General features: G+C 43.1%; 3 protein-coding genes and 1 pseudogene across 7 annotated transcripts in view; 2 read left to right on the top strand and 2 right to left on the bottom strand.

The window, feature by feature from the left end:
- The first annotated feature begins 28403 nt into the window (after positions 1 to 28403).
- On the top strand, positions 28404 to 29360 carry LOC130111441 (trace amine-associated receptor 3-like; annotated as a pseudogene).
- On the bottom strand, positions 28617 to 57385 carry nsmce1 (NSE1 homolog, SMC5-SMC6 complex component). 4 transcript variants are annotated; one of them, XM_056278633.1, is made up of 9 exons: positions 57171 to 57385; positions 49748 to 49877; positions 49426 to 49547; positions 48361 to 48438; positions 33322 to 33468; positions 32770 to 32886; positions 32158 to 32284; positions 29859 to 29915; positions 28617 to 28800 (listed from the first exon to the last, which is right to left on the bottom strand). In XM_056278633.1, exons 2-8 carry the CDS (start codon positions 49863 to 49865, stop codon positions 29884 to 29886), a joined length of 741 nt encoding a protein of 246 aa, XP_056134608.1. In that variant the 5' UTR covers positions 49866 to 49877; positions 57171 to 57385; the 3' UTR covers positions 28617 to 28800; positions 29859 to 29883. The 4 variants fall into 4 exon arrangements, with proteins under 4 accessions (XP_056134608.1, XP_056134609.1, XP_056134607.1 ...); XM_056278632.1 differs by lacking the exon at positions 28617 to 28800 and having other exon boundaries at positions 29491 to 29915; XM_056278634.1 differs by lacking the exons at positions 28617 to 28800; positions 32158 to 32284 and having other exon boundaries at positions 29488 to 29915.
- Positions 57386 to 60119: 2734 nt separating this feature from the next.
- LOC130111889 (uncharacterized) lies at positions 60120 to 65995 on the bottom strand. 2 transcript variants are annotated; one of them, XM_056279185.1, is made up of 3 exons: positions 65910 to 65995; positions 61520 to 61694; positions 60120 to 61204 (listed from the first exon to the last, which is right to left on the bottom strand). In XM_056279185.1, the coding sequence occupies exons 2-3, from the start codon at positions 61635 to 61637 to the stop codon at positions 60594 to 60596; spliced, it is 729 nt and encodes a 242-aa protein (XP_056135160.1). In that variant the 5' UTR covers positions 61638 to 61694; positions 65910 to 65995; the 3' UTR covers positions 60120 to 60593. The 2 variants fall into 2 exon arrangements, with proteins under 2 accessions (XP_056135160.1, XP_056135159.1); XM_056279184.1 differs by having other exon boundaries at positions 65673 to 65963.
- A 1479-nt stretch (positions 65996 to 67474) lies between these two features.
- LOC130111355 (uncharacterized) overlaps positions 67475 to 72089 on the top strand; it is a 16202-nt gene continuing 11587 nt past the window's right edge. Inside the window, exons 1-4 of the mRNA XM_056278519.1 lie at positions 67475 to 67627; positions 68715 to 68785; positions 68890 to 69013; positions 70318 to 70472. Of these exons, the coding sequence (XP_056134494.1) occupies positions 67602 to 67627; positions 68715 to 68785; positions 68890 to 69013; positions 70318 to 70472 (376 nt within the window). The 5' untranslated portion in view covers positions 67475 to 67601. The remainder of the gene's footprint in view (positions 67628 to 68714; positions 68786 to 68889; positions 69014 to 70317; positions 70473 to 72089) is intronic.

Raw genomic sequence — 72089 nt, 5'->3', positions numbered from 1 at the left:
AAACGAGTCAATGAGGAAACAAATAGAAGTGCTCCAGAAACAACTAGAGACCGCCCAGCTATAGTCCAAATTCAGCCTGAGGCGATTTGCAGGTTCCGATGAGGACATTCGGTTTTACACCAGGTCTGATTTTGAATGTAGATGTAATTTAGCAACATTAGCTGACTAATAAAAACAAAGTAGCAAGGTAACGTTAGTTGCAAAGCAGCCAGCTAACATTAGCAAGCTAGCTAACTAGCGCTAGCATAGTTCTAATGATGCCGTTACTCACCCTCGTAGTTGTCGATGTAGCTCGAAATATACATCTTAAACCCTTTTTCTTTTTTGCTTGTCTGAGCTCCCGAGGAAGCGCTCACGATGCGACATACATCGCTGACTGTGATTTTAGGGAGGTCCTGCAAACAGCGAATGTAAAGCAAAGCCATCTCTTCTCTCAACAAACCAGGCCGGAAGTTCTTGTGCAAGTACTCGTACATCAGAAGTTAAAACGACGCCATTTTACACACCCAGGTGTAACAGAGTTGAAAATGACCTCACTCAGATAAAGTGAATTCTCCCAAAATTTGTATTTTAACATGTTATTGTAATCCAATGCTTTTTGATGGTTTGTGTAAACCCCAGATGTTGTACCGCATTCACTAAGGTTAAATATGAGGCTGCGCGACTGTTTGTCTATTTACTTTCGCTTTGACACATTTTGGGCATTTGCGCTACCCGTACCTTAGAGCTAGACCATCTCCGCTGGAGGTAAGCAGGCTTTGGGAGCGCTCCGTGAATAATTTGATATTTTAATAAATGAACATGTTTTCTTTGCAAACTATGGGTTGGATATAAATGTATATAAGTTGCACTAACTAATGCTCTCGAAAAGTAACGATAGAAAGTGATTTGTAAGTGTTTTAACCGAGTTAAAGTATAATTTTGGCGGCAACCACGCTGCGCTGTGCGTTATGGAGAGCATTGTTCTTATTTTGGTTTTTTTGCTATTTTAGACTTGTATGCAGTCGCGTTGCAGCAGAAACCTCATGGATTGTTGTTTTATTTGTGAATTCAGGTACGTGGTTTATGTATAATGTAAATGTGTAAGAACTTGGTTATGAATATTGCAAGAGTCAAGAATTTCTATGTTAAAACTATACGATCACTCAGTGCGCTATGCCAGTGCTGTCTGTCCTTTTGTTTGGTTTGTTTTGTACTTTTGTTTACACGAAGATTAAAGAGTTGTGCATTTTGATTTCCATGTAAGTTTAGTATGCTATGCAACGCATGAGGTTAGCCAGGAGAAACATTGTTTGCTAGCTCATGCACGAGAGAGCTAGACCATCTCCGCTGGAGACTTGTATGCAGTCGCGTTGCAGCAGAAACCTCATGGATTGTTGTTTTGTTTGTGAATGCAGGCAATAAAAGCCACTGTTAGGAACCCCTGGTCTGAATCTCTATCACGAACACCTGCACAAGTGAGAGTCGTTACACTGGTGCCGTGACTTCTTCTGGATCAATTGAATCAGCTCCGCAAGCAGATCGCCGAGGGGGCTGCGCTGCGCTGTCTTCCTGGAATGTGCAACGTGATTTTTCTGGTGATTCCGTATATGACCGCTAGGGGACACTCTAACACTGCATTTAAGATATATCCATGGTAGTTTTGATACGAGGAAGTGTAACTACACTGTACATTGTCTAGCCATTTCTCTTTAATTTCAGTGTACTATATTGCTATATTTAGAAATATTTTTCTCAAATCACACTACAGTTTAGCGTTCAGTATTTTTCAGGTGGTGTGACAGCAATTTTCTGCATTTGTCATTTCTAGTTTTATTATTATTTCTTTTTCTAATTTTATGTTTCTAAAGGTATCATGGCTGAGGGAAATAACAGTCAGGTCAATGGGTTTAAAGGCTTCTCCGTGAATAGGGGCAGGGGTGCTCATTTTAATGGTCTGAATGCTAACACATTGTCTAGTGGGTATGGAAGTGAGAGTGCAGGTGGTCTTCAAGAACATGTTAGTGTTGTTTGGGACAGGGGGCATAGTGTGAGCCTGGGCTGGTCTCCTAGTGAACAGTTTTTGAGGGTGGATGCACAGACTTCTACTCCGGTGAATGATAGCATTGCCATGCAACGCCTGACTGATATGGTAGGCCAACTGGGAGAGCAAATAGGTAACTCCATTGCAGCTAGACTTTTCTCTTCTGGATTTACTGATCGTACTAATACACATGATACACCTTTGACTGACAAACCAGCGACTGTTCTGACTTCAGGCCCTACACAACATAACACAACGCCAGTAGTAGTTCATGTCAAGACTGAACGTGAACCTGTGACTTTTAGGGGAAATAGTTCTGACAAGTACTCTGTTCAGGAATGGATAGCCATGACGAAAGCTCACCTTAGGAAACAGTCTTACACAACAGCTGAACAGGCGGATGAGATACAAGGAAGGCTTTTAGGAAAGGCAAGAGACGTGGTCAAAGTAGCTCTGAGGAGTGATGACACACTTGATGTGAAGCAGAACCCAGATCTCATGTATGACATTCTAAAGCGATATTTCAGTCAGTCTTCATCATCACTTCCGTTGCAAGATTTTTACACCGCACTGCCCAATCCAAAAGAAAATCCAGTCGACTACTGGATCAGACTAAACAAAGCAGCAGACACAGCTGATGAGGGACTGCACCGTCAGGGTAGGAGAATGGAGAACAAAGTGGAGAGGTGGCACAAATGTTCGCGAAGCACTGCCCTGATCCGCAGCTTTCCTCAATTTTGAAATGCAAGCCTGTCAGTGAGTGGACCTCTAAAGACATCCAGCTCAGGATAGATGAATATCAAAGGGAATGGGGTGCGTCTGCAACATCTTACAGTGTCCCACAGCTGAAAAGTCACCCTGAAGCTGTGTTCGACAATGATTCAAACACCTGCGCTCACTCTGATTCTCATCGGATGGACTCCCAGTCAACTTGTCCAACATGTTCTCATGCCACGTCTTTGTTTCAGACTCCCAGCTCATGCTCAGACTCTGCATGTGTCCAGCAGAACGTCCAGCGACCACAGCACGTGCCGCCGCCACAGAATGCTCAGCAGCCTGATGATGGAGTCCTCGGCCGCATGATGAGCATGCTTGAGAGAGTCTTGGCCAGGGTGGAGCCGCGCAATCCTGAGCGTAGCCAGAAACGCCCCAGCCCTTTCAGCGCACCACCATGTAGAGTTTGTGGAGATGTTAATCACTCCACCTTGTTTCACTGCAAATCTGACCATCTCTGTTTCAAGTGTCTGGCCCCTGGTCACTCAAGGCAGCACTGTCCAACCCCAACTCTGCCCGGCTTCGGGAAACTAGCTGACCTGTATTCAGAGGGAGGCAATACAGGTCATAAAGAATCCTCCCACTCGCTAGATACCGATATTTTTGATTCAACTTTTAATTTTGTCAATTTTTCTCAATTTCAGTCAACAAACATTGTGTATCAAAACACTCAGACTGTGGGTGGCAGTGACAGCTTATTTTACGTACCAGTGAAGGTGGGCGGCAAAGTGACTCTTGGGGGTATGCTAGATAGTGGCTCAATGGCATGTACAGTCAGTGATACTGCTATGCGTAACCTGCTCTCTGTTGGGGCAGTGTGTGAAGCAGAGAGATTCTCCACCAATGTGACTCTCATTGGTGTCGGTGGTCGACGAGTGCACCCGAAGTCAGCCTTTTACATTAACATGGAAGTTAATGACTGCAAAATGATTGTGCCGACGATTGTAGTTGAAGGACAACATGATGACCTAATTATCGGAACCAATGTGATAAAACACATACTGTGTGAGTCAAAGAAGTGTAGTACGTACTGGACAGCAGTTTCTGCACCGTCCTCTACCGACACTGAAACCGAACATTTTCTCTCCATGCTAGCTGGCTTGCATAGATGGGGCGCTGGTGAAATGCCTGACAAGATAGGCACAGTACGTTGCAACTCGGCCACTTGCCTTCAACCTGGCTGTGAATACCTTCTGTAGGGAAAGCTGCCAAAACTCACACGTGTCACCTGGTAGTGCGGTGATGACAGAGCCTACGTCAGCACGGTCTGCACCCAAAGGACTGATGGTCGCCAGAGTTGTCACACCCCTGTGGGCAGATGGATGGGTTCCCTTGAAAGTGATGAATGTCTCTGAAAAGCCTTTGTTTTTGAGACGTAACGCTAAGCTTGCTGACCTGGTACCCTGTGTCGCTTTGGAAGATTTAGACCTAGTCAGTGGTCATCAGAGCGCTTCCACCGTGCCTGCTACTCCTGTCTGTCCTGATGCAAGATGTGCTGGGGAGAATCTAGAGTCCATTGGCCTGAATGAGCTGGACATCAGCCTGTGTGATGCGTCATCGGACTGTAAAGACAAGTTGTCCAAACTTATTGTTCACTACCAGGATGTCTTCTCACGCAACCACCTTGACTGCGGCAAAGCAGAAGAGTTTGTCCACAGAATCCACTTGATTGACCAAAAGCCATTCAGACTTCCTTTCAGACGTGTGCCACCGAGCCAGTATCAAAAGCTACGTCAGGTCTTAAGTGAAATGGAAGAAAAAGAGATCATTCGAAAGTCAACAAGCGAGTATGCCTCACCATTAGTCCTTATCTGGAAGAAGAATGGTGATTTGCGTGTGTGTACTGACTTCAGGTGGCTGAACAAGAGGACTTTGAAGGACGCTCACCCTCTGCCACATCAGGCTGATTGCTTGGCAGCGCTTGGTGGCAATTCACTGTTCAGCACAATGGACTTGACTTCAGGATTTTATAACATGCCCTTACATGAGGATGGCAGGAAGTATTCAGCGTTCACTACACCTATGGGGCTTTACGAATACAACAGGCTGCCACAGGGGCTCTGTAACAGTCCAGGGAGTTTCATGAGAATGATGACTTCCATTTTTGGTGATCAAAATTATCTAAGTCTGTTATGCTATTTAGATGATATTTAGATTTTTTCTCCTGATGAAAGTTCTGCCCTTGCACGTCTTGAAATGGTGTTCACAAGACTCCGTGCCCACAACTTGAAATTGGCACCTAAGAAATGCTACTTTTTGAGGAAGTCTGTCAAATTCCTTGGCCATATTGTTGACGAGCATGGAGTTTCGATTGACCCAGGCAAAGTTGAGAGCATAAGCAGTATGACTGTGACTGACTTGATGGACGCGGATGGAGTGACACCATCTGAGAAACGTGTGCGATCTTTTCTTGGCATGCTAAATTTTTATCAGCACTTCATCCCAGGATACTCAGCCCTTGCGAAGCCCCTGTTCTCACTGCTGGCTGGTCAGAAACAGAAAAAAGGCCGAAAACCTAGGTGTGCTGTAGTGAGCTGCAAACTAAAATCAACCGACTGGACTACTGACCATGATAGGGCATTTGCTGAACTCAAACAGGCCCTCATAGATTCCGTTGTTTTGGCCCACCCAGACTTTAGTCAACCGTTTTTGCTGTCTACGGACGCCTCGTTGGATGGCCTTGGGGCCGTTTTATCTCAAGTGCGTGAAGGTGACTCAGTGGCTAGACCAATTGCATTTGCTAACAAGTCCTTAACTCGGTCACAGAAGAACTATTCAGCCCATCGATTAGAGTTTCTTGCACTGAAGTGGTCAGTTTGTGACAAGTTTAGCCACTGGTTGAAAGGCCACGACTTTACTGTGTGGACTGACAATAATCCATTGACTCATATTATGACTAAACCTAAACTTGACTGTTGTGAGCAGCGATGGGTGTCAAAATTAGCCAGTTACAATTTTGACATCAAATATGTGCCAGGCCCAAGAAATATTGTTGCTGACGCTCTCAGCCGTGTCCCTTTTTGCAAAAGTGTCGGTCGCAGACTGGTCAGTGAACCACTTCATGACCTCACCAGAGAAGCTGCTGTTTTGTCTGACACAGCTATTCAACAGACCTTCAGAGAGTCAACCAACCAGTCTGTAATGACAGAGAAGCAAACACGTCTTGTAGCCACAAATACCCAGTCCCTTCCTATGTCAGCTCAGTCTTTATCCACACAGGAAGTCTCCGCTGTTATCCAGTCACACACTGAATGGGCCTCTGGAGCAAAGACGCGTGCGACAGCCCTTGTGTGTCACCTACCCCAGCTCATTCCTGACGGTTTGCCCAGCCTGCCTGCCTTTACTGCTGGAGATCTCCGTGATGCACAATCTAGAGATGGTACGTTGTCTCGCATTCGTTTTTTTGTTGAGAGGTCTCAGAGACCATCCAGACGGGAAAGAGCACAGGAGTCGAGTCAAGTCCTGAGGCTGCTGAAACACTGGGAAAAGTTTGTTCTGAGTGATGACGTCTTGTACAGAGTGTCACGTGATCAAATTTCGAAGACAAGACGCCATCAGTTTGTTTTCCTGATTGTGAAGACTAAAGTCTTGAAAGGAGTGCATGACAGTGCAGGTCATCAAGGTCAGTCAAGAACCCTGAGCATTGCCAGACAGAGATTTTTTTGGCTGCACATGGACAGAGATGTGAGAGAATACGTTCGTCATTGTCAGCGTTGTATAGTGAGCAAAATGGCCGAGCCTGTAGGAAGAGCTCCTCTTGAAAGTATTGTCACTTCCAGACCACTGCAACTTGTATGCATTGATTTCTGGTCAGCTGAAAATTCGCACAACAAATCTGTGGATGTTTTAGTAATGACCAACCATTTTACCAGACTGGCTCAGGCCTTTGCCTGCAGGGATCAATCAGCCAAACAAGTAGCGAAAGTCCTCTGGGAGAAGTATTTCTGCGTCTATGGATTCCCTGAGAGGATCCACAGTGACCAGGGTCCAAGCTTTGAAAGCGAGTTGATCGCTGAACTTCTACAGTTATCTGGTGTGCGAAAGTCCCATACTACTCCATACCACCCGATGGGAAATGGCAGCGTCGAACGCTGGGCAATATGATCAGAGCTCTTCCCTCAGAATCAAAGCAAGACTGGCCCAGATGTTTACAAACTCTCACATTCATGTACAATTGCACTGCCCATGAGACAACAGGATATGCACCATTTTACCTGATGTTTGGAAGGGTGCCCCGTCTTCCAGTAGATATCCTGTTTGGAAACATCTTGACTGACCCTGATGTGACCGACTTTGGCAGGTATGTCACGAAGCTGTCTGAGGACCTTAAGGAAGCCATGCTAATTGCTCAAGAGCATGTGACAAAGGAACAGAACAGACAGGCAAGACTGTATAACAGGAAAGCGAAAGGACCGACAATTGAAATTGGAGACCGAGTGCTTGTGGCTAATAAGAAAGAGAGAGGAAAGAGAAAAGTTGCTGACCGATGGGAGTCTATTGTTTACACTGTGACTGAGCTGAATCCCCAAATGCACACATATAAGATACAGGACACTGTCACAGGGCGTGAGCGGACTGTCCATTGTAATCTACTTATGCTGGTGAATTTTCTTCCTATTCAAGATGTGCCACAGTCTTCTCAGTCTGGTCTCTCAATGTCCTCCGTCCAGTCCTCTGTCTCTGTCCATTCCGTGGCCTCAGGTCAAGCTACGTCAGAGCACACTCAGACTCAAGTGTCCGTTCAGCAGGATGAGACTCAATGTGGAGTTGATGATGTGCACAGTCTTGTGAGCGTCCCTGAACCTGAAAATTACTCAGATATCCTGCCTGCGTCTGAGGAGAGAACCAGAGAATGGGTCAGTCACCTGAACAACACCCCAAGTCAACAGTCTCCTGAAGGAGGTGCTAGGGAGCCTTCTACTGACTTTACTAACGACGTGTTGACTGACAAGGCCCCAGACTCACACTCTGAACTCTCTCACGCCTCACTCACTAATGACACTGTTGATAGGGATGACACCTCGACTGTTAGTGGCCATCACACAGTTTTGTCTACAGTTACTTCTGACTCTGTAAGTGACGCTGCACATACTGTTGCACCCACTGAACTGCCTGAGTCTGCAACACACCGCACTACACGTCTGGGTCGTGTCGTTCGACCAGTTAACAGGCTCCTTTACACGATAGCTGGACGAGATGTCACTAGACGACTGCGGCAGAATGTTCAGACTGTATGCAGCGCTGTAGTTCAAGCTCTTAGGGCATAAGTCTCTTTGTTTTTTTCTTTTTTTGCAGATCTTTCTAATGTCCTTAGAAGTGCGGTACTAGGTGAACACTTATACCTACTTCTATGTGTATTGACAGTTTTAGGCAAGTGTAGAATGTGTAAGGCATTCTATAACCGGTGGTTGGTTGGAGAGTTTTTGACGTCGCTCTCTGTCCACCACATCCTTAAAGGATACTTCTAGAGTCGGTCTTCTTGTGTGTAGTCCCTTGACACCAGATGAATCATAGCTATAGTTTGCGAACATGTGTATAATTTTGTCCAGAATTCAGTGGGGGTGGGTGTAACAGAGTTGAAAATGACCTCACTCAGATAAAGTGAATTCTCCCAAAATTTGTATTTTAACATGTTATTGTAATCCAATGCTTTTTGATGGTTTGTGTAAACCCCAGATGTTGTACCGCATTCACTAAGGTTAAATATGAGGCTGCGCGACTGTTTGTCTATTTACTTTCGCTTTGACACATTTTGGGCATTTGCGCTACCCGTACCTTAGAGCTAGACCATCTCCGCTGGAGGTAAGCAGGCTTTGGGAGCGCTCCGTGAATAATTTGATATTTTAATAAATGAACATGTTTTCTTTGCAAACTATGGGTTGGATATAAATGTATATAAGTTGTACTAACTAATGCTCTCGAAAAGTAACGATAGAAAGTGATTTGTAAGTGTTTTAACCGAGTTAAAGTATAATTTTGGCGGCAACCACGCTGCGCTGTGCGTCATGGAGAGCATTGTTCTTATTTTGTTTTTTTTGCTATTTTAGACTTGTATGCAGTCGCGTTGCAGCAGAAACCTCATGGATTGTTGTTTTATTTGTGAATGCAGGTACGTGGTTTATGTATAATGTAAATGTGTAAGAACTTGGTTATGAATATTGCAAGAGTCAAGAATTTCTATGTTAAAACTATACGATCACTCAGTGCGCTATGCCAGTGCTGTCTGTCCTTTTGTTTGGTTTGTTTTGTACTTTTGTTTACACGAAGATTAATGAGTTGTGCATTTTGATTTCCATGTAAGTTTAGTATGCTATGCAACACATGAGGTTAGCCAGGAGAAACATTGTTTGCTAGCTCATGCACGAGAGAGCTAGACCATCTCCGCTGGAGACTTGTATGCAGTCGCGTTGCAGCAGAAACCTCATGGATTGTTGTTTTATTTGTGAATGCAGGCAATAAAAGCCACTGTTAGGAACCCCTGGTCTGAATCTCTATCACGAACACCTGCACAAGTGAGGGTCGTTACACAGGCTATTGTGTCTGCAGGGACGCCCGACCAAGCCAGAGGTAACACGGGGATTCAAACCGGCGATCCCCGTGTTGGTAGGCAACAGAATAGACCGCCACGCCACCCAGACACCCCAAATATCCTCTTTTTGACTACTAACCTCGTCATCAACAGTATATCTAGAGGCTTTTTTCATTGTATTTCGGCCACCTTGTTGTATTCTGTTTATATTGATATTCATGTTACCCTCTTGCACCACTAGGTAGTGCTATGTTAATATGCTGTTTTCCTGTTTCGACGTGAAAAAGAGAATGTAATGATGGCTGCCTACATGATCCTTGAGTTAAGTAAATGGCGTTCTAATCCGAACTGCCTCCTCGTGATTGTGCACCATCCAACACTACAAACTGGCGACGAGTGAACCCAAAGATTGTTTTTATGTTTTTGGCTGATATTTTCTGAAAATTTTTCTGAATATTTTCCTTCTCCCGCAATGTTCCTGCCTTGCCCGAGCAAAACTGCAATGCCATTCAATACATGGCTACGGATGTTCAACAATTACTTACTGGTGATCAATGCAACTGGAAATGCTTGGCCTGAGGCTCGCAAGAGAGCTGTTCTGCTACATTGTCTGGGCACTGAAGGACAACAGATTTTTTACACAATACGTGTGAGACATTTTCTTTTGCTGTTACTGCCTTACTTTACACCTAAGACCAAGGTCGTTGTTGAATGGCATATTTTCAGGAAGCGGACACAGGCACCGCATGGGACTATTCTGCAATATGTTGCTGCTTTGCGTAAACTGGCTACTAAATGTGACTTTGCTGATAAAATGGATGAGATGGTCCGCGACCAGTTAATTGAGCATGTAGTTAGCCAGCATATAAGAGAGAGACTGCTACTTGAACCTGATCTAATGCTAGATAAGGCTATCACTATGGCAACACAGATTGAATCTGTCTGTGAATGTTCTCATTCATCCAGGTCATGGTTATCTAAAGGAATTGAATCAAGTGCAACTGGACTTGGTATATATCCGTGAAGACATTTCGCCTCTCATCCAAGAGGCTTCATCAGTTCGTGCCTTTCTGACTAGACCAAGCTAGTCTGACTGGTTGATGATGAAACTCAGATATTTATCCTCTTTGGAGTCGTTATCAGAGCTATTGATGTCCATGGCTCTTTGTGTTCCGATGTTTAGCAACGCCCGTCGTTATCAGAGGTGTTGATATGTGTGGCTCTTTTGTGTTCCGACGTTTAGCCACGTCGGTCGTTATGTGATGGCTCTTTGTAATCCGATGTTTAGCAGCGACGGTCGTTGGGGGTGTTAGTTTCGACTTCGTTAGTGCCCCATTCAGTGGTCATGAGTCGTTGGAGCCGTTAGTGACCGACTGTTGTTCTTGGAGGCTCAGCTTCTTGAGGCTCCTGGGTAGAGATGAAAGGACGGCATTGTAAGAGGGAGATAGGTGTTGTCGCAGACCTCCTCCTCTGTTGAGGGATGGTTTTTCCAGTTTTGCATAGATGGCTTCCTTCACCCCTCTTTCAAACCATCTATCCTCCCTGTCCAAAATGTGTACGTTGCTGTCCTCGAAGGAGTGTGTCTTCTCCTTTAGGTGTAGATAGACTGTTGAGTCTTGTCCTGAGGAGTTTGGCCTTCTGTGTTGGGCCATCCGTTTGTGTAGTGGTTGTTTGGTTTCTCCTATGTATAGGTCAGTGCAATCCTCATTGCATTGTACAGCATACACCAGATTGCTTTTTTTGGGTGCGTGGTACACAGTCTTTGGGATGAATCAGTCTTTGTCGGAGTGTGTTACTGGGTTTGAAGTATACCGGGATGTGGTGTTTGTTAAAAATTCTCCTGAGTTTCTCGGAGACCCCAGAAACATACGGGATGACTATGTTATTCCTTCTGTTCCTTTTCTCCTCATCGCTCACCCGGTTGGTCTTTTTGGAACGTGTTGCAGTTTTCACAAAGGTCCAACTGGGGTAGCCGCAGGTTTTTAAAGCTACCCTCGCGTGTTTGTGTCAGCAAACAGCAGATTAAATCTGCTGCTGAACAAGCTAAAGCAACAGCACCAGACCACAGTGTCCCAGTACAGGCTGTACAGTCGAGGTCACGTGCCTTTAGGAAGCGGGACAGACAGCCCTTCCACTCAGCTGAGCCACCTGCTACTTCACAGCCTGCATCACCCCGCTCCTGCTTCAGATGTGGCTCTGACAGTCACTTGGCTACTTCTCCACAATCCTCAGCTGCAAATGCCACTTGCAATGCATGCCACAACATAGGACCCTTTGCTCCTGTCTGCAGATCTGCTCAAACCCAGCCTGTGCATGAGGTTGAACTCCCTGAACTGACAGTGCTCTACTTAGATGATGCTGACTATGCTCCAAAGAACATTCTGTGAATGTACAAGTCCACACACCAACTACTCTTGCCCAGGAAATTGAACTAGTTGTGGATACAGGTTCAGCAGTATCCATAATGTTACACTCTACCAACAACAAGTACTTCAGTACCACACCGGTCTTGCATACCCATTCTGGGGTGCCTACAGGCTCAAGTGAGTAGAGATGACATCACTGCCCCTGCCACGTTCTTTGTAGTGGATAAAGGAACCCTACTGCTCGGGGTGGACCTGATGACTGCTCTACACCTCTGTATTAATGGAAATACTGTCCTTCCCTCTTCTGCTCCAGCTGCATCTGCTCCTGTGATGACCACTGCTCTCACCGCTCCTACTGCCCCTGCCATCCGTTGTGCAAAGGACTTTGTGCATCGAGTTAAGATCGACCCTACTGTTAAACCAGTACCTTTGCCAGATGGCCCATGGAAAAAGCTAGATCTTGACATAGTAGGGCCTTTTGAGAAAGCTGTGCCCACCTGCCGTTATGCTATTACGCTGATGGACTACTCCAAGTGGCCTGAGTTGGCCTTATCCCACACTGCAACAACTGCTGACATAATACAGTTTCTTACCTCTGTTTTTAGCAGACACGGTAACCCAGAAAGCATCGTTACAGACAATGGAGCTCAATTGACGTCAGCAGCCTTTGCTGAGTTTCTTGATGAAAGGGGCATCCTCCACAATCGGTTATCAGTCTACTATCCGGCGGCCAACGGGGCCATTGAACGTTTCCACCGTGTTCTGAAGAGCTGCATCCAGACTGCAATCAGGCAGTCTCGGCCATGGAAAGAGGCTGTGTTGGATTGGCTGCAAGTATATAGGGCCGCTCCACACACCACCACTGCCGTCTCACCACATGAACTGCTTTATGGCAGAAGAATGCGCACAGCACAGGGTGATTCTGTGCACAGAATGGTCCAAGAAAAACAGGCCAAGATGACGTGCTACACTGACTCCAAACATGGCACCCGCGTGCCTCTCTTTCAGAAGGGAGAGAGGGTTAGGATAAGAATACCTCGTCACGTCCCCAACGCACACCTGAGATTCAGTGGAACAGTGACTGTGGATAAGAAGGTAGGCACAAGCACCTTCTTGCTTAGTGATGGAAAAAAATGGAATGCATCCCACTTGGCTCCCTTCCCTGCTGCAGCTGAGTATGAACCTGTCAACAATCCTGCTCCAAAATCACATCACGCACACACTCCTCACATCCAGCCACATGCAAGAAACAAGCCTAGTTGGCACAAGGACTATGTCCCGTACTGAAAGTTTGACTGTCTAAGTTTAAGCAATTGGATGGCTAGAAAAAGGCATGGGAAAGAAAAAAATAATATTACAAGCAAGCCTGTTATAAGGGAAACATACTGTTGACAAATCTTTATTTGATGTATACTCTGGTTTTGAAGAATTGACAATGGCCTAGAGAGAACGATAGTATCAGGAAAAAATGGTAAATGAAACGTAATGTTATTGTAGGATTAGAGACGTTACGGTATATTGGTTACATACCATTAAGTGTTTTGTTACTGTTACCTAATGTTAGTCATCTTTGGAAAATAATAAGCAGTGATTACAGAAACTTACTGATGCTGGTTTGGAAGTAACATTCTTTCACAGAGAGAGGAGATGTGTTCTGTTTATATTGATATTCATGTTACCCTCTTGCACCACTAGGTGGTGCTATGTTAATATGCTGTTTTCCTGTTTTGACGTGAAACAGAATGTAATGATGGCTGCCTACATGCTCTTTGAGTTCAGTAAATGGCGTTCTAATCCGACCTGCCTTCTCGTCGTGCGCGGAGTTTGCGGGGGGGGGGGGGGGGGGAGCACTGCCCCCCTGGTGGCTGAACCGGGTAATTGCATTGTTTCAAAAAATAGTGGAATAATTACGTTTGGCATGACCACATATTTTATCAATATTTTAAATAACACGAAACAACTAAATGGTACTAGGTAATACATCTGAGTTCATATACTGCTTTTGTAAAAAAAATGTTCAGGGCTCTGGGTCATGTGACGAGTGACACGTACGCTAATTTAAATCGAACCAGCGATTCATAGGTAGCATACATGGGTAATAACGTTGTAGTTATCTAGTCGGCACGAAAATATGGACATAAGGAGATTTTTAAAACGTCGAGCTCCAGACGACACAAATGGTCAGCCATGGGGATCTAACAAGGATACAACACAAACATCAATAACCGATGATGACGATAAGCAAAACGATACTGTTGTGAACTTGGAGGAAACTTGGAGCAGCTCTGGATTAGCAGCAACTGCTGGCAGTCCTGACGGTCACCCCGCAGATGCACGAGCCGAACTAGGTAACGCAGATGATCTTGGAGAAAAACACGGCTGTCCTAAGCAACCTACTCTGCCCCAATTCCCCTCAACATGTTTTGGAAGTACAAAACGATCGTTTTCCACTTGAATTGAACACTTCCTTATTTCCTGGAGATGCCCCTTTGATTTAGGACTTTATTTACGTTGGGGCTGTTGCATTTAGTTTAATTTTCAAGTGTCGGGGCATTCCGCCACCTTGTGTCTATTGCGTTCCCAGACAGCCGTGCCGTGATTGGATTTCATAAAGGCGAATTATTAAATTGTTACGATGTAATTTCAAATCTGCTTTAAAAATAAACATATATGTTTATTTAACATGTTTGTTTTGTCCATATCTGCTCGTGCTGTGTTCCCAGGGTGGTAGGCCAGGTCTCAGCTGTTACAATGAGTTTTTGTTTTTTTTGCCCCCCCTGGCTCGAATGTCAAACTCCGCCTGTGCTTCTCGTGATTGTGCATCATCCAACACTACACACCTCATATTTCATTAATGTGTCACAGATTTTGTATCATGACAATGAAAACACTGAAAAACTCAGAGGTCCCATTTAGAGGGAAGAGAGAGCCATTGTAACCATTACTTTTTTATTTCAAACCCCTTTGAACATACAGTGTTGCGTTCATCATAAAGCCAGCTAACCACTGACTCTGGATCATTCCATAATTCTAGTCTATAACAATGGCTTCATCATCAAACTTTCTTAGTGTCTATGAAACGTATTGCAAGGCAATCAATGTAAGAGTAAAAGCTGTGTAAACTATGAACTTCTGATGTTGGTGTTTAAAAACCGGTAATGTAATTTTTTTCAGTGTACTATCATGTACTATTATTTTCTTGAAAAGGTAAGTAAATTAGGAAATAAAATGCTGGCTTAATTAAATGTGCCCTACCTGGCATCTTTATTTCTCTTGGGATTAGCTAGTGTACAGCAAGAAAGACAGGAAGGACATTACTGAGAGACTGCTTATTGTAGATTGACACTGCAGGGGAAAAATTCATAAATCAGATGTCAGTGCACAAAAATGGAAATACATGATAAGCAAATTAACACTGTTATTTTAAGAAAATGCTTCTAATGTACCTATACACATGTACCTGTACACTATGGAATTGTATTATCTGTGTGTGTTACGCATGTTTGTCTGTCCATCTCTGTCTGTCTGTTTGTGTTTCTGTCTGTCTGTCTGTCTCTCTGTCTGTCTGTGTTTGTCTGTCTGTCTGTCTGTCTGTCTGTCTGTCTGTCTGTCTGTCTGTGTTTTTGTGTTTCTGTCTCTGTCTGTCTGTCTGTCTGTCTGTCTGTCTGTCTATAAACCAAATGATCAAATCTACTGTAATATTCAAGCTGCTGCAATCTTCCAACTAACTTCATTTGTTGACAAGACTCATCTCAAGTCAAAAAGTTATCTCATTCATCTGGCATTGTATGACAGTGACAGTAAAGCTAGCTGCTGGAATAATTAGGTAATAGTGAAGTTGATGGTCTGATACTGTGTGTATTCAAACCCTGCCCTCTCTGAACCGACAGGCTGGCTATTGTTGCAGGTTTCTCCAGTCAGGACACTTAAGTTAAGATGATCCCAATCTTCTGTTTTTCACAAGGCTTGTTTTTGGCTGTCTACCTTTTTTCCTGTAATTTATTTCTTTGTACTTCTCTATCCATACACAGTCATTTCATTGTCACAGAAACATGTTACATCTAATATCTGATTGCTCTAGCTCTGCAATCGTGGGGCCAATGCTGTTGACCTGGATATCTGGGCCTATTCTGCTTTTGCATTCGTCATAAATTGTACTGGGTTGCAGCGTCAGCTAAATGACTTTAATATAGGCTTGTGTGTAATAACCACATGTCAGAAACTCAGATTTTTTTTTTACTCTGCTGTACAGGACCCAAAGATCGGCCATTGGATAAGACTACCTTTGCTGAGTCATGATGACAAAGGTGGTAAAAGACTTAAGTAGAAACTGCTTGTGGGGAAATGTTACACTTCACTGAACCAACAGAGGTCTGAGGTCATGCGGGAGCAGAGCCAGTGCAAACTGATGAAAAATAAGTCTACTGGTAGAGTGGCCCAGAATCCAGCCCAGGTCAAATTAGATCAGAATTGCTAACAGAATTAATTTGCTCACCAAGCATGAAAAAAAAGAATTATTTGTTTTGAAACATATCTTTTTACCATTAGGCTCAACTTGCTGTTCCAAGAAACAAAAATGGAAACCAAAAGACAAATTGTGTAAATTTCAACCTATATGACCACTAATATTTACACCATGTGTTGACCCCCCCGTAAAAAAGTGTCACTATTGGTAATCTCCTGTTGCACACTTACACTTATTGCACTTAATATAACATGCAATCTTGGCTATGATATGACTACTCTTCAGTGCTCTACGATGCACAGATATATATCTGCTACTTACTGACTCTCTTGTCAGTCACTTTGTATAAAAGCATCTGCTAAATGACAAAATGTAAATGCTGATCTATACGAGTTCTTACCTTTAATGTGACATTGGCAGAATTAAGGCCAAAAGCACTGGTAATGATCTGAAAGGGCAGAGAACAGTGATTTTACCGATATTTCACAATTGTGCAAGTAATATATATAGTCCTACATGAGCCCATCTTTAACATGTGTTACTAAGGGTGGAAGCTATAATAATAGTCGTGAATAAAAAAAATCTCCGATAATTTTACCTAATCACCTTGAAATATAAATTCATTTGCATTTATATCTACATATTTTATACATTGCAACCTCATTTGCTGCCACTTTTATGAAATGAAGGTCATATAAATTTTATGAAGCTGTTGTGCCAAATGTGTTGGTTAAGATACCGCAACCACTTGTTTACATCCAAGCCATCTTTGATTGACTGCATGCTGCAGACTGGAGCTAGTAGTGAAATCATTTTACCGCTTTGGACATTTGGTGAATTTTAAACTTTTTTTTTCTTATCTAAAAGGATGGAAAAATTGCAAAATTGGCTGGTGGACAAACGATAAACACACAAACCTGCTTGATCACCATTACATCTCCTCCTTGAGGAATGGACACTTCACGTAAGGCCACCACTCTGTCATCTGCAGTAGATGAGTAGCAACCAAGAGATAATACTCCTACTACCACTACAACTACTTATAATAATAATAACAATAATAATATTTTCAATTTTAGTTATAAAACTTACAAAAACAGGAATTACAAAGCGCTTTAACAATCCTTGCGTATATGTCTAAAGACTGTTTTGTTGTAGTGTTGTTATTCTGTTAAGTAAACAGAGAACCACGAAATGGGAGTAAAAGTCCATGTATGTGCAAACTTAAAAAAACATGATTCTGATTTTACACAAAAGTAAAAGAGTAAAATAAAATAGATAAAAATGTTAATCAAATAAAAAATGGTAACAATTCAAATACAAATAAAAAGACAAGAAAAAGGAATAAAAAAATGAAATGTTTTCAACGTTACAACTCCCCCCCCCGCGCCTCTTCAAAAAAAACAAAATTAACTACCAACACTTTTTTATTATTCACTAAGCATGTAGTTAATTGAGATGCTGGTTGCTATGGGAACACAAGCGCGCGAGCGCACGACATACACACGCACAGTGTGTCTGAAAAGGATTTTTCAGCCCCCCTATAGTTTAGGAATAAAAAACGCAAATGTGCCAGTACCAACCGTTTTTGTCAAGCCTCTGCAGAGCAATCCAACTTTTGGACAGACGTTGGGATTTCTCAAAATGAATATTAGACATGTTGCTGGCCGCGAGACTCCGTGAGGAGCAACAAGGAGCACCAACGAAGCCCACTTCCGGTTTTTTACTTTCAGAATAAGTGAAGCAACACACATGTGCGTCTCAGGTGTATTTTTGCGCCCTGCCCGGTGCGAAAGCGTCGAAACAATTGACTGCCACGTACAAAAATAATGTGACGAAAAACAGCTGATAACCTTGTCAAGGCTGTGGAGGCTGTCTGCTGTGGATAGTTTTAATTGCAGTGTTACTTCACTGAAACCAGCCGGAATTAGGGGCTAACATCAGTCTAGGGCACAATTTCAACTTTGTGTGTGTCTTTGGGCTGAGCTCTATAAGGAAAACTATAACGGAAGGAGTAGGTCCCTAGAAAATGTTAGATTTTTCTTTAAAAAAAAAACCCAAAAAAACAATCCATAATACAATTTTATTTTATTTGGACAGTACAGGCAAGTACCTATCAAAATAGATTGAAAAATGGAAAATACAGTAATATTGTTACATCTTTCAACACCCACCAAAGAGTGCTATATTTCCTTAAATACCTGTCACCAATACAACTTTGAAATCCATGTGAAACCCAAATTTAGCAATCAAGGTGAGTTAACTTAAACTTGACTGTAAATGTGAAAGCCATGAAAAAATGAAAGGCACTTTATTTGACATTGTATTCTTACAATGAAATTTGTTCTCTGCATTTAACCCATCCCATTGTATAGGAGCAATGGGCAGCTGCAGCGCCCGGGGACCAACTCGAGTTATTTCTTTCCATTGCCTTGGTCAGGGGCAAAGACAGGAGTATTAACCCTAACAAGCATGTCTTTTTGATGATGGGCGGAAACTGGAGCATCCGGAGGAAACCCACGTAGACATGGGGAGAACATGCAAACTCCACACAAAGAGGGAACTGATGACCTGGGGTTCGAACCCAGAACCTTCTTGTTGAGAGGCAACAGCACTAACTACTGGGCCACCGATATATCGTATTTTAGTTCTGATAACACGCTAAGGCTACACACCATAAGTGTGGTGGCATGAAACATATTTCAGTTAATATGAGTCTGAGGTAGCAGTTGCAAAGCAATATGTCAGAAGTGTTTCACAAGTTTTAACTAGTCAAACACGTCATTTTTGTATTATACAGAAATAGCGGAAGCTGAGAGACTGATGCAAGAAATAACGAACAAAAACAAGAACATTTTCTCTTTCACACACCCACGAAAGCACGCATGCACACACGCACACAAACTCATCAATGCATAAGAGACCATCAGCTACAACTTGATAAACAAATAAACCACCAAATCAGATTATTCCACGTTATGGATATGCTATGGATGTGGCCACCGGAGTTGTTTACTCACACTTCTTCATAAAAAAAATGTCCAATGCTTAAAAACCACAGGTATCACTCTAATGAGGTGTTAAGGTGTTAAAAAACAAACAAACATATGTTTCTGATCAGAAACACACAATATAGTTTACACAACAAAATTGTGAAACAACAGGCTACAGATGTGCATTTCACATGTGTGTCTTCACTGGAACAGGGGCAGATTAGTGTTTACTGACATGATTATGTAAATGGCCCACAATTGCAACAAGTGTTTATAACAGTCTACAGATAACCGAGAAGTTGATTTGTCAGTTAATTTTACTGACACCGATCCAAATGCTTTGAAATGGCTCTGAAAAACTTTTGAGGAATGTTGGGAGGTCATCCCCAATAGTAGCAATGGCAGTTTTGCAAAGGACAGAGTGGTTGATTTGCACAGGACAACAACCAATGGCTTTGTCAAAAGTGGAATATATACAGACAATACGCACACAAACCAGGCTTGAACACAAGTGAGACAATTTAATGTTGGGTTGGAAGTTATTTCTTAATGCTACGTTTACTAAACTGCAGGGCCGTGCAGAGACCTTTGGAGGGGTGTGTGCTCAAAGTATAAAAGGGGCACATAGAACAAGGCTTTAAATAGGGCTGTGCTCAAAATATTGATACGGCAATATATCTTGATGTATTCTGTATCGTTATGGCAGCAAATGCTGTGACACAGTTTTGAAAAAGAAACACAGAACCGAAAAGACCATTTTATGTTTAAAAGTTAAAGAATATTTTATTTGCACCTATGTGGGCCAACATAAGTTACAGGGAACAGTTACTGTTGAGGGGGTTGCTGGGGATGTTGCTGCTGCGGTGGCTGCTGATACTGCCGGAGGGCTTATTGATCCGAGACTATAGACATTAAAACAAACATAGGAGATATATTAGCTGATTAAACAATTGTTATGTGACCATGAAAAGATGTAAAGATTGCTGACAATGTTTGGAACTGGCTCACTGTGATTGACCTGCCGCAGTGCTGCAGCTGCTTCCAAAGCTGACTGCTTGGAGAGGGAGATGCTCACACGAGGTGGCTGCTGCACACCAAGAGCTGCAGGTAGAGAAGATAAGATATTAGATTCAAAAAAGTGTGGGAAATAATCTGAGAAGGAAACATTAATGGGGGAAAAGGATGAGGGTGGCCATGGCAGGGGTAAGAGTGAGACAAAAAATCTATATAGACAGAGGTGTATGTGTGTGTGTGTCCTGCTTGCTTTTGTGTCTACAGTATGCAATATTGTGATCATGATTTCATATATTGCATTGTGACCGAGATATATTTGGATTTTGATTGATTACATGTCTAATCAAAAATCTAAATAAAGAAACTAAAATGTGTGTGTGTTCATTCTGTTGGCACCTACTAAACATCACAAAGTAGCATTAATCTTACCAATAAGTGAAGGAAGAGTTGTAGGCACTCATAACAGCAATTTCCAGTTGGCCATGTCCCTAAAGATGTCTATGACATCATTGTGGTTTATTGGAATATACACTCGCTGGCCACTTTATTAGGTACACCTTGCTAGTACCGGGTTGGACCCCCTTTTGCCTTCAGAACTGCCTTAATCCTTCGTGGCATAGATTCAACAAGGTACTGGAAACATTCCTCAGAGAATTTGGTCCATATTGACATAATAGCATCACGCAGTTGCTGCAGATTTGTCGGCTGCACATCCATGATGCGAATCTCCCGGTCCACCACATCCCAAAGGTGCTCTATTGGATTGAGATCTGGTGACTGTGGAGGCCATTTGAGTACAGTGAACTCATTGTCATGTTCAAGAAACCAGTCTGAGATGATTCGAGCTTTATGACATGGCGCGTTATCCTGCTGGAAGTAGCCATCAGAAGATGGAAACACTGTGGTCATAAAGGGATGGACATGGTCAGCAACAATACTCAGGTAGGCTGTGGCGTTGACACGATGCTCAATTGGTACTAAGGGGCCCAAAGTGTGCCAAGAAAATATCCCCCACACCATTACACCACCACCACCAGCCTGAACCGTTGATACAAGGCAGGATGGATCCATGCTGTCATGTTGTTGACGCCAAATTCTGACCCTACCATCCGAATGTCGCAGCAGAAATCGAGACTCATCAGACCAGGCAACGTTTTTCCAATCTTCTATTGTCCAATTTTGGTGAGCCTGTGCGAATTGTAGCCTCAGTTTCCTGTTCTTAGCTGACAGAAGTGGCACCCGGTGTGGTCTTCTGCTGCTGTAGCCCATCTGCCTCAAGGTTCGACGTGTTGTGCGTTCAGAGATGCTCTTCTGCATACCTCAGTTGTAATGAGTGGTTATTTGAGTTACTGCTGCCTTTCTATCAGCTCGAACCAGTCTGGCCATTCTCCTCTGACCTCTGGCATCAACAAGGCATTTTCGCCCACAGAACTGCCGCTCACTGGATATTTTCTCTTTTTCGGACCATTCTCTGTAAACCCTAGAGATGGTTGTGCGTGAAAATCCCAGTAGATCAGCAGTTTCTGAAATACTCAGACCAGCCCGTCTGGCACCAACAACCATGCCACTTTCAAAGTCACTTAAATCACCTTTCTTCCCCATTCTGATGCTCGGTTTGAACTGCAGCAGATCGTCTTGACCATGTCTACATGCCTAAATGCATTGAGTTGCTGCCATGTGATTGGCTGATTAGAAATTTGCATTAACGAGCAGTTGGACAGGTGTGCCTAATAAAGTGGCCGGTGAGTGTACATCTCAATGGCCAACAGAAGCAGCTCAGACAATCTCTCCTCTTTGCAAAGGCTGCGAAGTTTGGTTTTCACCTGCTTCAATTTTGAGAAGGAACGTTCCACAGTTGCTGTTGACACCGGAAGTGTGCCATATATGTCTTCAGCAGCTCAGTCATGTTGGGGAAAACTAGATGTGCATTGTTTTCCTTGACCACTGAAAGAATAGATGACACATTGACTGTTGGTGGGTACGATATGAAGCATGGAAGACCTTCAGTTCTGTCTGCAATTTCTCTTCCTCTTCAATGTTATAGAACTGGCACAATTTCTTCACAGCTTGGAGTGCTGCTGTTGGGATGGTTGCTGTTTTCAAATTCTCTGGGACTGTCAGGCAATAGAAGGCATTCAAGATTTCCCATTTGGAATTATCTCCTCCTTTAAAGCGTCTTTAAAGCTCTTGTGTCATTGTGTCCACAAAAACATAATACACTTCAGGGTCTGCGGTGGTGTAGCGGTCTAAGCGTCGGCTTTGTGTCGATGCAGTTGCCCACTGGGGACCAGGGGCTTGCGCCCCGGTCTCGTCAGATCCGACTATAATACCCGATGAAGCAGCAATAATTGGTACCGCTGTCTTCAGGAGGGGGGCAGAGTAGGCTTGTGTTCGTCACATGAATGCATCTCTGTGTGTGTTGGAAAAAAGCAGTGGTTCGAAAAGTGACAAGGCGAGACTGCCGGCCGGAGAGATGCAGTTGGTGAACACATGCAGTACGAGGGTGGGTGTTTGAACTAAAATAGGGGATCGATTGGCCACTAAATTGGGAGAAAAAGGGAAAAATCAGAAATAAATTTAGAGAAAAAAAAACATAATACACTTCACCACGGTAGTATTCCTGCAAAGTTGGGAAAGCATGGTCAGTTGTAGCTGATGTGGCAGCAAACTTGAACTTCTCTGGCACTTTCCTCCTCCTAGCTTGTCCAGGGACCTCAGATGGAGGGTCCAGGCCCACTGATGCAGCCTTCTCTATAGCCTGTTTGTAAATGTTCTCAAGTTCTTCTTCTGTTCTGCTTTGGGCCAGCCTCTGTAAAACTCCATCAACAATGTTGTATGCTGCAGCCAGGTCCATGTCTTTCAGCAATGCATCAGAAGCAACTGCAGTCCCCTGGAAGATTGGACAGGTGATCTCCAGACACAAGAAGAACTTAAAAGTGACGCTTTTTAGAAGGATAATTGCGTCACCAGCTGAGGAGTCTGGGGGATCTTGCTGTGCCATTTTTTCAAGGAACTGCATGACAGCTGGGAGGACATTCACCAGAGTTTTAAGTGCACCTTCTCTGCAGGCCCAGCTTCTGCAACTCCAGTGGACGCTGATCGAGGTGCTTCCTCTTCTGCATTTCAATAAATGCAGAGTGTCGTTTTGATTAGTTGACCATAAAAGTTTTTCAACTAGACTGAAAAAGTTGACAAAATAGATGTTTGACTTTGCACTTTCTATCAACACCAGATTAAGGCAGTGTGCCTGACAGTACCCATACAAGGCCTTAGGATTCTGGACTGCAGTCCCTTACAGTGCCCACTCATGTTTGCAGCCCCATCATAACCTTGACCCCAGATGTTTTCTATTTTCAGGTCATTTTCTTCCAGTAGAGCCACAAGATTTTCAAGAGCATCTCCACTTGTTGAATGCACATTGCACACCTGAATGAATCGCTCTTTTATTTTCATGTTGTGTACATATCTCACAACAAAGGAAACCTGTTCAGTGTAGGACACATCTGTCATTTCATCTATAAGTATTGAAAATAATTTGTTCTCTTGAATTTCTTCTTTGATGACACGTTTTACTGATATGGCCAAAGCTTTGATTAAGTCATTCTGGGATCTGTTCGAGATGACTGAGACAAGAGGTCTTCTTTGGGTTCCCTGCTTCTCTTTTATGGCATCAAGGTGTAATTTAATTACACTGTCATACTTGCTGAGCAACTCCACTAACTCTAAGAAATTCCCTCGATTTTGGCTTGATGAGGTCTCATCTTCTCCCCTGAAAGACATGCCCTGTCTTGTCAGGAAAAGAGTAACGTCAATCAAACAAGACAACATTTCTCTGTTCCTCTCCCTCTCTTTTTCTTTTGCAGCTTGCGACTCACAGTCACTCACTTCAAAAGCTGCCTCCAGTGGTTTTTTTCTTGAATGAGTTCCATCTCACCATATCACACATGAGTCTCCGAGGCACTGTGCACCTTGATTCTTTCAAAAGCCTTTCTCCAGTGATTTAACCCTTCGGTTTTCCAGTGTTTGTGACTCTTGTATTTTTCATCACTTAAAAAAAGATGGCAGCTGAAACTAAACATGGCGTCAGTGCTAGGAGAATACTCTAGCCATGGGTTATTCTCATACCACTTCATCTGAAATGACCGTCCCTCTACATTCTTTGGAAATGACAGTACTGGTTGGCAGGGTCCAATATTATCACACATTTGGATAAAGGCCTCATCGTACTTTATGTCAAATTGTAGGATGAGGGCAGGGTCAGTTGCGTGATGTAGTCCAAGTAGGTTTGAGAATGGCCCCTCTCTGGCTTCTGTCTCCTTCTCCTGATTTGCTTCTCCCTGCACTCTTTCTGTTGCTTGGGCCTCAATGTCCCTCTCTTTCTCTCCAGCCTCTGTCTCCTAGCTTGCTTCTTCCTGCAGTCTTTCTGTTGCTTGGGCCTCAATGTCCCTTTCTTTCTCTCCAGCCTGTCTCCTGGCTTGCTTCTTCCTGCACTCTTTCTGTTGCTTGGGCCTCAATGTCCCTCTCTTTCTCTCCAGCCTCTGTCTACTGGCTTGCTGTTCCCTGCACTCTTTCTGTCACTTGAGCCTCAATGTCTCCCTTTCTCTCCACCCTCTGTCTCCTGGCTTGCTTCTTCCTGCAGTCTTTCTGTTGCTTGGGCCTCAATGTCCCTCTCTTTCTCTCCAGCCTCTGTCTCCTGGCTTGCTGTTCCCCGCAACTCTTTCTGTCGCTTGGGCCTCAATGTCTTCCTCTTTCTCTCCACCCTTTGTCTCCATCTCATCTGACCTATCACTTTCCACTCGCTGTCCATCTTGGAACAAAGCTCAATTTACCAGTTCAGTACTACTCTTGCACCAAATCAATAATAAATCCACCTTAAGGAATTATACAAAACAATAAAAAACTGGTACATTGCAACATAGTAATTATTATTGTTGTTGTTGTCTAAAATTGAATACCTTTGCACTGTAAACAAATGGTACATGTGTTGTTCTTACCTGTTGTGCTCTTTTTAACCCAGCTGGATAGGGATACACTGCCTTTTGCTGCCTCAAGCAGCTCCTTTTTTTGTTTTAACCTCCCCTCCTTGCGAGACATCAGAACACACACACACACACACACACACACACACACACACACACACACACACACACACACACACACACACACACACACACACACAGTGACATTTCATACCTTTTCCTGAAATCTATTCTGTTCTATTTTGCTGCTATCATCGGTGTGTGGACCTTCTCCCTTTTACTCAACTGCTTTATTGCCAAACGCGGCGTTTGTTAATTTTATTTAGACATGGAGCCATAGCTAAACATTAGTTAACTTTAGCTAGCAAACAGACTTGGTTTGACAGCTGGCGTAGGCAATCGGCTAAACTTCTTGATAGTTTTGTGACGACGTCCCATTCACATCTAAATAAGAACATAATAGCTTCTTAAAATGTAATCACCTAGCTAGCTAGACACATTAGCTAGTCATCTAATGCGCAGGTGACCTCTCGACTGCTGCCAGCTTAGCTAGATTTCTGCCGTGGAGTCATAACTAACGTTACTTCTACAGGCTAACTTACACTGTTAACCAATGTTAGCCGGCAGCTAACGTTACTTCTACAGGCTACACACAGCAATATAAACAACTTTGCATGCCCTCTTCACTTTGTTCTTGTAAAATACATCCAACAACAAGCACACTGATGCAAACCCCACTTACTGGCGGTACTGAAGGTATCCTGCTGAATCAAATATGCTGTCTGTCCATTGTTTGCCTCGTGCCTCTGGCGTGAGGGCACATCGGATGAGGTAAGGTCGACAGGTGAAAGGTCATCATGTGGATCATTTTATTTACGGCTAAATAATTATTCATTCATTTTATTAATAGTTAGATTGGCAGGGCTTCACAAAAGGGCATTTACAAAAAAATAAATAAAACAATTTAAAAAAAAGTTGCCTTAACAAAAGGGCACTTTGGGCATCAGGGGGCAAAGGGGCTGGTGCTTGAGTACCCGCAGCACCCCCACGTCTGCATGTGCGTGCTAAACTGAGACGGATGATGGTTACTAAAATGTATCTTGTTTGAAAAGCAGCTGCCTCTCATTATTTTCTGCCATTGTGTGTTGTTGAGGTCAAAAAGGTCAACAGTAAAATTGTTGTATTCAAGCCATAGCAACTCTTGGTGTATTTTTCTGTCTATTTGGATTGCTTGTATAGCAGGGATAGGAATATGGGGGGGCAGTACGGTGGCCCAGTGGTTAGCGCTGTTACCTCACAGCAAGAAGGTCCTTGGTTCGAACCCCACAGGGTTGTCCAACCTTGGGGGATCATCCCAGGTCATCCTCTGTGTGGAGATTGCATGTTCTCCTCATGTCTGCGGTGGGTTTTCTCTGGGTGCTCTGGTTTCCCCCACCATCAAAAAGACATGCATGTTAGGATTAATACTCCTGTCTGTGCCATGGTATGCCCGATGCATGGAAAGAACTACAGTTGGTCGGCGGGTGCTGCACTGTGGCTGCCCACTGCTCCTAGCTACACAGCTAGGATTGGTTAAATACAATGGCAGAATTTCCCCAAGGGGATTAATTAAGTAGTTAAAAAAAATAGAGAGAGAGAGAGAGAGAGAGAGAGAGAGAGAGAGAGAGAGAGAGAGAGAGAGAGAGAGAGAGAGAGAGAGAGAGCATATAACATATAGGGTGCAATCACAAAGTTCAATGAATGATGTCTTCTCCTTTCTCTTTTTCTGTGTGAATGGTGTCATGTGAGTCTCCCTTGCACGCACATGCAGTTGGTTCTCTTCTCAGGTATCTGTGGTTGATGGTGGTCACCACTTGGATGCTGCCTGCCATTCCCCTCATCACATTTTCTTTTGATAAATCCAAATAAAAAATTTTTTTTACATGATGCTGGTCGCGTGGCTTGGGTCCTGGACTGTTCCGATGGCGTCTAGACACTGCTTGGCATCCTGCGCATCATATTCTTCATACATTTTATAAGTCCATTATAATTGTGTTATCCTCTTTCAATGTTGTATTGTGTAAATTGCATAAACACAACATACATTGCACGTTGTCCGTCTTGGGAGAGAGATCCCTCCTCTGCTGCTCTCGCTGAGGTTTCTTCCTATTTTTTCTCCCTGTTAAAGGTTTTTTTTTTTAGGGAGTTGTTCCTTATCCAATGAGAGGGTCTAAAGACAGGATGTTGTGTTGCTGTTAAGCCCACTGAGGCAAATTTGTGATATTGGGCTAAGCAAATAAAATTGATTTGATTTGATAGTGTTTCTCCTTTAAAAGTGGAACAACCTTCATCTGTTTTCCATCTATCCATCCATTATTCAAAGCGCTTATCCCGAGACCCTTCATCTGTTTTGATTTTCACAAATGCTCATTGATGTTTGCTATGCAATAATCATAAGAGTGTTATTGCTTGAAACTTGGTAACACATCCTAGTTAAAACATGATGAAAAATATCCAGGAAATATGCAATTTTTGCAGCTTTGGTTTTGCTATTACCTAATTCAAGTAGGCCCTATTACCATTTTAGCTAACACACAATATTGGTCACTACCCAAGGCGATGCAGAGAAATTGGTGGCAAAAGTTACTGTCTCTGTCGAAGTGTAACCCACCAAGTATTTAAGTAGTCAGATCACTGAAATACCAATCAGTACTATTGTATTCATGTAAGTCACTTTTCATGGGCTGTGCAGTATAATTTGATCACCTGTTGTGTCTACCACAGCAAATGGGGCCTGAATTAATCTCTCTCAAGGCCACAACAGAAATGCATTGCAGAGGTTGAAGGTGGCCTCTTGCATCATTACAAGCGGAGGTGGACAAGGAGGAGGAGGGGGGGGGGGGAGAGATAGAGAGAGAGAAAGAGAGAGAGAGAGAGAGAGAGAGAGAGAGAGAGAGAGAGAGAGAGAGAGAGAGAGAGAGAGAGAGAGGCATGGAAGAGGTGGAGAAAAATAAACTAATGAAATGCAAGAAAGGGGAGGGGGACAGGAAAAGAAACTTGCAAGCAAGATGAAAATTAGAGAGGAAAAGGAGAGAACATGATGAAAACACTAATCTTCTCCTCTCCATCTGGTCATGGAGAGCTCAGAGGATGCAGAGCTCTGCTTCCCGTAGCTACTAAACTCCTCCTGCAGGGGGCTCATGCGTCCACGCTCGGAGGCCATGCTACTCTACATTCTGTTCCATCCTCCATTGCTCTGCTCACGGTGGCTCTCAACCTGCATGGTCATCATCTCCATGTTCCACTTTAGGCAACTTCACATGCTGACCAACCTGCTCCTCCTCTCCCTATCCATCTCAGACCTCCTCGTCGCACTTCTGGTGATGCCAGTTTTTAATATTGCATTTAAACTTGACACAGTAAGGGATCTTGTCTGTATTATTACATTTTAATGATAGATATTAGAATCCCCAATTCTAACTTGCACTACAGGTTATGGGTCAATGTTTTTGTAAAATGCTTTGAGTGGCTGTTGCAGCTAGAAAAGCGCTATATAAAATGTAACTTGATTGATTGATTGATGCCATTTGAAATGTTGCATCTCATCAAGGCTTGCTGGTTGCGGGGTCACATTACCTGTGCCGTCTTACATCTTTGGCTTCATTCTCACCTCAGTCTCTGTGGGAAACATTGTGCTCATATCGATTAACTGCTACATGGCTATTTGTGACCCCTTGCAATACCCCACCAGAATCACTCAGAGCAGAATAAAAGTGTCTGTCTGTGTCGGGCCTGTTGTTTTCTACAATGGGCTTATTTCAAAAGGGGATCTTCAGCAGCCAAACAAGCTCAACACATGCTATGGAGTGTGGTGGTCATTGACTATTTCTCTGGAGCTGTTGTCCTCGTGGTCACCTTTGTAGGCCCCTGCACGGACATTATTGTTCTGCACTTGAGTGTTTGTGGTGGCTGTTACATTCATGTCATTCATTCTCAAGTTACAGCTGTCACACCTGGGCGGGTGAATGTAAACGCTGAGAAATCGGCGAGAAAAGAAGCCAAAACTCTTGGTATTGTCATACTGGTATTTTTTTTACTGCATCTGTATTACCATCCCTCTCTTGCAGGGCAGGACACATCAAACAGCACCTCATCTTGGCTATCTTGTCCTGGCTAGTGTATTTCAGTTCCTGTGTGAATTCACTAATACATGCTTTTTTTCTAACTCTGATTTAGAAGAGCCATTGGGCTCAGTATCACCGTACAGATACTGGATAATAATTCTTGTGAAACTAGGGTACTTTAATGCCAACTATCCACAAAATATGTTTGATGGGAATATTTTGAAACAAACAATTAAGGTAGTAAATTTCACTTTCAGCAAGTTTTTTTCCTAAGAAATTGGTACCAACTCCATATTGGTGATATAGATTGAAAGAAATTAACATCATATTTTGCTTGATGCTGGAGTAAGTAAAATTTTATGTATATAGCACTTTTAAAAACACAGTTACAAAGTGCTTGACACTCAGTACAGAAAATACGAATACATACATAAAATAAATTGAATGAATATAAAACATCTAGGTTCAAGTTTATTTGTCATATAACTGCAAGAACAGGATATGTACAAAAACCAAAAATACAAAAAAATTAAGAATAAAACCGTCAGTGCAGTTATTACTCTAACAATTTCAAAAATTTAAGCAACTTAATAAACACTAACAGAAATTTACCGCCATCAAAAGAGGGCTGCAGGCTTCATCTGGGCTGTGACTGGGACTGTCCGACTTCTGAAAGGGACAGGAAGACAATGAATGGATAAATGTTCACGCTTTGGGTTAGCGTGTCATTTTACCATAGTTATCATTTTGATTTGACTTTCATCTACAAAAACATGTTAATCAAAAGTAAAATATATGACTCTAGATGCAGTCCTGAAAGCAGACAGCAAATGGGGAAAAAATTGTAGCAATAGCTTGAAGTCAATTTTTATTCATTTACACAGGCTCATATAGAAGAAAACCACCTTTGGATAACCTATATGAACCATTTCAATCAGCTTTCAGGGTCTGTCACTCTACTGAAACTGCTCTGACCAGAGTGGTGAATGATCTTACTAGCTATGGACTCTGATTCCACTTCTGTGCTTATACTACTGGACCTCAGTGTAGCTTTTGACACCACTGATCACTGTATACTATTAGACAGATTAAATTGCAATTTTTTAATCTCTGGCTTAGACCTCTTGGCTTAAGTCCCATTTATCTGGAAGAACACATTGTGTCTGCTATAGTAGTATTACATCAAAATTCTCTGACGTTAAATATGGTGTACCACAGGGTTCAGTTCTTGGCCCTCTACTTTTCTGTCTTTATACTTTACCTCTTGACCAAATTATACACAGTTATGGAATAAATTTCCATTGCTATGCTGATGATACTCAGCTGCATGTGCCTATAAGGGCTGATGATCATACTCAAACAACTAATGTAGAGGCCTGCTTGGCTGCTGTGAAAAATTGGATGTCACTAAACGTTCTGCTTTTAAATTGGGATAAAACCAAGATGCTGGTCATCGGCCTTGCTAGACACCAATTTGATCAGGTAACGATAACAATCGACAACTCTGTAATTTCACTAATTGTGGCAGCCAAACATCTTGGTGTTACGTTTGATCCCAGTCTTTCCTTTGACACGCACATTAAATAAATCACCAAGAGTGCCTTTTTTCCCCTTACATAACATAGGTAAAATTCAGTCTTTTCCGACCATAGCTGACGCAGAGACTCTAATATATGCATTTGTTTCATCCAGACTTGATTACTGTAATGTTCTGTTCATGCTAGGACTAAAAGTCTTCAGATGGCTCAGAATGCTGCAGCTAGAATCCTAACTCAAATGAGAAAATTTGACCATATTACACCAATTCTTGCCTCCTTTCATTGGCTTCCTATCCATGTTTAGATCAGACTTCAAAGTGCTTCTGTTGACTTATAAAATCCTAAATGGGCTTGCCCCATCTTATCTGTCTGATCTCCTTAAACCATAAATTCCATCTTGAGCTCATCACTGTCAAAATACAGGGCTCCTGTTTGTACCCAAGGTTTAAAAGAAGTTAGCTGGTGGCAGAGCCTTTTCCTATTGGGCCCTGTTCTTGTGAAATAACCTGCCCGCTCCCATCGGACAAACAGTCTGTTGAGTCCTTTAAATCCGAATTTAAAATTCATTTTTTTGCATTAGCCTACAATTAGTTGCCTTTAAGTTGAGTGCTTCACAACCTGTACAGCATGGCAGGTCAGTTTCTGTCTCATTGAATTTACCAAGCACTTTTCTGCTGACGAGATTATACAGTATAGATTATTGACTGTTGCAAACTGTTCTCTTCTCTCACGTCTTTTCTCTCTCTGAATGATGTCTTCTCCTTTCTATTTTTCTGTATGTGAATAGTGTGATACGAGTCTCCCTTGCGCGCACTTGTAGTCTGTCCTCCACCCAGGTCTCCATGGTGATGGTGGTCAAGTCAAGTCAATTTTATTTGTATAGCCCAATATCACAAATGACAAATTTGCCTCAAGGGGCTTGACAGCAACACAACAACCTGTCCTTAGACCCTTACATTGGATGAGGAACAACTCCCTAAAAAAAAAAAAAAAAAAAAAAAAACCTTTTAACAGTTGCTCTCCCTGAGGGTTCTTCCTAATTTTTTTTTCCCAGTTAAAGGTTTTTTTTTAGGGAGTTGCTCCTTATCCAATGTGAGGGTCTAAGGGCAGGATGTTGTGTTGCTGTAAAGCCCCTTTAGGCGAATTTGTAATTTGTGATGTTTGGCTATACAAATAAAATTGACTACACTGCATGGGTACTGCATGCAGTTTTATGTTCAGTAAATTCAAATTTACACATAATTCTAGTGTTTCAATTAAACTGTTAGCAGAACATGCCTTCTACACTCCAATACCAACAAAAGGGCACAATTAGTTTTCTATTTTTTTTCTAAAATAGTAGTAGTAGTAGTAACAACAAAAACAACAACTACCAGGGATTTCATGTGGCCAGAACTCATCACAGGCTGGGCATCTTGGATCTTCTTTATCTTTGAAGTATCTGGCCACGCATGGTTTGTGTATCTTTATGTCACATGTAGGATTTTCACACAGTTGGCCCTAAAATAATCATATTATTCCAATAATGCGATATGGCAAGCAAGTTACAAAAAGGACAGGATTAACACAACATCAACATCTCTTGACATAAGCAGGACAAATGCAGAAGTTACGTTAGTGGGAAAGCAAACACTGTATGTGTGGTAACTGTGGCAACTGCCTCAAAATCTTAACAATGACTAAAGAAAAGAAGGAAAGTTCTAGTGTCTCCTGGTGCCTGGACAACCACACCAACAAAACAGCAGAAAGCCAGAAACTAACAAAGATTACTAACTGACATCAAACACTGAAAGCTATTGAAAGTTGAATTTGGGCCATTTTTGGAAACGTTAAAATTTACCAACGCTTGTGTTATTTTTAACCTCAATTTTCTGTTATCCAAGTGTTCAATTTGAGAGGCACCAAGAATTCTATATTTCAAATGGCTATAGAATGGAATATTCTAATTTAAGAATACCAAAACAGAACCAGGAGAATATATTTACCTGCAGAGCAATACTGCGGCAGATGCTGCACATTTTGACCCGGTCTGCATACACTGTGCGGATAAAATGATCCATATCTATGATGCATCTGGTGGTCAATGTGTAGTTGCCCTGTTTCTAAATAATTTAATGGCAAACAAATATCAAATGGCATATCAGAGGGGAAATAAGATGGAGGAATGAAATTGGAGAGTTGCAGCAAGGACATTGGGCAATTTTCCAACTTGTAAAAAAGGATTTGTAAAATTATGTAAGGACAATAAACGATTTTTGTGGCATGCATGAAAATATATGGTATTAAACTATTAACAGCATAAAAACTTTATTTAGAATGTTTTGCCTAGGATCTTGGAGTGTTTGCCTGACTTTGTGAACATGTTCAAACTGCCACAACTAGAAACAAGTGAGACAATTCTTTTTGAAAATACAGTATCAATGCTCAAGAGAGTTTCACACTTTGGATGACGCCGAGTATGCAATGTAATATAAGCTGTCTAAATTCATAGGAAATGCTAATTATGGTTGAGAGTGACTATAACCAAAATAATATACCTCATTGAGCCAATTGTCAAGTACAAGGCGGCGCAGGAGGTGTTCTGCATCGCTCTTTTTCAGCTTTTTAGATTGCAAACTGTCGGCATGGTTCAGGATTTCAGTAGAGCAGGCGATCCCTTCATCAGAGTCCACAATTAGATCAATCTGCACAAAAATAAAGTTTGTCTTGAGATGCGTCCTGGCAAGGGTGAAAAATTGGGTTATCAATTCAGCAATAAGTTGGCTGTTATTGAAAGTTGTCCCACAGTTGCCATAGTAGTTCTGACTGTTTGGCTGCAAAATACACTCTAAATCAGGGGTGGGCAATCTCATCCAGAAAGGGCAGTGTGTAACCAAGCAGTTACACAAGTGATCCCACTAATCAACCAGTAGTCTTGGCTGAGGAACGTGATTAGGAGACACAGGTGTGTAATTGCTTGGTTGGAACAAAAACTTTCACTCACACTGGCCCTTTCTGGATAAGATTGCCCACCCCTGCTCCAAATGAACTGCTAAACATAATTGTCTTTATGCATGCTGAATAATCCATCCATTATCCAATTCGCTTATCCCAACCGGGGTCACGGGATACAAGCCCAGCAGTCATTGGGCGGCAGGCAGGGCGACGTGGACAGGCCGCCAGTCCATCACGGGGCAGGGCAGGGCAGGGCAGGGCAGCCCCCCCCCACCACACACACACAGACCTAGGGACAATTTAGTGTGGCCGATTCACCTGACCGACATGTCTTTGGACTGTGGGAGGAAACTGGTGCACCCGGAGAATACCCACACAGACATGGGGAGAACATGCAAACTCCACACAGAGGACGACCCGGGACGACCCCCAAGGTTGGACTACCCCGGGGCTTGAACCCAGGACCTTCTTTCTTGCTGTGAGGCGTCTGCACTAACCACTGCGCCGCCATGCTCAATAATCCAGGTAAGAAAATCACAGAAGTTGAATCAGTTCATCTGGACAAAACATTGAACTGATGAACTGATTCAATTTTTTGTGCTAAACATACTACACATGCTCTAAGACAAAATATTACTCAAATCCTTTTGATTTATGTTAATGGTGCATATGGGCATGGTCCATCACTTTATAGCTTTTAACTCCAAAATGGCTTACAAGACATTTTAAAATACAATTTACAAATTTCATACATAGCTTAAAAAGGGACTGGCATCAGGGGTGTATGCCCTTGCATTTCTGGACTTTGCCTGAATCTCAGTTTTGCAGTGTCACACTGCTGTATAACTGACAGCTGGCAAACTACTCCACTCTGTACACTGCCTTTGAGATAAACATGCAGTTACACCCAGTTTTTGAATTGTTCATTAAATTTAACAACTTTAATTGAACATTTTAACATTTTAACGAAAGTCTTGATCAGTACAGTCCTGTGCGGACTACGATGAAGACGCCAAAGGGGTAAGCGAGCTGGATTGCTCATTAAACTGCAATAGCAGGGATTTAGGACCACGCTCCTGTTAATCCACCTGGCAAATATCCGCTCTCTGGCCAACAAGATGGACGAACTGCTACTCCTAAAAGGAATAAACTCGGACTTTTCCAGATCTGCCACCCTGTGTCTCACTGAAACCTGGCTTAGTGAGCATATCACAGACAGCGCACTTCATCTGCTGCAGGTTCAACTCCTCCGGGCGGACCGCAAAATGGCGCTATATGGAAAAGAAAAACGGGGTGGTGGCATATGCTTCTACATAAACGAAAGTTGGTGTACAGATGTCACAGTGTTGAAGGAATCATGCAGCCCCCACTTGAGAGACCCTTTTCATTGACTGTAAAGCAGTTGATTCACTGTGGGAATTTTCATCATATATTCTGGTCAGTGTCTATATCCCACCCCATGCCTGTGTTAAAGAGGTGTTAAAGCACCTGGCTGATCAAATTACAAACATGGAGCGTAACTGTCCAGACTCCCTAGTCATTATCCTTGGGGGTTTTAACACTGCAAACCTCAGCCACGAACTGCCAAAATACAGACAGCATGTTAAATGTCCCACCAGAGACAAAAACACTCTGGCAGAAACTAAAATCTGCAAAGCCTGTGGTTAAATATGTGAGGAAATGGACCAATGAGTCAAAACTGGAGCTCCAGGCCTGCCTTGACTGCATTGACTTGAGTGTTTTTGAGACTGCATCTACAGACCTGAACGAACTTACTGGCACTGTGACCTCTTACATTTGCTTTTGTGAGGACATGTGTGTGCCCACCAAAACCTTTTGTACCTTTAAATACAATAAGCCCTGGTTCACAGCAAAACTCAGGCGGCTTTGTCAGGCCAAAGAGGAAGCCTACAGGGGTGGCAATAGGATCTAGTATAACAAAGCTAAAAATACCCTCACAAAAGAGATCAGCGTGGCAAAAAGGTGCTACTCTGAAATGTTGAAAAACAGGTTTTCTGCCAATGACCCATCATCAGTCTGGAGTGGTTTGAAAGACATTACTAACTACAGGAGACCATCCCCCCACACTACAGGGAACCACCAACTGGCTGACGACCTAAATGGGTTTTTCTGCAGGTTTGAAAAGCAAACTGTCATACCCCTCACCCTCTCCAGCCACAAAACACAACCAACTGCACGCCCTGCCAGCCACTCCCCCCTCCCCACCAAACTCAGGATCTGTGAGGACGTGTGCCAGCTCTTCCAGAGATAGAAGACCAGGAAAGCACCGGGCCCAGATGACATGTTACCCTCCTGTCTTAATGTCTGTGCTGAGCAGCTGGCCCCATCTTCACACTGATCTTCACCAGCTCATGGGAGCTGTGTGAAGTCCCCTCCTGCTTCAAGAGCTCCACTATCATCCCGGTCCCCAAGAAACCCCGTATCACAGGATTAATGACTACAGGACCATTGCCCTAACGTCAGTGGTCATGAAATCCTTTGAGAGATTGGTGCTGGCCCGCTCGACCCCCTGCAGTTTGCCTACCGAGCAAACAGATCAGTGGAGGATGCAGTCACATGAGATTGCACTACATCTTCCAAAACCTCAACTCCCCAAGGACATATGCAAGGGTCCTGTTTGTGGACTTCAACTCAGCGTTCAACACCATCGTCCCAGATATCCTCCACTCCAAACTCACCCGACTCACTATACCAGCCCCCATCTGCCAGTGGATTAAAAACTTCCTGACACACAGAGGGCAGCTGGTGAGGCTGGGGAAAAATCACGTCCAGCACCCGGACAATCAGCACTGGCAACCCCAGGGATATGTAGTCTCCCCTCTACTCTTCTTCCTCTACACAAACTGCACTGCACTGACTGCACCTCAGGTGACCCGCCTGTTAAACTGAAGTTTGCGGTCAACACAATCATCATTGGCCTTATCTGGGATGGTGACTAGTCTGCATATAGATGAGAGGTTGATCAGCTGGCCCTCTGGTGCGGCCATAACAACCTGGAGCCGAACACGCTCAAAACATTGGAGATGACAGTGGACTTCAGGAGGAGTCCTCCAACCATACTCAAGAGCACGGTGTCTACGGTGAAAACCTACAGATTTCTGGGTTCCACAATCTCCCAAGACCTAAAGTGAGTATCCAACATAGACACAATCATCAAAAAGGCCCAGCAGAGGATGTACTTTCTCCGCCAGCTCAAGAAGTTCAACGTGCCTCAGGAACAGCTGATTCAGTTCTACACTGCAATAATCCAGTCTGTCCTCTGCACATCAATCACTGTCTTGTTTGGATCAGCCACCAAACAGGACAGGGATAGACTACAACGGACAGTTAAGTGTGCTGAGAAAATCACTGTTGTCAACCTGCCCTCCATTCAGGACTTATACACCTCCAGACTCAGGAAACGGACAGGCAACACCACTGCTGACTCATCACACCCTGGTCACAACCTGTCCAATTCCTCCCCTCTGGTAGGCGCTACAGAGCACTGTACCCCAAAACAACCAGATATAAAAACAGTCTCTTTCTACAGGTTGTCATTCAAATGAGTGCTTAACACTGTCTAATAAATCCAACCATTTTGTATATAGTGTACTGTACATTGTACATATACTGGTACACTCTATCATGTCCATCTACCTCAGGCACGTATGTAAGTAACCTGCTAACATTTATTTCAGCATGATGTATTCTCTGCACTTTATCACCGCTTATTTCGCCTGTATAAATCAATCCTTGTGTATATATCTGAAGATTTTTGTGTTGTAGTGTTGTTATTCTATGTTAAGTACACTGACAGAACCACGAAACTGGAGTCAAATTCGATGTATGTGCAAATCTACATGGCCAATAAACATGATTCTGATTACATATTGAGAGCTCCTCTGTGACTCATGAACTGTGTGACCACCAGCAATTTGACATGCGAAATTCAACAATGTAGGAAAAAAAATTTACCCATCACAGAAACATCTAATTTCAAAAAGTCCAGTGAATCAAGTTGTGAAAAAACTCACATTGCGATATTGTTTTATGTGATATAAATTGCGATATGAAAAAAACTTCAACTTTCACCAGATGACTTGAATAGGTCTATTTGGAAAGAACTACTCATTCTAGAATGATTGGGGTGATTTTATAGGGGAGTTGTTGAGAAATTGTGAAAAGTAAGCAGTGTGTTTTTTCGCAATGGGAAGAGCAGGAGATGGAGCCAGACAGATGACACAGCATGACGTCCGAGAATAGTCATGGGTGGCTCGGCTCTGACATCGTCCGAATCCACATGTACATATAAATCATCCACCTGCCACCCACCCGAACGAATTATTTTCTCCAATTTAGAGACCTGCAGCCGATCACATATTACCATTATTTCTCAGTGGGATGTATGTAAGCGTGAGGCTATGGTAACATATTACACCATGTTTGAGGTATCAGTTTTGTGGCTATCATATACATACAGTGCTTCACACCTGTTGCATGACATACCCAGCACTTGACTCATCATAGATAAGTATTTCACTAAATTGCTCCCACATGGAACTTTTCTGCCCTTCCATTTTTTTTTAAATTCTTTTTTAACTTTCTCTCGGATCTTATTTGCCTCCATTGCTGCTTAAAACAAATGGATGTTGCAATTGGCACAATGAAAGTTTAGTCTGCTACTTTGTGCCGGATGAAAATTAAACCTTAAAATACTGTAGTGGCTGGAGAGGGCAGTTGCTCTGACTGTCAGCAGTTCTGTGCTGGGGGATTGCAAGGGAACGTTCAGGTTCAAATTACTGTTTTAGTGATGATGTGTTCAGTTTTTGGTTATTGTGGTTGTGTTGTTTGTTTGGGGGTTTGACTCGGACTAAGTAGACGACCGTTTTACTGACTGACTGTAGGACCATGACTGAGACTAATGTTTCAAGTAATGACCTCGGGGGGGGGGGGGGGATCGTTGTTCAGTAGTCTTTCTGATGTGCAAATAAAAGAGCACTCCCGGGGTCATGCCATGTATGGGACACGGGAGTTGCCACTGAAAAGAGATCTCTCGTTGACACCACATTGGTGACAGAAGTAAGATTTTGCTGAAGAATGGAGAGGGAGATCCAGAGACTTGAGTAAACCCGTTGGCACTTGGAAAACCTTGCATGGCAAAAGACGGAGCCTGCCAGATATGGTTTTCCAGCCCACCCTGATAGCCCTAGTGCACCGTGACCCCACCACCCCCTAGAGGCCAGGAGGGCCAATACAGGGGAACGCCTGTTGACCGCCGCCACCAATCACCCCCTAGTAACCGTGAGGAATGTTACGCATAGAACACCAGCCAAGCTGCCCAAGTATAACAGGATGACACAGCTAGAGCCGTACCTCTCACAAGTCCAATTAGTGGCATGGCACAGCCGATGGAGCAACACAGAAGCTGCCATCCACCTGGCTCTGGTGTTAGAGGGAAAGGCTTTGCAGGTGCTCCTCAACCTAGCCCAGTGGAGCAGCTGGACCTCCGGGGCCTGACCATGGGGTTGGAGAGGCGATTCGGGCAATGACCCTTCACTGACCAGAGCAGGGAGCAGCTAGCCAGCTGCCGCTGTCAAGAAGGAGAGAGCCTGGGTACCTTCGCTGCAGATGTGCAGCTACACACCCAACACAGTTACCCATAGTTCAACGCAGCTACCCAAGAGGAGCTGGTCCTCCATGCTTTCCTGTGGGGGCTTAAGCCGGAGTGGTTTCGTCAGCATGTTCACCTCGCCATGCCCCAGTCCCTCAGTGGGGCTCTCTGCGAAGCTGAACGGGCCAAGGTGGTACTCTCCACGCAGCCTACCCAGCAGAAGACCCCTGGCCCCCGATGCACGTCAGGGGGCCCGACTAAGAGGAGGAAGAGGAGGCAGACAATGTCTACCAGGTTTGACTTCCACCACAGCAGTCTCGGCGATGGCCTCTAACATCCAGGTGACATCCACCCCAGCCGACTGACTGCTGTTAGTGGTGTGACGAGCCTGGTCACATAGCCTGCGACTGCCCAGCACCGGCACCGAAAGCCACAGTCACCCGGCTGGCGGGGAAACAACGGCAGTGACCCGGTGAGGGGACCACCGCTCCAGTCTCTAGCCCCCTTCAAGGCCAATGCACACTGGTTGGCCCGCCAAAGTCACACCAAAGGACTGTATCTGAACTGCCAACTCGACGGTCGACCCTGCTGGGCCCTGGTGGACACAGGGTCTACCATTTCCCTGGTGCGACCTGGCATCTTCTAGGGCACCACCGGCCCCACTCTCAGTGGTATGGCCACCAACCAACACCCAGGTGATGATGTGATACGAGAAAAGGCTTGCATGAGAGGGAAGAAGTTGCTGCGAGTCTGCGCTGGAGACCCGGAGCTGGTGCTTGAGTTCTGGTTCACCAACATCCGAGACTTGTGCATTATCAGTCTGGAACGGCTGACCCAATGGGGAGCCTGTGTAAATGTGTCGGGGGCAACCACCACCCTCGGCATGAAGACCGTGGCAATCTAGGTCGGCCAGGGGAAGAACAGGCTCAAAGACCAACAAGCCAGTCATCAAGCAGCTGCTGCTCAGCAGGCACAGAGCCCCGGTACGGTATTGGAGTACTACTACTGCCAACAGGAAGATGAACAGGACCAGATGACGCAAACAGTGGCAGCCGTCCAGACCGCCAGCAATGAGGAGAGGTGGTTCCCGTTGACAACGCAGCAACTGAGGCCGCAGCAGGAGGCAGATGTGACCCTGGCGCTGGTGAGGGGGTGGTTGGAGTTGGGGCTGTGCCCCAAGTGGACAAAGGTGTCAGCGCTGGAGCCCAAGGTAAAGGCCTACTACTCTCAACGGGGCAACTTCCGAGCTTCACGATGGGTTGGCGGACCGGAGGTGGCAAGCTCCTGGACGAGGCAGCAACCTCCTACAGCTATTGGTACCATGTGCTCTGCCCCCTGGTTCTACAGATGGTTCATGGCTGGGGGGGGGGGCACTATGGGAAAGCAAAGACCCTCCACCGCCTATGGGGGCGGTTCTACTGGCCTGGCTGTCAACGAGACGTGGAGCTACATGTGCACTGCTGCGACTCCTGCATCACCCAGAAGAGACCGACCCAGCGCACTCACGCCCCACTGCAGCAGTACTTGGTGGGGGCCACAATGGTGCAAGTAGGGGTGGACATCCTAGCGCTTTTCCCTGTCACCGACTCCGGCAACAGCAAGGTTGTCGTGGCTATGGACTACTTCACAAAGTGCCCAGAGGCACATGTGGTGCTGGATCAGAGCACCACAAGCACAGCAGAGAGACTGGTGGAGGAGATAGTCACCTGCTTCGGCGTTCCTGCCGAGCTTCACAGAGGCCAGGGATGGAACTTTTGAGCCTCAGGTCTTCAGTGAGGTCTGCCAGCAGCTGGGGGTGAAAAAGATGAGGACGACACTACTCCATCCTCAAAGTGACGGGCTGGTGGAGCAGTTCAACCACACCCTGTCCACCCAGCTTGCCATCCCCACCAGCCAACATCAGCGGGACTGGGACCACCACTTACCACTGGTGCTGTGGTCCTACTGGACTGCTATCTAGGAGTCCAGCCAGTGCACACCTGTTGTCCTCATGTTTGAGCGGGAGCTCCAGACACTGGTGGACTTGGTGTTCGAGGCCCCACCTGAGCTTGAGATTGCCAGGGGAAAAGAAACTGACTACCTCCGAAGACTGAGAGATCGCTTGCAGGTGGTCCAAAACTACACCCACCGAGCCCAGGCCAACTCAAGTGCAGCAGAAGAGGGCCTATGACACATGGTGCCCTGTGCCTTGGGCAGGCCTTCATGGGAGGGGACAAGGTATGGGTGTATTGTCCCATTCACATGAAGGGGATTTCCCTCAAGCTTCGCAGTCACTGGCAGAGGCCCCAGTGAGGTCAGGGGCCGGCTGTCTGAGGTGGTGTCTTGGGTGTGCACCAGGAGAGACTCTCCTCAATACCGCCTCCTTGCTCCGCGTGTTGTTGGAGAGGGGGGCAACAGTATCACCCCATGCGCCGATCAGTGTTACTCTCCCCCAGTTGCGCTTCCTGCGAGTTCCAGGCAGGCTGTTCGCCAGCGATGGCACCCTGGACATTTGAGGGACTATGTTTTAGGTGATGGGGTCATTGAAGACAGCTGACCACTCAAGTGGGGGCTATGTAGTGACCAGAGAGGGTGGTTGCTCTGACTGTTGACAGTTCTGTACTGGGAGAGTGCAAAGGATTCTGAGATTGTTAATGTTCACGTTCAAATTGTTGTTTCAGTGATGTTGTGTTCATGTTTTGGTTTTTGTGGTTGTGTTGTTTGGGGTAGGGATGGGGGTTTTGGGTTTTTTTTGTACACGTTTACACTTAGAACATTGGCGGGTATCCACAGTTAACCGTGACATGGCGTCATAGCTTAGGCGATGACGTCGTAGCCATAGAGGCCAACAAAACTGGTCGGAAACTCTGTGGTAGCTGGTTGTAAGTAAGCAATCGATGATGAAGGATTAACGTTCTGAGGTAAATATAGGTTAGAATATGCTTTCTACTACTACTACTTTCGGCTGCTCCCATTAGGGGTCACCACAGCGGCTCATCCGTTTCCATTTCTTCCTGTCTTCTGTATCTTCCTCTGTCACACCAGCCACCTGCATGTCTTCCCTCACCACATCCATAAACCTCCTTGTAGCGCCACATTATGTAATAACGCCGCATTATGTAATAATGTAATACATTTTCACATCATTATGTAATAATGCCACGTTTTTTTCAAATCAAGACATAAATGTTGGTGGTTTATTACATAATGCACCAAATTATTATTATTATTACATAATGCGGCGTTATTACATAATGCAGCGCTACACTCCTCTTTGGCCTTCCTCTTTTCCTCTTCCCTGGCAGCTCCATATTCAGCATCCTTCTCCCAATATACCCAGCATCTCTCCTCCACACATGTCCAAGCCATCTCAATCTTGCCTCTTTTGCTCTGTCTCCAAACCGTTCAACTTGAGCGGTCCCTCTAATATAATCATTCCTAAACCTGTCCTTCTTTGTCACTCCCAGTGAAAATCTTAGCATCTTCAACTCTGCCACCTCCAGCTCCGCCTCCTCTCTTTTCGTCAGTGCCACTGTCTCCAAACCATATAACACAACCATCTTGTAAACCTTCCCTTTAACTCTTGCTGGTACCCTTCTGTTGCAAATCACTCCTGACACTCTTCTCCACCCACTTCACCCTGCCTGCACTCTCTTCTTCACCTCTCTCCTGCACTCCCCGTTATTTTGGACAGTTGACCCCAAGTATTTAAACTCATATGCCTTCGTCACCTCCACTCCTTGCATCCTGGCCATTCCACTGTCCTCCCTCTCATTCACGCATAGGTATTCCATCTTGCTCCTTCTAACTTTCATTCCTCTTCTCTCCAGTGCATACCTCCACCTCTCCAGGCTCTCCTCAGCCTGCACCCTACTCTCACTCCAGATCACAATGGCATCTGCGAACATCATCATCCATGGAGACTCCTGCCTGATCTTGTCTGTCAACCTGTCCACCACTGCAAACAAGAAAGGGCTCAGAGCCAATCCTTGATGTAATCCCACCTCCACCTTGAACCCATCTGTCATTCCAACCGCACACCTCACCATTGACAGACTTCCCTCATACATATCCTGCACCACTCCTACATACTTCTCTGCAACTCCTGACTTCCTCATACAATACCACACCTCCCCTCTCGGCACCCTGTCATATGCTTTCTCTAAATCTACAAAGACACAATGTAACTCCTTCTGGGCTTCTCTATACTTCTTGATCAACATTCTCAAAGCAAACATCACATTTGTGGTGCTCTTTCGTGGCATGAACCCATACTGCTGCTCGCTAATCGTCACCTCTCCTCTTAACCTAGCTTCCATTACTCTTTCCCATATCTTCGTGCTGTGGCTGATCAACTTATATCTCTGTAGTTGCTACAGTTCTGCACATCGCCCTTGTTCTTAAAATTCGGTACCAGTATGCTTCTTCTCCACTCCTCAGGCATCCTCTCACTTTCCAAGATTGTGTTAAATTATCTAGTTAAAAACCCCACTGCCATCTCTCCTAATCTCCATGCCTACATAGATATGTCATCAGGACCAACTGCCTTTCTACTTTTCATCCTCTTCATAGCTGCCCTCACTTCATCCTTGCTAATCCACTGCGCTTCCTGATTCACTATCCCTACATCATCCAACTTTCTCTCTCGCTCTCATTTTCTTCATTCATCAGCCACTCAAAGTACTCCTTCCACCTTCTCAGGCTATAGCATATTTCAACTCACAACTCGGTGTACTTGAGATTGCTTTTTAAAAACAGTAGCATGTCAACATTTTCTGCCATCAAGCAGTTTTTGACCTTGTTGACCAGAAGGCCGGCACCGGAGAAAACTCGCTCAGATGGAACAGAGGTTGCTGGGATGCAAAGATGCTTCTTTGCCAGCTTTGCCAAAAGAGTGAACCTGGCCTCGTTTTTCCTCAAGTATTCACAGGGATCCGCACTGAGCTCCTCAGTGTATCTGGTCAGCTCGTCTTTTTCAACGGCCTCCATTCCGTACTGTCCACCAAAGAGGAAGGACAGCGCTGACTCTGAATGCGTGGACTCACCCAACCGCTGCCACTTTTCAGCTGACTCCTCACTCTCGTCAGCAGGGGGCGCAGTTGACACAGCAATCATCAACTGCTTGACTTTGTTGTACACTTCGGAGCGAACATCGGGAGGAAGGAATGAGAGGTGCTTGTGGCGTGGGTCAAGTGCGGTTGCGATCACCATCGCACTCTCCGTGCTGTTCGGGAATCTTCGTGTGAGCTCCTCCAGAACAGTCGCTCTGAACTTTTTCACGGGGGCTGCCGCATCTCGTCTGACTTGCAAGTGATTTACAACCAGGCCATGGTCAATGGGATAGACAGAGGAGATTGAAACATTTTGTTCCAGCGACATGGCCTGAGTTGCAATTTGGAAAGGTTTGAGAATTGGTATCATGTCAAATACATTCTGCCAATCCTTGTCTTTCAGTTCCAGCCGTTTTGCGTCTGCCTTCACAACCGTTCAATCTGCGAGCACCGCAGAGATAGGCCACCTATGATTTAAAAAAGGAGATTTTTTTTTAATTCATAGGCTAAACCACAACACACTGACTGACAGACGGCATGTAGCCAAGGCTTATTGGCTATCTTAATTAAAAAAGTCATAGTGTGGCGGACAATAGCCTCATTCTTGAATGAATGATTGCCATTTCAATGTTTAAAATGGCCTTGAATAATCTGTCACATTTTGAATGAAAGACTAGGCTACACGTAACTGCTAAATAACTATAACATAGGCTATAACAACAACAACAAAAAAACTGGTTTTACTTAAAACAGGGAAATAGCACGATGTTCACCTGTGTTCAGCCAGACGCTCGAACATGTAATAAATACTGTTTCAGTGGGTGGGGCAGGACTGGACCAGGGCATGCTTCGGAACATCAAACTGCACCTGCTTCGCCTTTAAAGCAGCCGAAGCCACTGTGCTGCAGTGGAAAAACCGGACCAGGTTGCTGGCTGCTGTGACCGTGGTCTTCAGTCCAGACTTTTCAAATCCAGCATTCACACACAACTGTAAAGTGTGTGCGAAACAGGACACGTCTTTCCACTTGCACAGTTTCGCTGCAGCCATCATATTGGATGTGTTGTCGTGCACGCAAGCCACAACCTTACTCTTGATGTTGAATTCTTCTGTAATGTCATGTAAGCAGGCTGCAATGTTTTCAGCTATGTGTCTTTCTGGCATTGCAGCAGTTTTGATCACTCCACCTTGTATCTTCCACTCACTGTCGATGTAGTGGACAGTAACTGTGGTGTATGATTCCACAGCTAGGCTTGTCCAGGAATCAGTCGTGATCGCTATGTATTCTTGTTTCCCTAACTGATTCTTTCTCTCCTCCAATGCTCGATCATACATTTCGTGAATCCACTGTGTAATCGTCCACCGGCTTGGGACTGAGTATGATGGTTCAACATACTCCATAAGAGACCTAAAGCCTGGTGTATCCACTTTGCTTAATGGTCTTGTGTCTTTCACAATCATTTCCGTGATCAGCTGGGTGATTTTTGCAGCTCTCTGTGGAGTGCACTTGTTGGAAGAAGGAGCCTATTCTGGGTTGGGTGCTAGCATGACCCACCGCGGCATCTTGTTCAAAGTCTATGTTCGCGTATTTTAAACGCAAATGACTGTTCATTGAGCCGGTACTCCCGCCTTTCACGTTTAAAATGACACCACAGTTACTGTCCACTAGGTTTTCTCTTCTCTTGAGAGAGAGAAAACTTGTAAACCGATTTACAAGTTTTCGCTCTCAAGCCGACGGCAACTCAGTACATTTTACTGAGTTGCCGTTGGCTTGTTTTGTAAAATAATTCCAGGCTTTAGCTTTTCCACCGCTCATTTTGATGCTTTCACTCAAATTCAGTGATTCATTCCCGCATTTTTCCCATCAACGTTACTTCCGTTGACTTGAGAGATTTCTGATCTAGATATATTTAAATTCTTTAAATATATGTATATAATATTGTACGAGAAACATGACATTTAAATAATTAACATGATTATTCTTTATTATTATTATTTCAAGATTCCGGTTAATCCGCCCTAAACGGATAGTGATTAATTTTCCGTGTACACGCTCCCATCCCTAGTTTGGGGGTTCGACTCAAACCAAGTAGACAACCATTTTACTGACTGACTGACTGACTGCAGGACCATGACTGAGACTAATGTTTCCAGTAGTGACCTTGGTGGGGAAATCATTGTTTGGTAGCCATTTTGTTGTGCAAATAAAAGAGCACTCCCAGGGTCGTGCAGTGTATGGGACACGGGAGTTGCCATTAAAAAGAGATCTCTGCCTCTTGACCCCTTCTTCCACGCCAGCTCGCCACAATATTTCAGAGAACAACATTTTAGAGAATATCATTAATATTGTGAATACAGACATATTTACTGTCACAACCTGAACCTCTCCGAGCAGGATCAAGGGGATGCCGCAGCGATACTGAATGTGTTAGAAAAGTATTTCAAAACTGTGAAGAACGTGATATATGAAAGGTATGCGTTTGGGAGCTGCAAACAGGAGGAAGGTGAATCCGTAGACAATTCTGTGACCAGACTGACAGAAAAGGTAGCAACCTGTGAGTACGGACAGCTAAGGGATGAGATGATTCGTGACAAAATTGTACTCGGTGTTGCAAACAAGAGCACAAGGCGCAAAATGTTCAGAGAAAAGGAACTCACGTTAATCACTGCTATTGATAATGGATGGATGGATGGATGGGATGGATTATTAATATTTTCCTCATTAATGATGTATTATTTCACCCACCCGCAACCCATCTGCTATTAATCAGAATGTTAATTTTTATGACTCGGCCAGCCCGATGTGTGGATTAACCACAGATATAACTGCATACCACGCATCACTAGCCGGGAAGCAGACAAACATGTCAATGTGTCGTTTGTCCAAACGGAACGAGAAATTACAAAGTTTAAATCAGAATAAATTGTTATATTAGACAGACTTCTCTTGTACATGAGTCCTGTAAAATGAGAACTGCGCAAGTTTTCGCTTTGTACCAAGCAGCAAAACGTATCATGAAGGTGTTTGAGTTAATATACCTTACTTCACATTCATGGCCTACAATGTGACTATTGCGAATGCATACATCACAATGACAATGCTGAAACAATATATCGTGCAGCCCTAATTTAAATATAATAAGGATTGCACCAATAATGCTCATTTCGTCTTAAATAACTTGCAATTAAATTTGGTGAAACTGTTATAAAGCTATAATTTAAATTAAACCAAGGTGCATTGAACAATAAAATTTCAATTCCAGTTCAATAAATTTTAAAAGATTTAAACCAAGATTGTAATTTCTTAACAACCGGCCGTCAATTTGCCTGCCCATGGTCGTATTAAGTAGGAGTGAAAACCCGGTCGTTCTAGTGTTAAGAAATGGGTTATGTATTGTAACGCAACATCAAACTATATTGATATAAACTGTATTGTCTCATCCTATATCTTGTTTGAAAATATATCGATATAACGTAAAAAGTCGCTGTACCACCCAGCCATAAGTGTTACCTTGGCAGACATAAGCCTTTTAATACCAACTGAGCATCAATTAAACACCCCAGCATATCTGAGGGTTGCTGCTGAGCAGAGCCATCCCTTACTGGCCACAGTCTATCTTTTTTCATAGCAAAACAATGCAACATGTCATATAATTGCACATCATCTCAACATGGTGCCAGGAACATGAAAGTAACTTCAGTTTACCCCTGTGACCTACATAGTACCTAGAGCTCAACCTAAGAGAGCACCTTTGGTATGAGACGCGAACTGGAGGTTAGCAGCATGAATGTATGGCCAAAGGAAATCTGCAGGTGGTTACAATGGATCTGGCCTTGTAGAATTCTGAGTGTTCTTGATGCAATATGGGGTGTTACTGAGCACTAGGTAGGTGTACCTGATAAAGTGGCCTCTGAATGTCTATTCACAGCTATGATGATTTATTTATTCATTTTTTGGAAATAAATATCTACAAATATCTTAGGTAATGAAACTTTAACTCACTATTTTCTGGAACAACTCCAATTCATTGTCAGCATAATCAGATGACATTTTGGTCACGTCAGTATTCGCCAAGTTTACCTTGACAGGGGTATAGAAAACAGTGTGGTTAATCGAATGTCCTGATGTCATATATGAAATAACTGAATTGTCCTTCTGGGATAAATAAAGTTGTCTGAATCTGAATAAAATAGAAAATATGCTTCTTAAATGATGAGCAACTTTTGTTGCGATTTCAACCCCTTTCGCTCCTCTTTCCTTGGTGCAATTCTCCATTCTGTATTAAGTTGTGAAAATGTGTTTAACAAGAAAAAAAAAAAAAAAAAAAAAAAAATTTTCATTGAAATCATTAAAGCCAGCCTTATCTTCCTTACCCCCCACCCTACACACAATTGGGCTAATCCATGTTAAGCAAAATTAACCATCATGGATAAACTTTACTATCTACGCCACTTGTGCCATTTACTGTTGGTTTTTGGAGTTTGCATTAGTTCATCTTTAAGGATGCATGTGATAACTTTTGTATAGTAAAAGATTAACTTTGGTTATTAATGTCATAATCGAGCTGTTCGTGATACAACAACACATTCAGTCTAAGTTAAGACCCTTTGCTATTTCCTATGTACTGTCAAGTACACTGGGGGGGTACGTTAAGTGTCGACAGAAGACACCAGAGGCCTGGTGGACGCTACAGCTATTTTGACTGAAATGTCTTCTTCTTTTGCTAATGTTATTCAGAGGGAACAAAAAAAATTGTAAAAAAAAAATATCATTGAGCTTGGTGGAGTTGATCTATCATATGCAAGCTTGTTTGTTGTCTGACATTAGCACAAGTGCAGCTGCAGTAGTGAATTCTGATCAGGGTGCCTCTACTGTGGCATTTTATCACATTCTCTTTTAATGTGTGTGTTTTTTTTTCGGCATACAGTGACATTTGTTAAAATTACATCTATTTTCTGGATTAAATTTTGATCTAAATATGAGCCAGACTAAAAAAATAACCCAAGGCATATTATTGCCATTAAAAGTCTCTGAACAAGGCATAGTGCTAATATTGAAGCCACTAACCAAGGCGTAGTACTCGAAACCGTTGTCTTCAGAAATTCCTTTTCTAATTTGCATGAACATGGGCTGCAGACGTGAATTGATGACACCAATGAATTCATCCAGTCTGTCATGGGCATACTGTGCTGGAAATTAAGAAAGGAGATTGTTAGGAATGACTTAACTTTAAGACTTTAACATGCAGATCTCACGAAACACCTCTGGAATAACTAAGGATGATGTGAAATTCCACCTCAGTGTGGAGTGTACAGTTGGAGCTCAATCAGACAAACAAGTAAGTTTTAAGCTAGTTTTAGTTTAAGTCCCAAAATAAATAGATGCGTACCTTTGTGTATTTCACAACAATGCTTGTGGAGGCTCCTTGCCATCATTTTATCAATGATGCCATGAGCCATCATGGTTTGCAAGAACCTTCGATGGCTGTCTCCCATTGGCTGTGTCATGGTTGAAATTACCTACACATACAAAATAAAAGCCAATGAGCATAAGTTTAAATCAATTCAAAAAGAAGTACAAAAAAATGCTTTAAAGAGGTACCAGGATGAGAAGGAGGTTTTGCTTCTCTCATGACCGTGACACCCATGGTGGATGCTGTTATTGTTGTTTTTGGAAATCAATGTTATCGTTTTCTCTCTCTTTTTTTAAAAATTGTTTTTACTTCTTATTAAATGCTAGCCCATGCAGACCTGAAGTTAGTCATCCTGGCTGGCATTCATTCCCTTGGACAGTGATTTTTTTTTTCAGTTTGGATATATGCGTTAGTTTAGATATATGTGTTAGTATGTGTGTTCTTGAAGTTCTTGTAGTTTTTGGATACGTGTTTTTGTCTTTGGGTTGCACTGCTGTGGGCTGGGGGAAACGATATTTCATTTCAGTTCATGTACGGAAGTACATGACCATGTGGTCATCTGGGAAATAGCCTGTCTGTAAACACTGACTGCAGAGTGTCCAGTCTCGGATGAAGTGTATAGTCAGGCTCATATAGGGATGTGTCATTCAGCTCATCCACATATCTGTTGTTGTAGCATAGCAGTGCTGCAACTAACAACCATTTTGATAGTCGACTAGTCATCAATTATTTAAACGATTAATCGACTAGTCAGATAATGAATCGCACGAAACAACAGCTCTTACATAGCTATCAGCTTTTAAATTTAGCTTGAGGTTGTTTTAGGCATATGCTAACTAACAATAAAGACAATAAAGACGAATACTTCATTCAAAAATATGTCTTTCATTAAACTTTGCTGCTCATTAGGCTACTACTGATACAAAAGATAAATAAAAATTAAAGTTTTTGAATTGTTGTCCACTTAAAAGTAAGGACAGGCAATGTGCTGATATAAAAATAAAATAAAAGTATAATTTTTTTCTGTAAACCAAGGAGAAAAAAAAAGGGGGGGTGATTTGCGACACAACGAAATAAATGATAGAGCTTAATATGAAACAACAGATGTTTTCTATTGTCTCACGATATATATATATAGATAGATGTAGGAAAAATCTATCTTAATATTCCGCTCCTCATTTGTTGAGCACTTTTATCAACACCATTGACGGTTTCCGCCTGATTTGTCATCAGGCTGTAGTGCTCGCAAAAAAGGGTAATGTGGAGCAGCACCAAAACACAATCCACCCCAAGTTCAAAGACGCCTACATGCTAAAGAGCACGCTTCGTTCAAAAAAAGTTGATGAGCTCAAGTCTATATTGAAAGCACAGGAGTCGCTTTTTACTATACCAACAGCTAAAAGTAAGGCTGCAAACAGAGTCATCCTTCTGTGTCCGCTATCTTTTGGCTAAACATAAAACCATTTACCGATCGAGAGCTATACAAGGAGGCAATGGCCATTGCCGCCAAGACATTATTCAAAGAATCCAAAGAGGACATTAAAAATGCTATCGGAAGTGTGCCACTTGGCCCAGCCACTGTGACAAAAAGGGTGGAGTCATTATTGGAGGATGTGAATCAACAAGTGCTCAAGGATTTATAACTTTGTCAGTGCTTTTCACTGCAATTTGACAAATCCCAGGCTATGACAGACACTGCACAGCTGATGGTGTTTGTTTGCATGGCATTTTTTTTTTAATTTATTTCTGATTTTTCCCTTTTTTCTCCCAATTTAGTGGCCAATTGATCCCTATTTTAATTCAAACACCCACCCTCGTATTGCATGCGTTCGCCAACTGCATCTCTCCGGCCGGCAGTCTCGAAGGAGACGCCTCCCCACTTTCGTGACAAGGCGAATCCAAGCCGAACCACTGTTTTTCCGACACACACAGAGACGCATTCACATGACGAACACAAGCCGACTCCGCCCCCCTCCCGAAGACAGCGTTGCCAATGATTGCTGCTTCATCGAGTCCGGCCATAGTCGGATCTGACGAGACCGGGGCGCGAACCCCAGTCCCCAGTGGGTAACTGCATCGACACCAAGCCGATGCTTAGACCGCTACGCCACCGCGGACGTCGTTTGCATGGCTTTTAAGGATACAACTACTTGGGAGGGTTTTCTCGCCCTTTTACCATTAAAAGGGAGAACAAGAGGTGAGGACATTTATGAGTTTAAACGTTATGGTCATGATAACAGCATTCCCATTCATAAGCTCGTAGCAATCACTACAGACGGGGCCCCGGCAATGCATGGGGTGCATTCGGGCTTTGTTGCACTGTGCCGTTGTGATCCTGCAAGTCATATATTACATGAGGCTAGACGACACTATTGCCCCTACAGTGTGTGCTCCTCGCAAGGTTCCAATAGCCATGAAAGAAAAGGTTAAGGCAGAGCTTGATCAAATGACTGCATTTAGTGTCATAGTGCCAGAAAATGAAGCCCCAGAATGGGTGTCTGCCATGGTTGCAGCCAAGAAAAAAGATGGAACTGTGAGAATTTGCATCAAGCCAGTACACCTGAACAAGGCCCTTTCTCAGAGTATGTCACCCTCTGAAGTATATCGAATAAATTATTGCAGACATGCCTGATGCTAAAGTTTTCAGTATTCTGGATGCCGAATGCAGTTTTTGATAGATCCCACTTGATGAAAGCTTCCCCAAAGCTTACAACTTTAATGTCACCCTATGGCCGCTATAGGTTCCTTAGAATCTGCACAGGCAGTGTGTTCCAAAATGTAATGGACAACCCTGCGAGATTGTAGTAGACAATATTTGAATCTGGGGACGTACACTGCAAGAACATGATGATCGTCTGGATGGGTATTGAATAGAATTCGGGCCATCAACTTGAAAATCAACCCCGACCAATGCAAATTCAGAGTCCGCTGTGTCCACTATGTCGGCCACCTGCTAACCGCTGATGGTGTCAAGCCAAACCCTGAAAAAACTAAAACAGTGTACGACATGGCAAAACCGCAGGACAAATGAGCCAAGCAGCAGTTTTTAGGGCACGACAAACTATCTGTCAAAGTTTATCCCTCAATACAGTGAAGTTACTGGTCCCCTGAGACAACTGATGCACCAAGATGTGGAGTGGAGCTGGCATGAAGCCCATGACATGGCATTCAACAAGCTGAAACAAGCAGTGACAAACCTACCAGTTCTACAGTTCTTTGACATATCAAAGCCAGTGGTCATATCAGCTAATGCATCACAACATGGTCTCGGTGCGGTGTGTCTCCAGCAAGGGAGGCCTGTGGCATTCACATCACATGCCCTCACACCCACTAAGTCAAGGTATGTACAGATTGAAAAAGAAATGTTGGTTCTCATCTTTGCAACTAAGAAGTTCCATGATTTCATCTATAGACGTCCTGTCACAGCTGAAAGCAACCACCGGCCTTTAATAACAATTCTGAGGAAACCGCTTCACACCGCGTCACCCCGCCTGCAGGGTATGATGTTGAAATTACATTGCTACAACCTGGATGTGACTTATAAATGCAGTAAGGAACTTTTTGTTGCTGATGCTTTATCACGTGCACACCTACTGGTGATTGAGCCCGCACTTACTGATGACCTCTTGGATGTCATGACGGTGCAAGTGCTCTCCTCACGTCGCACAGATGAACTGAGAAATGCCGTGGAGAGGGATGTAATATGTCAACAGCTTTCTGATGTAATCCTGCACGGCTGGCCTAACACCTCAAAGGAATTACCCCATGCTCTGCGTCCCTTTTTTTCCATGAAGGAAGAGTTGACTGTTGAAGACGGATTTCTGCTCTGTGGACAAAAACTAATAACACCCCCTGCACTGCAAACGTTCTATGTTGACTAGCTAAACCACGGCCACCCTGGTATCTATGCCACCAAACGCAGAGCTCGGGAGACCATGTACTGGCCTTCAATGTACACAGACATTGAGAAGGCGGTGTCTCGCTGTGCAGCCTGCAATGCTCTCACACCTCACTACACAAAGGAACCATTGCACCTTCATGAAATCCCAGACCTACCGTGTTCATTCACTGCAGCAGATACGTATATATTTGAATGGCATGCCAAAATGCATTTAATGGTTGTGGACTCTTACTTGGGGTGGTTGGAGCTGGACTACCTCCATGATATGAAAAGCACCACAGTCATTGCAAAGCTGAAATGACACTTTGCAACATATAGTGTTCCTCACACCCTCATGACTGACAATGGGATCCAGTTCACTGACTGGAAAGGACTTCTCAGACTTTGCACACACATGGGACCTCCGGCACATGCAAACAAGTCCTCATTTCCCGCAATTGAATGGCCTTGCTGAGTGGGCTGTACAATCCGCTAAGCATCTCCTAGAAAAGTGCTATCATAATGGCACTGATCCAAGCTGCTCCCTCCACGCTCGCAACATTTCCCGTGATGGAATCCCGTCCCACTGAGTGCCTTCTGTCCAGATGGGCCAAAACCTTCATACCAGTGACCAAAGCCATGCTCCAGCCAGCTGTCCACACTAATGTGAAAGTCACTATCATAAAAAAGAAGATGAGGGGGAAAGCATATCATGACCGCAATGCCCGGCACCTCCCTGCATTAAGTCTATGTCAAACCATCAGGATGCCGACTGCATGTGGTTTTGACAAGTTAGCAAGAGTAGAGGGCCCAGCCCCTCAGCGTAACAGCTACATAATAACATCCCAAGGAACCAACTACATCAGGAATAGGCAACACCTCCTCCGAGTTGATGAACCCCCACCGGCCATCTCTGAGGACGACTAGCCACAAATCCCCGTTTCAGCAGCACCCAATACAGAAACTGTCTGCGCTGACACCGCACCACTCACACTGTCCATTGCCACACGAGAAATCCCCTCAAGTGATTCAGGTGGTAGACAACCTGTGGTGACTTGCTCACAAAGAGTCAGCCACCCAACCAGTGTTATCGGGATTACATCACCACTTAGCCCCAGTGACTGATAAAAACTAATTTGTGCACTCTGAGAAATATTGTTCTTCCAGTGATTGATTATTCTGTACCTTATTAGTTACACATTGCCATCTCATCTTTTTCTGCCATGTGAGTTTGTAAGTTTCCTGTGTGCTGTACTCCACCCATGCTGTTGTGTTCAGGGATCTGTGCCACTCAAGTTATGCAACATAGTTGTTGTTTGTGTTGCTATAATCTATTTTGTGCTACATCTAGAAGAGGGGGGATGTACCGTTATGGTGTGTCACTTGAAACTACAGGCAAGGACTTATGACGTACACAAGTGGCGAACTCAGTTGTACTTAGCACAGTATGGTGATTAAAGCCAATTTTATATGGAGGAATCGAACACACTATATCAAAAAAGCTATCACTGTCAAAGATCTTTCTGAAGGTGGACTAAACTTTGAATGTATGCATAGTACTTTAAAACTGAATTGGCTGAAACAATGTGTTAAATCCCCTGGCAGTATCTGGCACATATTCCCCCAAACTATTATTTGATAAGATGGGTGGTATAGAATTTGTTTTAAAATGTGACTTCGATGTAACCAAATTACCTCTTAAACTTTCTAAATATCAACAAGTTTTAATTTTTTGGAAATTATTTTTACAACAGGCGACACGGTGGCGCAGTGATTAGCACGGTCACCTCACAGCAAGTAAGTCCTGGGTTCGAGTTCTGGGGTAGTCCAACCTTGGGGGTCGTCCCAGGTCGCCCTCTGTGTGGAGTTTGCATGTTCTCCCCGTGTCTGCGTGAGTTTCCTCTGGGTGCTCTGGTTTCCTCCCACAGTCCAAAGACATGTAGGTCAGGTGAATCAGCCATACTAAATTGTCCCTAGGTGTGAATGTGTGTGTGTGGGCCCTGTGATGGACTGGCGGCCTGTCCAGGGTGTCTGCCCACCTGCCGCCAAATGACTGCTGGGATAGACTCCAGCATCCCTGCAACCCTGAGCAGGATAAGCGGTTTGGATAATGGATGGATGGATATTTTACAAACACAACTTCACACCTCATAATACACCATTGTGGAACAACAGATATATACTTCGCAAGGAAAATCTTTGTTTTATAGGAACTGGATTGATAGAAATATTTGGTGTATAATGGACCTATTAGACGTAAATGGGGATGTACTATCTTACAATGATTTTTGTTATATATTTAATTTTGATTGCAATCTCAATTAATTTAAATGTCTTATCAATGCCACACCCAATACATTTCTTACCTTAGCAAAAAATATAGCAGTGTATTCTCAGTCCCCATCCCATCTCCCAACACCTTTTATAAATGGATTTCATTTTCTTGATGAAACATATTCAAACAAATTCATTCGATATATACTAACAAATAATTTATACCCTGCTCAGTCTTATAGAAACGATATTTTAAACATTTTTGGCCAACCAACAGTATCCAAATTGAGAACGAAATTCTTCAAATATCCAGTTCCACCCAAAACAAAAGAAATTCACTACAAAATAACGAGCGATTTCTATCCTTCCCGTGAATTTTTTACATTGAGATTTGAGAATAATGAATGTGTTTTCTATAATGGTGATATTGCAACAACAGAGCATCTCTGTTTCATGCCCTCATTCACAATTGTTCTGGAAACAATTTATAGAATGGTTAAGTAGAAAAACCACAATAACGCATATTATATATCATAATAGTATTATTGTTGGTGTGTTATTAGAAGATAAAAAAATCGGACCTGCTCATCAATGTTTTACTTTAGAGAATTTTTTTTATTCATAACGCTAAATTTATTAAGAATCCACCCATCTTCATGTGCTACTATGATGAAACTCAACTCTATATTAAGTCCTTGAAATTAATGAAATCAAAATGTGCCAAAGACCTCTATGGATTACTAGAAAATGATCTGACCAACGTAATATCTTAAAAACTAACAATCGTTTAGTCAACCATTATTTACAATTTAGTTTTTGTATTGTTATTTTACATTTTATTCAGCTTAATTGATTATGGTTATTTTGTTTTATTCTGCTTTATTTATTTTATGCCTTTTTGTATGGTTTGTGTACACGTTTTACATCTCTTGTGGCGTCTGCTCATTGTTTTCTAGAGGATGAAAAGTTTTCAGTTGTAATGTTTCCTTATTGTAATTTATCGTTTGAATAAAAACAATGGGAGGGGAAGAATGGTGATTAAAGCTGTTAGGAGTGTGTAAAAACCGGTCGACTGAAGAGTTTATAGGCACTTTACAGCAGACTTCTGAAAAATCCTACAATGACGAATCTTGAAGCTAGTTAGTTTACCATTAACGCTACCACACACTGAAGCAACAGATTACGTTTGCTGGCATGGCACTGAAATGAATGTCAAGAGTGATGGCTAGTACCGGGCCGCCTTACCTTGCAAGCTGGTCTTCTTGGTGTAGTAAAAGTGAGTTAAACAGCTAATATCGAGGATTCTAACGAGATCCGTTGAGATAAAAAGAGTCTTCAGATAAAGAGCATCGCAGCGGTTCGGCGTTTAGGGGTATTTCAGTTTGTTTATGGTACCTGAAACTGTTTCACCGCGTTTCCCAAACAAACTGCGTACGTCTATAAAACGTGAAAGGTCAACTGATTTCCTCCTCCTCCTTCTAGTTTTAATGGCAGTTGGCAAACCAGCTTAAAGACACATTACCGCCATCTATTGGACTAGAGTGTAGCAGGAGCTTGGCAGGGGGAAAAAACAACTCAATTCTCTCTAATATTCATTATTGAAGACAAGGAAGAGTGGAAAGGCAGTTGGTCCAGATGACATACCTGTGGAGGCATGGAACTGTTTAGGAGGGATGGCAGTGGTGTTTTAACTAGATTGTTTAACACAATCTTAGAAAGTGAGAGGATGCCTGAGCAGTGGAAAAGAAGCATACATGTACTGATTTTCAAGAATAAGGGTGATATGCAGAACTGCAGCAACTACAGAGATATAAAGTTGATCAGCCACAGCATGAAGATATGGGAAAGAGTAATAGAAGCTAGGTTAAGAGAAGAGGTGATGATCAGTGAGCATCAATATGGTTTCATGCCACAAAAGTACACTACAGATGCGATGTTTACTTTGAGAATGTCGATTGAGAAGTATAGAGAAGGCCAGAAGGAGTGACATTGTGCCTTTGTGGATTTAGAGAAAGCATATGACAGGGTACTGAGAGAGCAGGTGTGGTATTGTATGAGGAAGTCAGGAGTTGCAGAGAAGTATGTAGGTGTGGTGCAAGATTAGGGCTGGGTATCATTCAAAATGTTTCGATACTGGTACTTTGATTTCGATACCGGTTCCTGAGCAATACTTTTTTCGATACCAATTTTATAAACTCCACTCTAAAAAAGAAAATTAAATTTCACATTATGGTACAAATCTTGGGTTTTCTTTTTTATCACTTCAGTACAAAACGGACAGTTGCAAGCAAGTGACAAGTCAGTGTCTAATGCTCACTGCTGCATACTAAGATCTTAACATCTTACAGAGGCTTCACTCAGCAATTCTTTTTCAGAAAAATCAACATGTCTGCTTTCTCAGGTAACAGACAAGCCCGCTTCAGGCTGATGGTGTCCCCAGCAATAGAAAATGTACGCTGTGAGGGTGTGGATGATGTTTTACACAGAGATAACTGGTTGCCAAGTCTGAAAGCATTGGCAGAGTGTCCTTCTTGTTCCACCACCAGGTCACTGGACTCACGGAGGTTAGGGTAGATGGTAGACCTCTGTAGCACTGTATCTCTTCCTGAACCTTCTCTGTAGTGCTCAGTGTCCTGTGTTCTTACTTCAATTGCCATGTCATCTTCAGCAAATAGCTCCTCAAGGGCAGAGAGCTTTGGCCGCTTCTGCGAACAAAAACGAAAATGAAAAAATAAGACACTCTCAGGGTAGATGCAAGCAAGGTAATTTTCTTCTGTAAATAAAGCAGGGAAAACATTGGCTGAAGAGAAAAAAGATAGCCGAGCTTTTTAGCCAGCCGACCCAATGTATAATCACATTTTAACAAGCTAACTTATATCAGTTACTATCGATCTTAATGCATTTTAGCTTTTGATTTAGCTAGCTTTATATAGCCATAAACTAAAGCTACACACAAACAATATCTAACGTTACATGGGTACCAGTATAAGTGACCGCGGCACACGTTAACTTTAATAAACAACCATGTACAAGTTGGCCAATTTTTTATGTTTGCTAAACGTTACCTGCTAAAATCCCAGACAATGCGCCATCCACAGTAACCTCGTACGAGGTGGAATCCGGTGGCGGAGATTTTGAAGGAGGCTCTGGTGGACTTGTAAATGGCTGCAACCCGCTCTTCTTCATGCAGTCAAACACGGAGCAACTTTCTGCTCTTAAATTTGTTATCCAAAGGAATTAAATCAAGTGCAACTGGACTTGGTTATATATCCGTGAATTTGTCCGTAAATTTGTTCCATGCACGTTCAAGTGTTTCGTCAAATTCGTCATGTTGCCGGTCTTGGCAACGACGACTTTTTGACATATTGTAACATGCTCGGATAAGTACACACATTAGCCCTTGGCTAACAGGTCGGCCCCTTTAGTCGACTGGGTAACGTTGTCGCCCACGGTGCGAAATACACGAGTTCGCGCCCCGGTGGTGACGGTTCTCGGCTGCCCCCTAGATATAGTGAGACCGTGAGGCCATCGGAAGCGCGTGCACCCACAGACGTGAAAGAGCTGATATGCTGAAGCCGAAGGAGGCGGAGTAGTGTAACATAAGGTGCACGGAAAAATAGACTCGCTAGCCCTTGGCTAACGGGTCGGACCCTTTAGTAGACTGGTTAACGTTGTCGCCTGCGGTGCGGAACACATGACTTCGCGTCCCGGTTGTGGCGATTCTCGGCTGTCTCCCTGTGTTCACTATAATATATTGCACGGCGCACTGTTAGCATCCTGCCGGACAAAATAAAGCCACCCTTTTGATTTCTTCGGCATTTTTACACCGTCGCGAAGCACTTTGTAATCAGCCACAACACAGACACACGTGCGTCACGTGAGCCCCGTCTGTGTGCGCATGCCGTGTAACGTAACGTTAGACAGCCAATCACCGACAACATTATTAGAACTTGATGATGAGATTAACTACTTAGGGACCGAAAATTGGTATTGAAAGACAAGACGTTTTTCGATACTCGGTAATACCGAAGCAATTCGGTCGGTGCCATTAAAGTACCGAAGTTCGGTACTCAGCCTTATGCAGGATATGTATGAGGGAAGTGTGACAGTGGTGAGGTGTGCGGTTGGAAAGACAGATGGGTTCAAGGTGGAGTTGGGATTACATAAAGGATTGGCTCTCAGCCCTTTCTTGTTTGCAGTGGTGATGGACAGTTTGACGGACGAGATCAAGCAGGAGTAATCGTGGACTATGACGTAGTGGCAAACTTTGTGATAAAAAGAAAATAGTCAGTCTTGTCTCTCTGAGTAAGTTTGATTCACAGAAAATTTCATGTACGTGGTCTCAGTCTCGCCAAGGCAAGAAAGAGCCCAGAGCATTACATACATGCTTTTTTTTATAGGGGCAGACAAACAATTTGCATATCAGGATGGAATGTGGTTTTCTGCTGACACTGGACAAAAGGAGCAGCCCCCTCCCATCTGCAGGTGCAAGGTACTCAACCCTAGCCATGAACACTGAGGGTAACCCTACATGGTAGGCGAGGGCAGCCCTATATGGCTGATGAGGGTAACCCTACATGGTAGGTGAGGGTAACCGTAAACGGTAGGTAAGGGTAACCCTACATGGTAGGTGGGGGGGTAACCCCTAGACGGTAGGTGAGGGTAACCCTATATGGCAGATGAGGGTAACCCAACATGGTAGGTGAGGGTAACCCTAAACGGTAGGTGAGGGTAACCCTCATAGAATGAGTTCCAGCTGGTTACAGTAGGAACAATCAACGTTTTACTGCTGACCTCTTCCAGGTACTCTGATGCTATTGTAGAGCGGCTGGCCTTCGTCCATAGTGCAGAACATTTGCCTGTAGCACTACGATACACAGCCTTGGATTCTGAATTAGATGACAGCCATTTATCTACCTCATTGTTTGCAATTAGATTTAGTGTATGGGCTGCACATCTAAAGTGGGGAGGCAGTTCACATGTACTGTTTTCAGCATTTTCATTGGTGGTGGAGAGTACACTGTGCAGGTCTGTAAAGGTCACCTCACCACCTTCCTCCATCTCCTCCTCATCACACTCAGACTGTGCTTGCTGCTGTTGAAACTCCTTGAATGACTTTACAAAATTACTCCCATTGTCTGTCACACATGCAGTCACTTTGTTGTTGGTCAGTCCATATTGGGAAAAAATGTCCTCCAGCTCTGTTGCAATTGCATCATACGTGTGTTGGCCCCTGAATCTTCTACAAGCTATAGCTGCCTTTTCTCGTTGTAAGGTACCTGTCATAAGAAACGGAGAGATAGCTGAGTTTGCTTTATCAAAATAATCCAGTCATCTTATATACCAAACATGTGACTGCTCTCCTGAATGTCTAGTTGAACTGACTCACATGCGTGCTGTGTATCTACATCACTATCTACAGTAGGCTATTTACCAATGAACCTGTCAATCAACATAAATATTAATAATAATATAACAACAATAATAATACCAGTATAGTATTTATAGAGCTCTTTTCCATCAAAAAGATGCTCAAAACTCTGTGGGAGAGGGGGAAGGGCACATCTCATCACAACCAAATACATTGACTGTACCTTCATCGATCCAGTGAACAGTCACTCCCAGGCAACTCTTGTTATTGCTGCTCCATATATCAGCTGTTGCTGACAAATAGTCCTGGGCATCTAATTTATTCTTCAACTGTTTTTCCATCGCTGCATAGTCCTTGTCCAAATCCTTGGAAAAGGTTTTTCGATCTGGTAGTACATGCTGAAAAATAAGAAGATGGCAAACACTAAACGTTACCCTTTTTTTTTAATTCTTTATTTTTCACAGCAGTATACATTACAAAATGTATATCAAAACAATAACAGTTTCATTTTCTTCTGCCATTCAGGTTTTTTTTTAAACTTACAAGTGAAAGTAAAATAAAAAACAAAAACAAAAAAAACTTTATATATATATACATACACATACACATACACATACATACATACATACATACATACATACATACATACATACATACATACATACATACATACATACATGTACACACATACATACACATACACATAAAAAAGGCAAACTTTAAGAACTTTATACAATTTGGGAGAGGTAACGTGTGTACATAAGACTATACAGGAGAGAGGTGATACGAGGATTCCCAGTTTGTGGTATGGAGAGTATGAAGGTTCCCAATGCATGGTAGGGAAAAGGAGTGTGAGGGTAGAGAGAGAGGGTGTATTAAAATCTAATTAATTCAATATCTCCACAAAATCTGGCCTTAAGGGCCTCACATATTTGACCCACTTGGTCCAGAATTTAACATACTTCTTTTTCTGAAGACAGAGGGAAAAAGTAATCTTTTCCATAACATAAATGTAATTTACTATATCTATCCACTCCTGTATTGTGGGGGGTTCAGGAAGTAACCAATGTCTTGTGAGTGCTTTTTTACCAGCACATTTCAAAATACCAAATAAATATTCATCCAGCTGTCCTGCCTGGAAATCGGCATTTCCTAAGAATATTGTGGAAAATTGCAAGGGCAGATCATTATTAAGTATGCTTTTCAATGCTTTGTGAAGCTCTGCCCAGAAAGGTCTTATCATTGGGCACTCCCAGAATATGTGCCAGTGGTTGGCTTCCTGAAGTCCACACTGTGTCCAACATTTGGTGTCCCCCCCATCAATATGTGCTTTCTGTTTTGGTGTAATAAAAAATCGACTAAAACACTTCCACCCAAACTCCCGCCATATGTGGGAGTTGGTACATTTCCAATGGAATTTACATACATCAAGCCAATCATCATTTGATATTGTAAAGTTACATTCTTTTTCCCATTTTTCTTTGATGTATTCTATAGAGTGAGATTTTTTTGTCATAAGGCCTTTACAAAATCTCGAGACAACACCCCTATTTGAGTCTTTTTGATAGGCACCAATAAATATCCTAAGTATAGGATCATTAAAGTCTGTTTTATCCTTAATGTTATGTTCAAAATGATTACGTATCTGGAGATACCTATAAAAATCAGATTTTTCAAGATCATATTCTTTCGTCAACTTTTCAAAGTCTTTTAAGTGTCCCTTTTCTGTTAGGGAATAGAATGTTGTTATTCCTTTTGAAATCCAGGACTTAAATCTATAATCCATTGTATTAGGCTTGAACTCAGGATCATAGACACACCATTGAATTATTTGTAATGTATGGCCCAGTTTATATTCTTCTCTTATCATATTTCAGATTTTTAGTTGGGCGTTAACCCATGGATTTTGCACCTTATCTATAAACCTTCCTAAATTGTTGTGAGCTAATACTGCATGAATTGGAGAATCATTCATAATGGAGAGTTCAATGTCTTTCCACCTGGCATGAAATGTTGGGTTACATATGTTGATTAACAACAGTTTGCCCTTCTTGGACTGTGACGTCCACATTGGGGAAGACAGGAGACTCCACGTTGGGGTTTACAGGAAACCTACACACACAGACCAATATCTACTTTTCGACTCACACCACCCTCTGGAACACAAACTGGGCATCATCAGAACTCTACAACACAGAGCTGACAATGTGCCCAGCAGCACTCAGGCCCAACGGGAAGAACACAAACACCTTAGGGGAGCTTTAAAAACCTGCGGCTACCCCAGTTGCACCTTTGTGAAAACTGCAACACATTCCAAAAAGACCAACTGGGTGAGCGATGAGGAGAAAAGGAACAGAAGGAATAACATAGTCATCCCGTATGTTTCTGGGGTCTCTGAGAAACTCAGGAGAATTTTTAACCAACACCGCATCCCGGTATACTTCAAACCCAGCAACACACTCCGACAAAGACTGGTTCATCCCAAAGACTGTGTACCACACACCCAAAAAAGCAACCTGGTGTATGCTGTACAATGCAATGAGGATTGCGCTGATCTATACGTAGGAGAAACCAAACAACCACTATACAAACGGATGGCCCAACACAGAAGGCCAAACTCCTCAGGACAAGACTCAGCAGTTTATCTACACCTAAAGGAGAAGACACACTCCTTCGAGGACAGCAACGTACACATTTTGGACAGGGAAGATAGATGGTTTGAAAGAGGGGTGAAGGAAGCCATCTATGCGAAACTGGAAAAACCATCCCTCAACAGAGGAGGAGGTCTAAGCGAGTTTCACAGTTTTTATTAACCTGAGCAAACAAATGGAAGTCTGACCCATGCAGATGTGTAGAATATTCTGGCGATTTCACGTTTCCTACCTAATTAACCAGAACCAGAGACCTTCCATTTGTGGGCATAGTCTCCCATCTACAGGATTAACTGTGTAATAGCCACCTAAACTAGACTCCATGCGTAGATCTAATCAGTGAACAGTGAAAATGAATCTGGTAAGTAAATAAACAGAAATTAAGAAAAGAAAATATAAAATTAAATAGAGGGATGACTGTTTTTATAATCCAATATTTTACAGTCCTATACAGTTGCTTACAAAACCCCAAAACACGCTGTGCCAGAAATTGACCTTTCGCAAAGTACCGCCCCAGAACGGTGCTTGTCCAATCCCACCTTAGCAACGGTTTCTAGAGGTCCGTCAAGCTTTCAAACACACAGCAAAATGCTGAAACGGTGTGCCTATGGGATCTGCAAATCGGATACTAGATATCTGAAAAGTTTGGAGGGGGTGTAATTTTCTTTCCCTTCCCGAAACCCAGAACGCAAGAAGCGCAATGTCGGCAATAGATTTCGCAGTATAGCAGACCCCATGGCCCGCTTAATCCATCCTAAATCAACAAAAATACCTGCCTGCTCCAAGCTAAGCTTGCTTCTAGCTATTATTGATAGCTAATACAGCTAACGTATTATTACTGTTACTTTTACCCACACAATGATTATTACCATTATCAACATACTGTAACGTGCATGGATAAGAAGACACGCTGGCCGCTGGCTCGCGGATCTGACCCTTTAGTCGAGCGGTTAGCGATGTCTCCTGCAGTGCGGGCGATACGGGTTCGCTTCCCGGCCGCGGCGGTTCCTGTGGTTATGTTGTTCCTCGAATTCGCTACGTTGGTGTCAGAAGTGGGATGGGGCGACCGTAAGGCCATCGGAAGCGTATGCGCCCTGAGGCGTGAAGAAGCTGATATGCTTAAGCGTTGTCCCCCGAATTCGCTACAGTATCAACGTATTACTGACTAACAAAATAACATTATTAATTAATAATGTACCCGATGAACGTAACCAGCTATGTCTGTGTCCAGAGATACCTAATTTAATGATATAATGATAGCTAGCCCACTAACATAACTTTGTTATGCTAGTCACATGTTAGCCAGGTTCCACCTTTCATTTCAGAGCATAAAGACCCGCGGGGAGGGTCGGCTGGGATGGTTTCTGGCCAGTCTGACCTCCTCATATCCGGCCTATTTTAAACGTTTCTCCCTCTCCGTGAGCTCAAGGTGTGGATCGGTCGTTCGGAAAATTCATCCCGCCCGCGGGGGCATCTCCTTTGCCTTATTTTGTTGAAAATACCGGTTTTGGTCCGATGGTTTAAAAAAATCATGGGACGGTTCCCCCGGCCCCGGGGCATGTCCCTGGCCACCCTGCGACCCCCAGGAGCCCATACAGTACCCCGCGAAAAAGCCCGGATAAAAGAACGCTATGGAGAGCTTTGGTCAAAATCAACACTATAATACGGTGATGTTGACAATGGATTATCAAAATATGCCAATATTAGCTGAAATATGTAACTTACCCTACAGTGCAAGAGCACAATTGGTCCACAATGTGTTTCAGAATTAGTTGATGGGGTTTCTCATTCTTTGATTGTGACCGGTAAGCTTTACACTCAATTACAGTCGCACCCGGCAGCCCGGAGTCCACGCAAGTCAGTTTTACTTTTAATATTCTGAATGTATCCCTCCTGCATACTGTAACCCCTTCTGCCTTTCACGGGACGATATTAAGGATGAATTACTCCAAAATACATTACTTATTTTCTCTGGGAATGCGCTGATTTCTTCCTTCATGTTTTGGTGTTTTCCGGTTACTTCCTGGATGGTTCTGAAATGGTTGAAGGGCATAGCAACAGTAACTAACGGGGGCGGGTGTTATGTCTGCACACATCGACAGTGCTGCATTTGATTTGGTGATGTTCTATTGTGCTGGGATCGATTGGTGATGCCTGCGGGCTCTGGGTTGTTTGATCGGGTCTGCCTGTGATGCTGTGTCAGTCTAAATAAAGAATGCAACGTAGAGGTTGTGTCGAGCGACAGCGCTGTGTCCTGACGTGATTTCTAAATACAGTATTGGCGACGAGGATGGCTGATATCTCTCTCCCACCACCTGCCCCCTTCCTGGCATTACCTGGCGAGCCTCCGGTACCATGGACTCGCTGGCTACATAGTTTTGAAAATTACATCATCGCCTCAGGACTCGACGACGTGAGCCAGGCTAGGAAGACGGCTCTGTTGCTACACTGCTTGGGAGCAGAGGGTCATCGTGTGCTCGGGACTCTGGGGAACGTCACAAACTTTGACGAAGCTGTGGGACTTATGAGCACCCATTTTAGCGGGACTTTGCGAAAGGTCAATTGGTCCAACCCAAGGATCGGGTGCCCCGGCACAAACAGAGCAATATATACGCAGGTAAGTGCCAGGAGTATTGCCGTGACTTGTACATCGGGGAACTAGACGCTGGCCAAGAGGATGGCACAACACAAGCGAGCTAACTCGTCAGGCCAGGACTCCGCAGTCTACACCCACCTACACGCTAGTGGCCACTCTTTCAAGGATGAGGATGTGCACATCCTTGATAGGGAAGAACGCTGGAGTCCAAGGAACGGGGAGTCCAATAGGCCATCTATGTGAAGAGGGAACGACCATCCCTGACCCTGGGGGGGGGGGCGGGGGGGCTAAGAGCACATCTTTCACCATCTTACAATGCTGTGATTGCAGCTATTCCCCAATCCTCTGTGAATAGTACACATGGCCATTGAAACACTACACTGTAAATTCTAAAAGTTAAATTTACTTTAAAAAAAGGGAACCGATTACACTTGGGAAAAGTAAGTAAATGAACTTAATTGTGTCACTTTATGTGAAATGATCCTGACACAGTTAAGCTCATTTACGTACTTTTCCAAAGCGCAATCGGTTTCCTGATTATTTATTTTTTTAAGTAAACTTAACTTTAGAATTTAAAGCGTAGTTAATGCTCACGGCAATTTGCATATGAAACCAATCGTTGGTTCCGGTCGTTATGCCACTGTGTTGTTCACAAGGGTGTGATACCTGCAGTCAGTTGAGACTGAAGAGGTAACTTTAATGAGTGATAAACGTTTCTGTCAATAAACGTTGTGTCCAGATGAATTGATTCAACGTTCTGTGATTTCCTTACCTGGATTATTGACCATGCATAAAGAAACTCCCCGAATGATTGCTCTGGTCCATAAAACATTTTATGAACAATATCCTGCCGACGTGACGACTTCTCTCGTTCCCCCTCCCACAGGGTAAAATTAGGAAATGGGGACTAGTTCTCATGAAATAAGGAGAGGCGGAACCTTTCCAGTAAACACACATTTTCTAAACGAGGCGCAGTCCGCCTCTCATACTATGAAATCTGACTTTCGTGGCTGTGTCTGTTGAGCTCGAGGAAAATAATTATACTAAAGTCTGTCTAGATGACACGCTCGACGGAGTGGACAAGGTAACGTTTTTTGGGGTGATTCTTCAATTTGTGGCACTTTCGGCTTTTGAAAGTTTGAATAGATAAATAAATGTCTATCTGTTTTTTTTTCCAAAACTATTAAATGGTCTGGAACATAATAGCAAAGCTATGATCGTCCTACAAAATAAGTTTGATGTGATGCTTTTTTCAAAGTTGCAAAATGTGATGGTAGTGACAAGTTTAAATCTTTGGAGAAAAAGTTGGCAAGTCTTTAGACTTGCCAACCTAACCTGTTAGCTAGCATACAATGTACAATGAATATACGTGAATATAGGGAAATGTCTTATGTCTGAACTGAAATACTCAATTAGTAACTTGTTTGGTAATAACGCCTAATAAACATACTCTCAGATCAAGACATATAAATCTTCAAATTACATTTGTGGACATGAAAAAGTCATGTTTCTGCCATGACTGGTCATGCGCCTCTGGCACTTCTTATTTCCATGGCAACCACATTGTTGTTTGAAAAAACGTTATTGCTCTCTAAAATGTTCGGTGTGATGGTAGTGACAAGATGTATGAGAGACAACGATATTTAACGATAAAAAATGTGCAAATTGCACATATATAAGCCATACGAATTTGAAATGTGTCTTTTTAAATTATTATGAGAAAATGCAAAGTAAAGCTTTAATGAATTCAACAATTTTTATTACTTTATTATATATAGAGGGGAAGGTAAAAAGTCTGGGTTGGGGACAAGCCAAAAGCAGTGAAATTCTGGCACATTTGAATTTTCAACATACTGAAAAAATATTAAAATGTCATCATTGAGACACAAATCTTTTTTTTGTAGCTAACACAACCTAATATCTTTTTTTCTTTGAAAACTTTCTTTTTCTCTAACTTTTCTCTAACTTTCTGTAACTTTCTTTTTTCACTTTCTTTTTTTCCTCTCTAACGTCTTTTTTTTGGAAAAGTTTTTTTCCTTGAAAATCTACCGTGGGGATAGAAAAACTCCCTTAATTGAAGAATCACCCTTTTACTTCGTGTTTGTCGAACCCTAAGTGTGAGCAGCAGCTCTGACTGCAGTTATCACATATGTCGTTTTGTTTGGTTCCAGGCTCCTACGTGGAGGAATGTCCTTTACTCTGCTTATTTTGGGAAACATGCTTTTGGCGACGGACATTTCTGGTAAACACCAATGAAGGAAAACTTGAAACAGAAGCAATACGATAAATTCCATGAGGGGTGACTGATTTTATTCTTTATTAATTGGATGTATGCATTTCTTTCAGGTTCTGAAAATGAGCCAAGCCAGAATCTCCAATGTGTCAACGACTATGAGACGTTGATGTTCTGCGAGTTAACACAAAAAGGCGATCAAGACTGTAATGAATACAAATTGACTCTCGTAGAAAGGTCTGTTTATACTATTTTACTTCATGTCTTTATGCATGCTCAATAATCCAGGTAAGAAAATCAAAGAAAGTTGAATCAGTTCATCTGGACACAACGTTTATTGAGAAAAATGTTTCATACATATGTTTGTGTATGATTCATGCCTATATTTTATATTTACTCATAATACTGTTACTCATAATACTGTTTATTGTTTATTTCGAACGTTAAAGAAATTAAAGTGTATAATACAAGTAAACAAAAGAGAAAAAAATCAAAACAAGCAAATATCATCAAACATTTGTTTTAAATCTTGACAGTTCGAAAAGCAGTAGGCAGAAGTTAAAAAAAACTTTTCTAGTCCTACCCCTTTTTCTATTTTAGTATTTCAACAGTGAACTGTGTGATTTAAATGAAAACTCAATCATCTACTACCAGTGACCATGACGTCTATCTAGTAAACCATACAAAGATCATTTATTCAACTCAACAAGAACAAAGCAAGTGCAGAGCAACATCAAAACAACTCAAGAACAACTCATACAAGATGTCACAGCTCCGTCCCATATCTGTTCAAAATATTATTTTTAAAGAGTCTTTTAAATTTGATTATAGATTCACATGTTTTCATTTCATCACTGCAATTATTCCATATCTTGACACCTTTGGTTGTGACACAATGATATTTTGCATTTGTCCTTACTGGGTTTTGTTTAAACGTACATATTCCTCTCAGGTCACAATTATTTTCCCTCAGCTGGAACAACAATATTTTGTCTTCTAATGTAAAGCCCATTGAGCTTACTTGTAATGAACTGTGCTACGTATATAAATTGTCATCATCATCATCATCATCACTCATCTAAAAGACCTCTTGAGTCTCGACTGAATGCAGGTATCCTCACCACCCTTACAATAAATGATACAGTGGGTGAGGATGTGTACATCCTTGATAGGGAGGAATGTTGGTTTGAACGGGGAGTCAGTGAGGCCATCTATGTGAAGAGGGAACGACCATCTTTGAACTGGGGGGGGGGGCTAAGAGCACATCTGTCAACATCTTACAATGCTGTGATTGCAAACATTCCCTAGTCCTCTGTGAATAGTACACATGGCCATTGAAGGTCTAGTTAATTGTCACGGCAATTTGCTGATGGTTTTCGATCGTTATGCCACTGTATTGTTTATAAGGGTGGGGATACCTACAGTCAGTTGACACTGAAGAGGTCACTTGGATGAGTGATGAAACGTTTCTCTCAAGAAAAGTTGTGTCCAGATGAACTAATTCAACTTTCTGTGATATTTTATTCTCTTTAATTTCACAGGAAGAAACATTGTACTTTCAAGCGCAGTGAGCATGCCATCGGTAATTGTAGCTGCTCCATCGAAACGTTTTTTACTCTTGGGCAACAACACACAGCAACCCTCTGGACTGCTGAGAAACAGCTAGGGACTAAAACCTTCAGTGTCAACAGCACTAGTAAGTCGATTTCTTTTTGATCGTCCAACATTTGTGAAGAAAAAATTTCGGTGAGAAAGAGAACTAATTTTATGTTCAGACAAACATTGTATGTGTCAACAGTCTTTTTTTTTTATCCACGCCTACCTTCAGAAAGTGTGTCATACATAATAAGAGACTAGCGCTTTCCTTCTTTACTTTCTTTTTTTAAAGGATAGAGTTGTACATGTTTCAAGACAAAAGGAACATCATCTATTTCAGGATGGATTTCCAGTAAGTAGGTAGTGTAGGTAGCATTTCAGCAGATCAAATGGTGGAAGTTGAAGAAGGAAGACTGTTGTGTAGAGTTCAGGGAGGAGTTAAGACAGGCACTGGGTGGTAGTGAATAGTTACTGGATGGCTGGGCAAGCACTGCAGAAGGGACAGCTAGAAAGGTACTTGGTGTGTCATCAGGACAGAGGAAGGAAGACAAGGAGACGTGGTAGTGGAATGAGGAAGTACAGCAAAGTATATGGAGGAAAAGGTTGGCAAAGAAGAAGTGGGATAGTCAGAGAGATGAAGAAAGTAGATAGGAGTACAAGGAGATGCAGCGTAAAGTGAAGAGAGAGGTGGCAAAGGCAAAGGAAAAGGTGTATGGTGAGTTGTATGACAGGTTAGACACTAAAAAAGGGGAAAAAGACTTGTACCAATTAGCTAGACAGAGGGACCAAGCTGGGAAGGATGTGCAGCAGGTAAGGGCGATCAAGGATAGAGATTGAAATGTGCTGACAAGTGAGGCGAGTGTGTTGAGAAGGTGGAAGGAGTACTTTGAGGGGCTGATGAATGACGAAAATGAGAGAGGGAGAAGGTTGGATGATGTGGGGATAGTGAATCAGGAAGTGTGGTGGATTAGCAAGGAGGAGGTGAGGGCAGCTATGAAGAGGATGAAGAGCGGAAAGGCAGTTAGTCCAGAGGACATACGTATGGAGGCATGGCAATGTTTAGGAGAGATGGCAGTGGAGTTTTTAACTAGATTGTTTAACACAATCTTAGAAAGTGAGAGGATGCCTGAGGAGTGGAGAAGAAGCATACTGGTACGGATTTTCAAGAATAAGGGTGATATGCAGAACTGTAGTAACTACAGAGATATAAAGTTGATCCGCCACAGCATGAAGATATGGGAAAGAGTAATAGAAGCTAGGTTAAGAGAAGAGTTGACGATTAGCGAGCAACAGTATGGTTTCATGCCACGAAAGATCATTACAGATGCGATGTTTGCTTTGAGAATGTTGATTGAGAAGTATAGAGAAGGCCAGAAGGAGTTATATTGTGTTTTTGTGGATTTAGAGAAAGCATATGACAGGGTGCTGAGAGAGGAAGTGTGGTATTGTACGAGGAAGTCGGGAGTTGCAGATAAATATGTAAGAGTGGTGCAGGATATGTATGAGGGCAGTGTGACAATAGTGAGGTGTGCGGTTGGAATGACAGATGGGTTCAAGGTGGAGGTGGGATTACATCAAGGATTGGCTCTGAGCCCTTTCTTGTTTGCAATGGTGATGGACAGATTGACAGACAAGATCAGGCAGGAGTCTCCATGGACAATGATGTTTGCGGATGACATTGTGATCTGTAGTGAGAGTAGGTTGCAGATGGAGGAGA

Source organism: Lampris incognitus, chromosome 4, assembly GCF_029633865.1.
Source record: "Lampris incognitus isolate fLamInc1 chromosome 4, fLamInc1.hap2, whole genome shotgun sequence".
NCBI lineage: Eukaryota > Metazoa > Chordata > Actinopteri > Lampriformes > Lampridae > Lampris > Lampris incognitus.
This window is presented reverse-complemented; position numbering and strand designations above follow the sequence as displayed.

Excerpts from the sequence above, each read along its gene's own strand:
- nsmce1 (XM_056278633.1), bottom strand. The coding sequence starts at position 49,865 with ATGACACAGCCAATGGGAGACAGCCATCGAAGGTTCTTGCAAACCATG. Across the intron at positions 48,439-49,425 it reads GTTTCGAGTACTACGCCTTG|GTAAACTTGGCGAATACTGA; the intron begins GTTAGTGGCTTC and ends ACCCCTGTCAAG. Across the intron at positions 29,916-32,157 it reads CTGGCCACATGAAATCCCTG|AAGTCGGACAGTCCCAGTCA; the intron begins GTAGTTGTTGTT and ends TGTCCCTTTCAG.
- LOC130111889 (XM_056279185.1), bottom strand. The coding sequence starts at position 61,637 with ATGGAAAAACAGTTGAAGAATAAATTAGATGCCCAGGACTATTTGTCA. Across the intron at positions 61,205-61,519 it reads TGTTCACTGGATCGATGAAG|GTACCTTACAACGAGAAAAG; the intron begins GTACAGTCAATG and ends TTCTTATGACAG.